The following is a 72089-nucleotide window of genomic DNA, read 5'->3' on the forward strand; positions in this document are numbered from 1 at the left end:
CTACGAAAAACTGTAAAATCTCACCGAGCAACATGGAAATCTGATACCACTTGATTGAGGCAAAGGTGCCCCGTCTTTCAATGAGGTGGTGGCTATCGTTTATGGTGGAGTAGACTTTGACGATCTGACTATGAACGTGCGAGGATGTCGCGCCTTAGCACTCGCTAAACCAACTCCGAGAGGTTATTGACTACACCGGAGCACGATCAACCTGACCACGAGGGTCTATTTCCTGCAAGTAAACGAAGAACAAGCAAGAAACTAAAATTGCAATCTAGATATACCAAATAAAAGATGAAAGCTTTCTTGATCAAGTGGGGTTCTGTGACGCCTTGGTCTGGTCGCTGAACACAAACGAAGTACGCAAAGTTGCAGCTATGGCGAACTTTTAATATAAACAAAACTCAAAGTCTAAACGATGCCCAAAGTGTTGTATATAGGGAGAAAGAGGGGGGGATTTCGTGGCCCTAGGAGGAGGGGTCCGAAACCAACCCTAACTCTTATTTCTCCACACATACGGACTCTAAAAACAGCCTATACTCAAGTATTTCAAAATTACATGGTCTGGCCCAATAATAAGGTGACGCGGCACCTAGAATAGCCTCTGGACGAAATTTATGAAGTGGCATCTTGTGTATTTCGTCCAAGGCTTCATGCAGTCATTATGGTGGCTTCAAAGTCCTAAAATCATCACTTGTAACTCCGTTCTTGCTCCCCTTGCGCATGCCATCATCTCCATGCGTGAACTTACTCCAAGGTTAATCTTTCTTGTCCAAGCTAGGCCCTTCATTTGTAAGCAAAACAAATGTATCCAATTTAGGCAACATCATATTCTCACGAACATTAGAAATGTTACTAAGAAACGAAAGTACCTGGTAATTTAATTGGCGTGCGCGAGCTCTAGTAATTCGTCCAGTATGTATAGCAGCAGGGGTTATGGGTGTAACAATCGTATTGATGTCCTCATCATCCTTCCCTTCTTGAAATTAAGTCGTCCTCAACGGAAGCTCATCTTCCTCACCCAAATAAGGCTTTAAATTTGCAATGTTAAAAGTGGGACTAACCCCAAAGTCTGCAGGTAGATCAAGTTTATATGCATTATCATTTATTTTCTCTAACACCTTAAAAGGACCATCAACACGTGGCATTAACTTTGATTTGCGCAAATTAGGAAATCTATCCTCATGTGAATGTAACCAAACAAGATCTGCATGTGCAAGCACAACATGTTTTCTACCTTTATCTCCAGCAAGTTTATATTTAGCATTCATACGCTCAATGTTTTCCTTAGTTAACTCATGCATTTTTTAGATCAATTCAGCATGTGGTTTAGCATCAAAATTAACCTTCTCCGAAGATGGAAGAGGCAATAAATCAATAGGTGCACGGGTAGGAAACCATAAACAATTTCAAAGGGCACATCTTAGTAGTAGAATGTAGTGAACGATTATAAGAAAATTCAATATGAGGCAAGCATTCTTCCCACATGTTCTTGTTATTCCTCAAAACAGCCCTAAGAATAGTAGACAATGTTCTATTGACAACTTCAGTTTGTCCATCAGTTTGGGGGTGACAAGTAGTACTAAAAAGTAGTTTAGTCCCCAACTTAGCCCGTAAACATCTCCAAAAGTGGCTAAGAAATTTAGTATCACGATCTGAAACAATAGTATTTCGCACACCATGCAAGCGAATAATTTCACGAAAGAACAAATCAGCAACATTAGCAGCATCATCGCTTTTATGGCATGGTATAAAGTGTGTCATTTCCGAGAATCTATCCACGACAACAAATATGCTATCCCTCCCCTTCTTTGTTCGAGGTAAACCCAAAACAAAGTCCATAGATATATCCTCCCATGGAACACTAGGTACAGGCAAAGGCATATATAAACCGTGAGGATTGAGTCATGACTTAGCTTTTTGACATGTAGTGCAGCGAGGAACAAAACACTCAACATCCCGTCTCATCTTTGGCCAAAAGAAATGTGTAGCAAGTACATCCTCCGTCTTCTTCATGCCAAAGTGTCCCATTAATCCTCCTCCATGCGCCTCCTACAACAACGAAAGATGAACGGAGCTAGCTGGATTACATAGCTTGTTACACAAAACACAAATCCATCGTTAAAGACGAACTTGTTCCATGTTCTCCCTTCTTTACGATTCTGCAATACATCTTTAAATTCGGCATCATGCACATATTTATCTTTGATGGTCTCCAAACCAAATATTTTAAAGTCAAGTTGTGAAAGCATAGTATAACGATGATACAACGCATCAGCAATAACATTTTCTTTATCCTTCTTGTGTTTTATGACATAAGGGAAAGTCTCAATGAATTAAATCCATTTAGCATGTCTACGGTTCAGTTTTGCTTGACTCTTAATGTGTTTCAAAGATTCATGATCAGAATGTATAACAAATTCTTTAGGCCATAAATAATGTTGCCATGTTTCTAAGGTCCGAACAAGAGCATATAATTCTTTATCATAAGTAGAATAGTTCAGACTAGGCCCACTCAATTTTTCAGAAAAATATGCAACAGGTTTGCCATCTTGTAATAACACACCTCCTAATCCAATTCCACTAGCATCACATTCATGCTCAAAATTCTTATTAAAATCATGAAGTTGGAGTAAAGGAGCATGTGTCAACTTATCTTTCAATACCGTGAAGACTTCCTCCTATGCTTCTTCCTATGCGGTGCCCCAAACCATAAGGGAGTTCAATTTGTGACACCTTTTTCCAAGTTTAAAATGACAATGTACTACAATTTCTGAAGGATTATTTTGGAGGATTTCAGTACATACATGTCCCCCCCCCATATTGGTTGCTTGATCCATATGGTTACAATCAATAAGCATTTCTCCTTTGGATTCATTTGTACTAGTTTTTTTAGGGAACTTCTCATCCATTCCAACCTCTTGTGAAGAAGGCTACATTTTTCTAGAATGTAATCAAATGCACATGTTAATCATGTCAGATCGAAGATGGCATGTTAGTGCATTTTACAAATCCTGCAAACCAAATAGGCACGTAGTAGTGTTCAAAACTGCATGTAGGCACTAACACGTTTTATTCTTTTGCAAATAAGTGGTGGATAATGTGATACAATATAACAATCACGTCGAATTCCTAGATCTGCATCTCTTATAAATTACTTTGAACTCCTACCGAGGGACCTTACCGGAGATTATATTCGCCAGGTTCTTTGTTGTCAGAGCAAGGATGCTGAAGGTAATGAGGTTTGCCCTACATTTATTTCACAAAAATGAATGGTTTGTTGATCAGCGCCGGCACCTGCGGTGGAATGGAATAGGCTACAAAAGTGCTGAATTTTATTTTGGAACTTCAGATGACAGAGTAATCAGAAGTCATCGTGTCAACCCCATACATGACATCTCAGCGGCTGACCCCTTTGCAAAAATTGTGAGGTTTCGAAACCAGACTTAGAAGTGGTAATATTAGTTTGAACCTCTCTGATATCCATGTTCAGCGGATCAGCGCGAGAGTTTGCAGCTGATGAGCTGAATTTCACTTCTAATATCATTTTGAACCTTGTAATCTTCGAATTTGAGCCATATAATCTGGAATTTGAACCTTGTAATATTTTGAGCTTTGTGGTACAATCGTTGAAATGGCATCGTATGAGACTCGTATATTGGTAGCACTATTTTGACCTTAATATGCAATGGTCTTAGATTTTATTAACCATTCTTGAATATGTTTACCTTGTTGATCTCACAGCACACAATCTGTATAGCTAACTCGACTGTGATCTTCAACATTATTGCACATAGTTGGTTTCTTCCACCATGTGCCCTGTAGAGCGCAGAATTAATTATCGCACTCGAGTGTCCATCATTACCCTTCTATGTAACTTTGACCTCATCGCCCACGGGTAAACTTATGACTTAAGTCATTCCACACACTTTGTTTTTACAAAGCTTTTTGCCAATAAACGTCCATGTTTTATCCCTCTTCTAGACAACGCGTGGCCAAACTAGCCGGGCGGGAAGCTTGCATGGTAGCTTAGGAACAAGCTCACTGATGATACATTTGGCACCTCTTCGAGCCCACGCGTGGTCAAACGAAACGCATGCGGTGCGGTGTTGTCAAGCGTGCACTGGAATCCTCCGCTATGAACACCGTGACAAGACGTGACGATTACAGGTCGGCCGACCCCCATTTATTACAGCGGCCATTTAACCCTCGTGTCTCTTCAACCTTTTGATCGCGCCCCACCATTGCAAGAAGCACACCCACCACGAGAAATTCTTAGAGGGTATCCTGTGCAGCTCCAATGGCGCTCCAAGCGGCTGCCGACGACGAGTAGCAGTTCACCGTGCGTGACGTGGTGGACACCCATAGAAGGTTCATGGACCTCTCAGTGGTGTACACCAACGACCCGGTCTGGATGGAGCACTCCATCCACATCATGGAGTTGTTGCTTGCCGAGGAGAAGTACAAGGTGGTCGGGTTCGACCTCGAGTACACGTGCGCTCGTGTCAGGTCTCGTCCCAAGGTCGCTGTCACCCAGATGTGAGTGCGCCACCACGTCCTCGTCTACCACTACTACCTGCCCACAAGGCCTTGCGAGCGTTTCGCCAGGTTTGTCAACAGCCCCCACTACATGTTTGCTACGGTGGACATCACCAACGATGTAAAGGCGCTCGAGAATTCGGGCATCGCCTGCCAGAATCTTGTCAAGATCCAGGGCCAATACAATATCTGGGGCAGCAAGGAGCATGAGGACTCACTGGTTCGCCTCGCCGAGGCCATCATCGACCCCTGCTACAGAGACATGAAGGATTCGTGCAACAAGGACAAGCGTGCCTGGCACTCGGCCTGGATGGAGAAACTCGACAAAGCTCATGTCGTGTATGCGTCCAAGGAGGCGTACACGAGCTACGACATTTACAGGCGGATCGTTGACATGAGAAAGTGCCTCCTTCCCCAAAACGACCAGGGATCCAGCCAGAATCAAAGCAATGGCAAGCGTCGTCACAACAATAAGTAGATGATTAGATCCTCATTTCTCCTAGTTTAGTATGCACGTAATTGCTTGCTTTGGTGTGTGGAAATGTTATGTGTGTAGTCACTTGTGTAATTGCATGCTTAATTTGGTTATGCAATGTTGTCTTTTTAAGTATATATGTTGATACTCTGTAGGCAGAATGTAGATGTTGTGCGGACAAAGAAAATCACATCGCACACGAACTAAACAATGGAACCCGCCGGTGATGTTTTCATCAATCACTCACAATTGTATACCAGCAATCGTTTGCCCACAACACACACGGCTTGTTAGCAGCAATCATTTGTGTTGTTATCGGTCTTCACACACGTTTCCGATTACATACATGTTTGCCACGTATCACACACATCTTGTTAAGTTGAACCGTTTCTGTTCTTTTGTCTCAATGCAAACAGTTCATCCGAGTGAACCGCATGCCGTATATCGCACACACCTTGATCTGGCAGACAGTTTTTTTTGTGTTACCTAATCATAAACAGTTCATCTGAGTGAACCGTATGCTATACTATATATCGCACACACCTTCATCTGGCTGCCCGTTTCTTTTGTTCCTCCCCATCGCAAACAGTTAATTAAACTGAACTATATGCCCGACATCGCACACACAACTAAAATCTGAACCGTGTTTGATGCATCCTTCATCGCAAACGTTTTGCACCTTTTTGACAGTTTTTTACACCACCGTTTGCGATTATTGCATCGCACACAGTTTCATCGAAGGGTCTCTGATCGTAGTGCCGCGTTAGCAGCATCCTACAGTAGTGAATGTATCTACCCTCAAATGGTGGAATATTCAATTTTAGTTTAGGAATATGGTCATAATCTCGTACCTGAGGTGGTGGTGCAGCCCTAACATTGTGATTATATGCGTGAGGTCAACCTGGTGCTGGTGGTTGCACGTAGTTCTGATTTTGATCAACCTCATCCCTGTAATAGTCCTCCACCTCTGAAGTAGTAGCAGGAGCTACAGAAGCATCAACAGCAGTAGCAGCGGCACCAGAATTTTTTGTCTAGGCTCAAGAGGAACACGGCCCGCTCGGCAAAGGGTTGTTTCACGACGTGGAGGTGGTTGTTGTTGTTGTTGTTGTTGCAATGGTGCAGTAGAGGTAGTAGGTGGAGGTAAACACGCAAGCACTTCAGACAAAATGGCATCCAACTTGTTATCAATTGCCTTCTCAGCGTCATCAATCCTCGCTAATGCCTTGCCAAAAATGGCCATCACGTCTTTCACCTGTTGACCAAACATTTCCTGGAATTTATCATGGAGCTCCTTGTTCATAATATTCTCCTAGTCCAGCTCATCCGCTTGTGATCCTGGCATGGTTAGCAGCAAGAGAAAAACACAAGAATATGTCACAAATCCATCAAGCGAATCTCAAATTCTTACTAGTTCTTAACAAGCAGCAGGTGGTGATCGGCAACTGTTGTAGTCAAAACTTTCAAAGTTTGGATAGAGCGATTACCAGGGGGAGTCAAACGGATGACGTAGATGTATGTAGAGCTGGGAAGGCTTATACTATGGTAGTAAAAAGGGTCAGCAATAATCAATTCAGAGATGCAAAGTTGAATAAACGCACAACAACGGTACTGTGCTGGTCCTAGGCTAGACCGTACTAGAGACGCGAGTCTAGAACACTAACAAAATCACGGTATTGTGTCTCAAAACTCTCCTTAAGTCAAATTGACAGGATAGACATGAAATTTTTCTTGACTAATTTTTTTCAGAAATTAGGGCAGCGATGACCAAAAAGTGCGATAAAAATTGACTATGATGACACGTGTCCCAAAAGACTCAAAAAATTCTAAAAACAGGATAGAAAAAAAATATTTTTGATCGCTGAAATTTTGGCCTAAAAACTGTTCGGGGGTCTCTAGACTTTCTTTTTGAAACCTACCCAGGAAAGAAAACACGAATAGGAAAATAGATAGATCTTAAAATAAACCTAATATGAAAAAAACTTGAATTGGTGTGGACATATGGTGATAGGATATGGCAGCGGTGGTGGTATATAGTAGCAGCGATGATGATGGTGCGGCGACGGCGTGACAAATTGTGACAAAACTCGAAACTTTAAAGGACTAGACGCTAAAACCAGCAACTTGACACGACGATGCAACCGTAAATTCAACAAAGAAAAATACTGAAAAAATTATGCAAAGGCTCAGACTGGTTTAGATATGATGAATTAACCCTAATTTTTTTGGCTTTTTCATGGATTATAGATATGAAAAACAGACTCAATCTAAACTACGAAAAACTGTAAAATCTCATCGAGCAATCTGAAAATCTGATACCACTTGATAGAAACAAAAGTGTCCCGTCTTTTGATGAGATGATGGCTATCGTTTATTGTGGAGTAGACTTTGACGATCCGACTATAAACGTGCGAGGACGTCGCACCTTAGCAATCGCTAAACCAACTCTGAAAGGTTATTGACCATGCCGGAGTACGATCAACCTGACCATAAGAGTCTATTTCCTGCAAGCAAACGAAAAACAAATAAGAAACTGAAATTGCAATCTGGATATTGCGAATGAAAGAGCAAAACTTTATTGATCAAGTTGAAGTGTGTGACGCCTTGATCTAGTCGTTGAACACAAACGAAATACATGAAGTTACAGTTATGGCGAACTTTTAATCTAAACAAAACCCAAAGTCTAAACGATGCCCTAAAGACTGTATATACGAAGAAAGATGGGGAAATTTTGTGGCCCTTGGAGGAGGGGTCCTAAACTAACCCTAACTCTTGTTTTCCAGACATATGGACTCTAAAAACAACCTATACTTAAATATTTCAAAATTACATGGACTGGCCTAATAATAAGGTGACGCAGCACTTAGAATAGCCTCTGGACAAAATTTATGAAGTGGCATCTTGTGTATTTTGTCCAAGACTTCATGCACTTAATATAATGGCTTCAAAGTCTTGAAATCATCATTTGTAACTCCGTTCTTACTCCCTTGCGCATGCATCATCTCTATGCTTGAACTTGCTCCAAGGTTAATTTTTCTTGTTCAAGCTAGGCTCTTCATTTGTAAGCAAAACAAATGTATCCAATTTAGGCAGCATCATATTCTCACAAACATTAGAATTATTACAAAAAACAAAAATACCTGGTAATTTAATTGGTGTACGCAAGCTCTAATAATTGGTCCAGTATGTAGAGCAGCAAAGATTATGAGTGTAACAACCATATTGGTGTTCTCATCATGCACCAAAGGAATGTGTAACTGAAAACAGATCCATCCAAGGCCAAGATCCAAGGCCAATAGATAGAAAGAACAAGGACAGAAATAATATTTCAAAAATTACCTCAAGTCCTCGAGGAAAAGCAGACAGGGAGCAGCTGGGACCTGCAGCTACAAGATTATTCGAGTGGCTCGGCACTAATGATAGCTGCTGTTGGAAGAACACGATCAAACATGATCATATATGGTACTCTGTACACCTGTCTTTTTTCCAACTGTGCTAATAATGCAATTAAGCTACTTCTGATTCCTAGTATTATTGGCAAAGAAATACACATTACTACTATTGCAAGGCGCAAAGCCACAGACCGAGCTGCAATTGCTCGACCCAGACAAGAAAGAGGGTGGGATGATGGTCCGACTCAGCAAATCATCTGCCACGTCACGCACGCCAAGGGGCGCGAAGGATCCAGAAGCACTTCGTCTCTTCCAGGCATGGGGCTCCGGCACGCTGCGCCAACTCAAGAGGCTAGCGATGCTCTGCTCAATGGCTAAAGGTGGGCATCCCTTTCAGACTTCAGGCTAGAGGTGGCCGCTGCCACCTTGTGCCCTCCACGCATGGTTCCTGGTGGTTCCTATGCGCCACCAGCTCGCAGCGTGGAGAGGAGATGAGGTGGAGGGGGGCCGTGAGGAAATGGCGGTGGGGCGAGGAAGCATACACCGACGGAGAGGTGGGTGTGGGCACCGCCAAAATTTGGGAGACAGAAGCAACAACGCCGCGATGGTGGCCTGGGCAAAGAAATCGTGCCCTTTATATAGGCACAACCGCGATTTAGCAGTGGGCAGCAGGGAAGAAATCGAGCCCTCGAGAGAACTGGACACGCGGTAGGCAGCAGGCGGCAGAGAAGATGGTACGCGTGGCATGTACAAAGTAAACACAACAGCCTAGAAGGCCGATCAAAGCAGCAACAGTCAAAGCGGTGGAGGAGAGAAACGTGCAAAATATTATAAGCATTAAAGAAAGCTATGCAGAGAATTAACCCAGTCACATGCGTCAAATTGACAAGAACCGTAAGAAAAAGTCAAAAAATCCAGAAAATTCAAACCCTTACAGGCCTAGTATTTTGGTTATAAGTTTCATATAGTTCCATATGATATATGCCTAGCATGCAATCGCGTCATTAGCTTACAATGTGAGATTAGGATTGTCAACATTGTCATGATGATTTAAGTATGAATTAAATTAATCAGAAAATCAATAATATCTCCAACACAAAATCACCCGCAGCCCAAGCCAAACTCCTAAGAGGCAAATGACACCCCCTTCTTCTCATCCCTAGTGACTAAACATAGGTCGGTCCCAACTGAAAGGGCAACGAAACATGATGAATGTATCTGACTTAGAGCTCCAATTTGCATCCGTTTGCTTAGCATTCCGTTTCCAGCAATGCGTCGACTAGTCCGAAGTCCATGGCCTATGTGAACGAAACATAAGGTCACCACAGGTTACTGCTCTGCTTCTCTTGTGCTAAAGGAGAGGAGAGGACATGAAGCGAGAGGTTACCTCGGACGACGACATGAAACGATCCCTCTCTGTCCACTGTCGCACTATATCGATGGGTTGCCCCGTGAAAGCAGCAAACATTTTGTCAACTTTCTGCGTGCACAAGGTTTCAGGACCTTTAATCACAGCTTAGGAAAAAAAACAGTAGCCCCTCAAGCATCTGAGCAAAAGCATGCTTAAGGAGACTTATGTTGGTAAAAAAAAACTTACATCTCGAGCATAAATGGTTTCCCCAACCTGTCTCCTCACCTCCTCCGTATTACCCTGCAGGTGATCTGATCGTTAGCATCACAGCAAGCTTCAACGATGGCTATTACTACGTCCTTTCCATATTAAGTAAAGCTCAAACGGATACATTTAGATACATCCGTATGAGCGTAATGTATCCGTATGAGCGTCAATTAATATGGGACGGAGGGAATATCAAATTAGTCACACAACATTAAAGAAAAACATCCTGCTACACGATTCATATACCAAACAGCATCGTAATGCGATAATTTTCGACAACGCCTGGCTCAGTTTAGCCGGCTTCCTTGACACTATCCAGTCGGAAGCTAGGCAATGGGCAAGGACAAGGACACAAGAGGGTCATGCAGCATTGCTACCAGCTGAGGCAGGCACCGTTTAGTGCCATCCTGCTGTAATTCTGGGCGCTGCCAATCTTTGGGCTTTGTACAAACTCTTTCTTATCAATGCATCAGAGACGCAAGGCTTTTGCTAGAAAAAATCATATACAAAACCAACAATCATACCTCCGATCCACCTTGAGGCTGATGAATCATTACTCTGGCATTAGGCATCGCATAGCGCATCCCCTTCTCACCACCAGCAAGAATGATCGCTGCTTGACTAGCAACAACACCAAAGCACACTGTCCCAACTTTCGGTGTGATCTGCTTGTGTTAACTCAAAGATATATTTCAGGCATTGGCACAGAGCATCAAAAGACAACAAGTCTCTGGGTCTATTTGTAAGGATATGTTATTACAGATGTAAGTTGTGAATGGCAAATCCAAAAGATGACATTACAGGCAAGAACTGCAGCTAATTTACATGACTCGCTACAATTCATTCAGAAATATATGTCAACTAAAACATGAATTTTCATAATAAAGTCATTGAAAGCTAAAACATGAATTTTCATAATAAAGTCAATTTCATGTCAACGAAATATATGTTGTTTATATCAGCACTTAGGTTTGGGATGCAGTATAAGAGTGTTAAGCAATACTAAACCAGCTATAGGATGCTGTACTGGCAAGATAATATATAATTTTACATTTAGACAGTGGAAAGCTAATTTTAGCATGTAGCATTTGATCATCTTTGTATTATCAAAGCAATAGAAAACTGAGCGGTGGAGATTTATCAATCCAAAAATATAGATGTGAGACCAAAGCCATGTGAGATGCTATATTTTTATTGGAGCGTATAGATGTGAGATCTAAGCCATCTTTTCTTCCATGACTGAAATTTCAAGAGACTGGTGGCTCCATTGCCAAGGGACACGCGCATCACATATACTAAGATAAATTTTATCCTCTATGCGTGTCTACTTTCTTGGATGGTATACTACTTGACCCTTCCCCCTCACGCATGTATAGGTTTGAGCTGAGCTTCACGCATATCGAGGAGTGCAAGCACAAGGAACCAACAAGCTTCACGCATATCGAGGAGTGCAAGCACAAGGAAGCAACACCACCATCCAAAGGACTGATCGGCCACCATGCCAGACTGTCCAGACTATAGCCGAACAGAACAGCCCCCCCCCCTCTCGCGCATGTATAGGTTTGAGCTGAGCTTCACGCATATCGAGGAGGAGTGCAAGCACAAGGAACCAACAAGCTTCACGCATATCGAGGAGTGCAAGCACAAGGAAGCAACACCACCATCCAAAGGACTGATCGGCCACCATGCCAGACTGTCCAGACTATAGCCGAACAGAACAGCCCCCCCCCCTCTCGCGCATGTATAGGTTTGAGCTGAGCTTCACGCATATCGAGGAGGAGTGCAAGCACAAGGAACCAACAAGCTTCACGCATATCGAGGAGTGCAAGCACAAGGAAGCAACACCACCATCCAAAGGACTGATCGGCCACCATGCCAGACTGTCCAGACTATAGCCGAACAGAACAGCCCCCTCCCCCTTATTGTCCGGTTGTTTGTCCAGGATCAGCACTGAGGGCACCCCGGAGCAAAATGACGAAGCCGGACTGTCAGATCAGCTGCAGCCCGACCCCGCACCAGCCACGAAGACACACATGCATCAGGCATCGGACTGTCTGGCCCCTGCCTGCGAGCAGATCTGGCCCGTGTTAACTTGTATCTCTCGCACCCACCTAACCCTTCGTCCCTAGACTATATATATCCCTTCCCCTCATCCTTTCTAGGGTTTGCAAAGCATTTAGATTAAACTTGAGAGAGTTATGCTCATCCACCCCTCCATTGGAGATGAAGACCGAAGGGAGAAGAACCTTGCATGGTTGTGAAGACCTCCTAAGGGAGAAGAATCCCTTTGGATTAGCAAGACCTCCACATCCTTTGGACTAGGGAAGATCTATCTATCTCTCAAGACCCATCTCTCCTAGAGATTTGGATGAACTACCTAGTTACTTTCTACCTTTGTTGTTGTTTGGATCTATGCATATCTTGAGTGTCCCTCTTGTGTGTTTTCCCTAGTGTTCTTCCTCAAATCCACCTCCAATTCGTGAAGATTGGGCCAAACCCTAGGCTTTGACCTACATCATTTGGTACCATGAACAAGGTTGCCACAGTTTGGAGCCCCTCCCCCTCATCTTTCCAGCCTGATTTTGTTTTGTTCTTGCCTAATTCGAAAATCCCCACACAGAAAATAGCCTCGCCTGATTTTGACTTTTTGAGTGATTTGTTGTTTCTACTGAGTTTTTGTTCAAATTGATCCACAACCCAGTGTTTTCCAAGTGTTTCTAGCCCCCTTTGCATTCCCTGGCCCCGATTTTTCTTTTTCCCCATCCAATTTCGACTTAGGAGTCTCGCTTTTCCACCCGCAAAATCAAGTTCCACAGCCCCAAATTCGCGTTCTGGGTCTCCCGGACTATCCGGCCCATGCCGGACAAAGGGGCCGGGCGGAAGGTCAGAGAATGGTTTCGTCCGAGCCTTAAACCGGACTGGCCGGGATCCAAGCCGGACTGTTCGACCTCCCCAAAGACTGTTGCAGGTTCTTCACCGTTTTGGCCATAACTTTTGATTCCGGACTCCAATTTTGGTGTTCTTGGGCTCGTTTTGAAGCAAACGATGTGGCCTTGATAATCATATAGGTTTCCACATCATTTGATTTGGACCAATTCTTCGCAAATTGGCATCTTCGCCTAGGCCATCCACCACCACGACTCAAAGACGTGCATCTTCACCGGTTTCGCCCTTGGGGGTCCTCGCCAGGGGTCCTCGCCAAGCACAACTTGTACCTCTCCATCAACTACATCAACCACCAAGCTCGCCAACGACAACGATTCATCCATCCTTTTGACCCCGACACTGGAAGCTAGGCTGGTCACTCCGATTTTTTCAAGGTAAAGGTGTCGATGAGGTATACTATTCCGTCACACAAATTTTGCCTTCCTTGCCATTACCCTTGTGAGCCATTCTATTCTTTGCAATTACCTTTGACCTATTGAGACTAGCTATCCGAGTGTTGCTAGGCCTCGTGAAATTTAGCATCTTAATGATTATTTATGCATCATATCGTGCATATACTTACTCCGTGCATCATCTTGTGATACTTGTCTTGTATATTTGGTCAAGGCTCAAAAGGGAAGTGGTGAAACAAAGAAAAGGTTCAAAAAAAAGAGGGATACAAAAAGGAGGACTCACAAAAGAGTTTATAAGCAAAAGAGTTGAGCAATAAAGATACTTGTGCCAAGGATACACTTGTCCAGTAGGATTGGTGCCAAGTTCTCGAATCTTGCCGTATCGCACTCCTTGAGTTTGTGTAACACGAGCTTAGTCTTTGTTAGGACAATTTTGTATGCTCATTTTCTTGGTTGCACAAGCCCCATATCTTTGCATGAGTTTCCTTCTGTCTCTATGTCCATCCTTTTGTGAACACTTGCATAGCATTTTGAGTTCATTGTGGTTTGTTTCCAACTTTTACATCTCTTGAACTTCAAATTGCAAGAATCGTGCCACTAATCCCTGCCAAGCTCCACTATAAGCCATTTGTGTAGGTGTGAGGTTGGACAAGGTTCATTACCAAGTGCACTCATTTCATATTGTCAATTGCGAGGTTGCTTGATCCTTCACCAACATCAGAAAGAGGTAATGCATTGTTCATTCCCTTCTCTTCTCACACCTAGCTCGAATGTTAATATGGATAGGGAAGGCACATCACCTTCGGTCTATGCCAACAAGGACCACTTCGATGCCAAGTGGGACTACATCGAGGCCAAGATGGGCGCACAAATTGAGCTTATCAAAAATATGCCCAACAAACGCAAGTCGCCATCATCTTCAAGATCATCTTCTCAACGACGCTCAGGTGCAGAGCTTCGAGCTACCATCTTCTTAAAGATCAGACCAGCATTGGCACCATCACCGACAAGAGGAAGCTACGATGCCAACATCAAGGCGACGAACTACAAGCAAGGGTGACCACTCCATCTTCAGATGCACCTCAAGTGAGACGGCCGAGCATGGGATATTCCATTCGGTCATGGAGGCGGATGATGATGAACCTAGTCATATGGCCTTCCTCCTTGGCGAAGGTGACGAGATGGTTGAGCATGAGATTTTCCCTTCAACGATGGTGGCGTATGGTGATGAGCTGAGAGACATTTGCACCCATATTGAGAGTGAGAGAACTCACCACTAGCCCCATATTTGATGAGATGCACCAATTCTCGTGTGAGGAAAGCCACAACCACCACTTGAGTGACTCTACCATATGCGAGTTTGAGTGTGTCCACCTTAAGGGAGTGAGTGAACCACCACACATGAGTGGGGGTGGTTGACAGGTCTTGTGAGGCCATTTCCAACTCTAACAACTTAACCTCTACTTCGCTTGTGTCTTCTTATTTGGTGCAAGATCCCATATATGATGAAGCACCAACCATCGACAACTTCGTCCCTCCTATGGATACGACGATGGCCATGGTGGAAGAAGATGCACCCCCCACGTGGTTCCATCAAGATGATGTAGATGGCTAGAAGATGGTCCTTTCCACCACACCTACACCACATGGGTGGACCTACGGAGGTAATAATAGAGGTGATGGTGATGCTCTTGCTCCACTAGTGGACATTGATTACATCTCCCTATTGTCATGCCTCATGCTAGTTTGACTCCCTCATGTGATGACTTATTACTCATTTATGATCAGTACGATGATGTTCATGTGGAGTCTATTAGTTGTGATGTTGCATAGGATATCTTGTGAGAATTCTTTAGATCACATATGCTATGGGTGAGATTTCCAAATTCACACATTTGCAATCTCATCGTAGTAACTATCCATATCCCATTAAATTCAATCCTTTGGCAAGTATGGCATAGATGACAAATTCATGGTTCGTGGCATTTGCATAAGTTGTAATAATATTGCAATGCATCCTTTACATAATTTGAGAAATTCTTTGCATATGCCTTGCCATGACATTTTAGCATGGAATTTGCGGATAACTACACATGTCTTGCATTCAATACATTGCATACTTGCCATCCTCATGATTTTGTTTGCGAGCATGGTAGCACTATAAACCATTCATGCGAAACCACATTTTCCATGCAAACCAATAATAATGCTATGGCCATGCATTGCTTTACATGTTCAATTTCTCCGTGTTTTGCTTCAAGTACTTGTATTGCAAGCAACCATGCCTATACTATTGCTAGCAACCCATAGTTTTCTCATACATGATGGAGAACTTGATACATCTTTTGTGTTGCATGATTCCAATAATTGTGTGCACCATATGCATCCCAACAACAAATGCTATACATATACATCATACTTTTGCTCCACTTCAGGTCTCCATTATGTTGTGCCCCACAACCATCCTTTCATGATGGATGATATTTTCTTGTATCATGCATCTAATTTCTTTACGGATTGCATATCTTTTGCTAACTCCCACAAGCACATACAAATCATGATGGATGATGTGTACATATAGCACGCGCACACATTGTTTCCTTTTCAATATTGTGTAGGTGTCCACACTCATCAACCTCGCAAGCACACGAGTTGACAAAAATAGCTCCTAAGAGCAAGCAAGGTGTGCGCTACCATGGAGCTCCTCCACCATTCCTCTTCGCGACGAGACTTCGCGACCTTATTCTACATGGCACTCACATGGTTATGGGTTACTGTTCATTTTCACAATTTGTGCCCATCTTGCCATAACCATTCCTATTACAATGACATGCATTTGTGACCCATGCTTTGCATTATACATGACCCATCCTTCTATTCATTGTATTTGTATTTGCAAGCTTGGTGGAGATATCCATTGCTATTGTCATGTTCCATTTTTGATACATGCCTATAGTGATACTTGTGTTGAGAGAGCCATGATTATGCATCGTTCCTTCCATAGGACTTCTACCCAACACATTGATGTTTGCCCCATGATTGTGTCGCATATGCATTGTATGTTGCATCACACATGGTTAATACTTGCTCTTTTCATGGGGTTGATGACAACTATTTTGATGCTTTGCACATGATTGGTATTGCATATTGTCATAAGTCTCCCTTTGTTGCACCTCCCATGTTGAATATTTGCTAATTGTTATTGTTGAATGCAACGATGTTCTTATGCTTGAACATGAGACTGCCCCTATAGCTTTCTCGCATATGGTTTGAGATCTTCACGTATTCCATGTGACTCATGTTTTCTTTCCTTCTTTGCACAATATGCATGATGATCATTGTTGCTATGTCAAAAGCCATGCATACACCATTCATGCATTGACTATATTTTGTGTTAATGGTTATGTGCAAGAGAAGAGACACATCATGATAGATGATGTGTTTATCTACCATGCACATACGTTCTTTGTTTTGTTTTGTTTTGTTCATGTGTAGGTAATATCGACTACTCGCCTACTCCTACACACCATGAGTTGACCATCCGAGCTCTTGAGAGCAAGCCAAGTACACTTTCCACCGACGCGCTGCTATAACACATTTGCTTGTCCCTTGACATTGTGAAGTACGCACAAGGACAAGCTTTCAAGGTGATCTGTTTCTCTTTTGAGAATCCCTAACCTTGAGCATGGAAATTTTGGATCACACCACACTGTTGCATGCATCATGTCGCCCAGTTGTTTTTTTCGGCTAATTACTTGCGCACATGATTGTGATATTGATTTGACGTATCATTGCCACTTTTTCATGACTCTTGATGAATATACCTTGTGTGTTGTATCAAACTTGTTGATTCCGAGCTAACAATAATAATGGAAAGGGCTGAGCCCATGCCTGTCTCCCGGGTCGCTCTTGACTACTCCACCCGCAAACGGGACACTCGTCCCTCTCCTAGCTCCACATCTCCCATCCACTACTCTGCCTCTTTAGGAAAGTCTACGGCAACGCTACTTCTCCCCACCACCCCTCCCACATTGACGCCCCCCTGTTGTGCTCGGTCGCCACCGAATAAACAGGACGCGCCTTCGCGCTCCACCCGCGGCCGCCAACCATGGTGGTCACTGTCGTGGCGTGGCATGTTGGGCTGCCTCCTGCTCGTCCTTGGTGGCTGAGGCACCGGCCCAACCCCAACATGAGCCTCGACGTCGACCTTCACCACCACTCCACCCCCATGACATCTGCAGCTACTAGGTGCCCCGATGTCGCCCCCTGCTCTGTGCGCCCCCGCGCGCTGCATGGCTTGCTAGACCTCGACCTTCCACCCCCATGTGGTACGAGACCAACCCCCGCCTACATCTTCTCCGCTTTCAACATGCCCCTGGTAAGCCAGCTCCCTCGGCAAGGGTGGCCAGGCTCTATGCTCACAACGACATGCCGCTCGTCTGCCTGGTTCTTGCTGGATCCACAAAAGGTTCCCTGCAGCCCATGTGCAACATGCTTTGGTGCGCCCCGTCCGGCCTCCACGGCTCAACCTTCAGTTGTGTGATGTCGGATGCGAGGTCTTCCGGTCGCTTATGGGGTGTGTTCCGTTGCCTCGGCTAGTTGTGGCTCTGTCCGGCTCTGGGAGAAATCCTTGCGCTGCTTCAGTGCTCGCAACAATGATGCCTTTGGGCGCTCCGTTTCTTCTTGGAGTTGTTGTGAAAGGGGTTCATGATTATCCCACTGCTTATCTAAGGCATAGCTCCGTAGCTGGGATTCCCTTCACTCCACTCTTTGGGTTCCTCTACTTTGCCTCCGATCGTTGTGCCTCCTGCTCCCCTCATGTTGATGTCTCTTCCTCGGCAACCCGAATAATCTCCTCTTCTCACCATGTGAGCTGCTTGCAACACTCTGTCCGGCTTCTGCTTGGATCCTTTGTTCTCGCCAACTTGTGGTTGTGTGTCCTCCACCATGGTCTATAGCCGGCCTTAGTTGAGATATTTTCTTCTGAGGCCTCTTTGTGAGCTTGTCACTCTCCGTCAGTTCTCACCAGCTAACAATATCTTCCAGTGGTGAACTGGCATTCTCTCTATGCATCCTTGCTCAGCTAGCGTCTTTCCCTCTGTCATTATCACCTCGCCACAGGCAAGACCACCCTAATCTTTGGTGTTGGATGGCTAGGGACCGGCGATGGTGCAACCCCCTGGTGGTGGAACCATGCATTATCCTACGTCACTGGTTTCGATGTTGCTAATGCTCGTGTACTCTCAAGGCGACCTCTGAGTTTGCCTCCTTGTTGTCTTGCTAGGGCCGGCCTTGTAGATGGTTATGCATAACATGTGTTGCTCCACCCAACTACCTATTTCTTTAGGTTGTTCGCCTTGGCTTTGTGTTGTAACTATGTACCGGGTTTCTTGTGTTTTCCTGCTTCGGCATTTTTGCCCCTTGGGTTGTATGATTTTTCGATCTGGTTTCCCTCATAAACAGGATCAAGGTTTTCGATCCGGTCTTCATCATAAACCGGATGATGGTTTTCGACCTGGTTTCCCTCATAAACTGGCTCATTTTCTTTGAATAGAGGTCAATATTCAGGTGGGGATTCCTCCTCCCCCTCCCCCACCCCGGTGACATGTTCAAAAAAAGAACTTATTGATTACATGCCTTTACAATATGTTTTGCAACAATGTCCTTACCTCACATATGCCATGCACTCTTGATTGTTACATTTCTCACTTTGTTGCCCCACACACATTGAACAATTGTTCTTTCTATTGTCTTAAATGTAGCATTACTTTAACCACAACCTTTGCACACTATGATGATTGTCTTGCACTTTGGATTGCCTATTGCACGTCATACTCTCATGCACTTGAGGACACATGTGTTTAGGCATCCCCTTAGGAACTTTGTCGTTCTTTACTTTGACGACACATTCCTATATCACAAACCTTTTGATGATTTCACGTACATGCATGCATTTGATGGGATGACCACTACCTCACATTTGCATGTTTGTGATCATAGAGTTCTACTGCTTCTAGTCCATGAATATGATGTCTTTGGTTGTGCTCACTTCCTACACTTATATGCCATGAAGCATTTCCTTGTCGCATCTTATGCTAAGCACAATACTGACACTTGTTGGGTGAATCGCCACATGAATAATAGATAGTGTTCATGCGAAAACCTTTGTGTTTCCAAGTGTTCGTTCCGTTTGCTCATTTTAAAGGAATCGCAAGGCGATGCCATCATGAGACATCTTGCCCGCGAAAAGACATACACTATACTGACTGACAAGTGTTCCAGGAACCTTCCTAAGGTGAATTCCTTCCTATCGAGCCATCTTGATATGAACTTTATGAATAGACTACACTTTCATTGTTCTTTCCTTGTTGCTTGCATGATACACATCTCATGGATGGGCGAGCGACAATGAAGAGTGGCCATATAGAACGTCAAGATGATGAGTATATGGCGATCGACAAGTTCTACTCTTGCGACGACTTCAATCTATCTCTTTCCCATGGTGATGTAGATTTCGATCCAAAGTCAGATCTTTCCCGAGGGTATGGGAACCCCCTGACCGTTCGCTTAGGCTAAAACTCCTCCGGCAAGGCCCAACTTCGGTTTTAAAATTTGCCAACATAATAATACTAATAATATTAAATTGACACATAGGGAGTTAGCGCTACCCGATGATTCTTAATTCAACATAACACAAGGGGGCAGTGCTGATGTTGATGGTCCAAACTAGAGCCACTTGCGGCGCCACCTGGGGCAACTCGGGTTTTTGGCTGTCGTACGTAGTGTTCATCTGTCGTGTCCTGAGAACGAGATACGCGGCTCCTATCGAGATCGTCGACACGTCGGGAGGTCTTCCTGGTTTAGTTTTACCTTTAACGAGAGGAAGGTCCACCGGAATTCCTTATCGTAAGCATCATGTTCTTCATGGTGTGAGGATGTTCCATCGGATGCGTGTGGTAATTTATAATGGACCACTTGGAGCACCCCTGCAGGGTTAAATCTTTTCGAGAGCTATGTCCGCGGTTATGTGGCAACTTGGAAATTTATAATATCCGGTTGTAGAGAACTTGATACTAAACTTCAAATAAAATACACCAACCGCGTGCGTAACCGTGATCCTCTCTTTTCAAGGGAGTTCGGGAAGAGAACACGGTGGGGTTATGTTTAACTCGTAAGTAGTTCAGGATCACTTATTGATCATTACTAGTTTGCGACCGTTATGTGTAGTTTACTCTTCTTACTCTTGTACTCGTAAGTTAGCCACCATACAACGCTTAGTGCTTGCTGCAACCTAACCACTTATCCATTCCATACCCATTAAGCTTTGCTAGTCTTGATACCCATGGTAATGGGATTGCTGAGTCCTCGTGGCTCACAGATTACTACAACAGCAATTGCAGGTACAGGTAATGCGATGATCTGACGTGAGAGCGATGCTTGCTTGTTTTGGAGTTCTTCTACTTCTTTTTCTTCGATCAAGGGATAGGTTCCTGGTCGGCAGTCTAGGCTAGCAGGGTGGATGTCGTTTGTGTTTTTCGTTTGATTTCATCCGTAGTCGGATGCTGCACTTCTGTATGATGTTTGATGTATTCATGTGGCTATTGTATGCCATTGTATGTATCCCCAACTATTATGTACATGGTACGATGTAATGATATCCGCCTTGCAAAGCGTCTTCAATATGCACTTCTATCCTTGGTGGGACCTCCGAGTACCTCGAGGATAGGGTCGTATATTGGGCGTGGCAGAGGGGAAGAGAGGTGCAGAGCACCCAAGGGTCATCACCATGGCTTTGGCTCCATTGCCAAGGGACACGTGCATCACATATACTAAGGTGAATTCCGTCCTTTATGTGTCTCCTTGGTTTCTTCTTGGATGGTATACTACTTGACCCTTCCCCCTCCTGCATGTATAAGTTTGAGCTCAGCTTCACACATATCGAGAAGTGCAAGCCCAAGGGAACAACAACACCATCCCCGAGGGAAGCATGGAAGAGGAAGAAGAACTAGTGGCCGGACTATCCGGCCATCATGTCCGACTATCCGGCCTATAGCCGGATAAAACAACCACTTGACTTATTGTCCAGCTGTTTGTCGAGGATTAGCGTCGAAGGCACCCGAAAGCAAAATGGCAAAGCCGGACTGTCCGGCCACCACCCCAAATTGCCCGGCCTCTGGAGATCAGTAGTAGCCTGACCCCGCACCAGCCACGAAGACACGCATCCATCAGGCGCCGGACTGTCCGGCCGCTATCCCAGAAGCAGCTCCACTCCCGACGCAACTTCTACAACATGGACTTGCAAACGCGATCAATGCTGGATCGCCTCCCAAGCTTCCTTGGTTATCCTCTTGACAGCCAGGGCGTGGATCATCTCCTGCGGCACGGCTCTCAGGACGGCCTCAAGCGCCATGCAATCTTCCTGGTGGTCTACGTTGCCGAATTCGACGGTGTCCCATAGACCATGACCTCCATCTTCACTCAAGAGGCTCCAATCCTCATAGTTGCTCTGACCCGGCCTGATTTGGCCAGTATTTTTTCGAGAAAACGCAAATGGCCTTTGTGTTTCATTGCATTGGAAAGATAGGGAATTTACATCCTCCTAGGAGGCAGAGTTACACAGCCACCAAGAGACCAGTGGACATCCCAGGATGATGGCAGAACGACCCTGAGCCCTTGAGCCCTGGCCTTTGCCCAACATCTGGTCTCGTCCTTGATCCTGTCGACAAGCTCATTGAGCGATGGGTTTACATGGTCAAAAATGCACACGTTCCTATGCTTCCAGATCATCCATCCCAGGATTTGGCCAATGTTGCCTTGTATAACCCACCTACCCGTCCATCCCTATACTATATATATCCATTCCCCTCATCCTTTCTAGGGTTAGCAAAGTGAGCAGCTCCCACTCCCGACGCAACTTCTACACCATGGACTTGCAGACGCGATCAATGTCGAATCGCCTCCCAAGCTTCGTTGGTTGTCCTCTTAACAGCCAGGGCGTGGATCATCTCCTATGGCACGGCTCTCAGGACGGCCTCAAGCGCCATGCGATCTTCCTGGTGGTCTACATCGCCGAATTTGACGGTGTCCCATAGACCACGACCTCCATCTTCACTCAAGAGGCTCCAATCCTCATAGTTGCTCTGAGTCAGCTGCGGGAACACCGCACCGCCGACTTCCATCACCACGCGCTGGACGACCACCACTGGACCATCATGGCGACGACGGCGCCTTGGCTACGCGAAAGGGGAACGTCGAAGATGGACGTGCCACTGTGGGCAGTGACCGGTGTGGCCATCCACTGAAGCTGACACAGTCTTGGATCAACACCTTACTCTGATGCCAAATGTTAGAAACAGGTTAAAGTAGAGAAGCAGAGAGGAGCTAGGGCTGAACACAGGATAGTTTGATTTCTTGAAGCTATTTTTTGTATTATTGCCTTGAGGCATATATATAGTACAGGGCAAGTCGGTTGCTAAGTCTAAACCGACCATGCAACTCTAGCAGCTGCTAGTACAAGCAAAAAAGCAAATTGACTACTAGTTGTCTAGGTGCATACTGTTAGAATAAATCCGAGACGCTCCGTCGATCTACCGAGGACCAAGCAATCACACAAGCACGACACCGAGATTTGTTAACGACGTTCACCATCATGGCTACATCCCTGGGGCTTGACTACAGGCGCTCCTCCCCATGACACCCTACAATACCGCACCCCAGCCGCCCGGGCGCCAGCACACGACGCCGGCTCCCCCCGCGTGCCCGTGCTATTATGTTGGCATAGGTTACATCATGTGTCTACCCCCGATATATATGAGAGGCCTAGGATACAAGTGTCCTATTAGGACACAACTCCTACCCTGTCTACACACAGTCCAAAACCAAGTCCAACTGTAACCTACCTTGTACAATAATATTCAACACAACTCTAACAAACTCCACCTTGGCGAATATTCTTCACCACCTTGAATTCATGTGTGTGTCGAACCTCCGTGTACATTGGACTTGAAATACGCCATGAGCATCGCTGCTACTCTCATACTCCATGTGACTCCACCTGCAACTGTAGTCCTTTCTCATCTTCTTCACAGTCAACACTCAAGCAAAATTAAGTTCCTCATTACTCTACTTTGTGCTCCCAATCTTCCGGAGAATTTGTTCAACGCCATCACACACCGACCACTGTTTGCGTGAAAATGAACAACTCACATATTGGACGCCACATATAAGAGTTACTTGAACTCAACGTCACCGCTCTTTCTTGACTGCTTGTCTGAAACTTGAAGGAATTTCACCGTCGCCCTGTGTCACCCTAAGTCAAATTCGCAGTTGTCTCACCCTTCTTCTGATGAGGACATCAATACCATTGTTACACCCACAGCCCCTACTGTTACATATACTGGACCAATTACTAGAGCTCGCGCACGCCAATTAAATTACCAGGTACTTTCGTTTCTTGGTAATGATTCTAATGTTCATGAGATTATGATGCTGCCTAAATTGGATACATTTGTTTTGCTTTCAAATGAAGGGCCTAGCTTGGAGAAGGATGAACATTGGAGCAAGAACACGCATGGAGTTGATGGCATGCGCAAGGGGATCAAGAACGGAGTTACAAGTGATGATTTCAGGACTTTGAAGCCGCCATAAGGAGTGCATGAAGCCTTGGACGAAATATACAAGATGCCACTTCATAATATTCGTCCATAGGCTATTCTAGGTGCTGCGTCACCTTATTAATGGGCCAGGCCCATGTAATTTCGAAATACTTAAGTATAGGCTATTTTTAGAGTCCGTATGTGTGGGGAAACAAGAGTTAGGGTTGGTTTCGGACCCCACCCTCAAGGGCCCACGAAATTCCCCCCTCTTCCTCCATATATACATCCCTTAGGGCGTCGTTTAGACTTGGGTTTTGTTTAGATTAAAGTTCGCATAGCTGCAACTTCGCGTACTTCGTTTGTGTCCAACGACCAGACCAAGACGTCACAGAACCCCACCTTGATCAATAAAGCTTTCATCTTATATTCGCAATATCCAGATTGCAATCTCAGTTTCTTGCTTGTTCTTCGTTTGCTCGCAGGAAACAGGCCCTCGGTGGTCAGGTTGATCGTGCTCCGGTGTCCCGTGTTTCGATGAGATGTGTGCTATCGTTTTCTGTGGGAGTCGACCTTGACGATCCGACTACGAACGTGCGAGACGTCGCGCCTTAGCAATCGCTAAACCAACTTCCGAGGGTTATTGACCACGCCGGAGCACGATCAACCTGACCACGAGGGTCCTGTTTCCTGCGAGCAAACGAAGAACAAGCAAGAAACTGAGATTGCAATCTGGATATTGCGAATATAAGATGAAAGCTTTATTGATCAAGGTGGGGTTCTGTGACGTCTTGGTCTGGTCGTTGGACACAAACGAAGTACGCAAGTTGCAGCTATGGCGAACTTTTAATCTAAACAAAACCCAAAGTCTAAACGACGCCCTAAGGGCTGTATATATGGAGGAAGAGAGGGGAATTTCGTGGCCCTTGAGGGTGGGGTCCGAAACCAACCCTAACTCTTGTTTCCCCACACATACGGACTCTAAAAATAGCCTATACTTAAGTATTTCGAAATTACATGGGCCTGGCCCATTAATAAGGTGACGCAGCACCTAGAATAGCCTATGGACGAATATTATGAAGTGGCATCTTGTATATTTCGTCCAAGGCTTCATGCACTCCTTATGGCGGCTTCAAAAGTCCTGAAATCATCACTTGTAACTCCGTTCTTGATCCCCTTGCGCATGCCATCAACTCCATGCGTGTTCTTGCTCCAATGTTCATCCTTCTCCAAGCTAGGCCCTTCATTTGCAAGCAAAACAAATGTATCCAATTTAGGCAGCATCATAATCTCATGAACATTAGAATCATTACCAAGAAACGAAAGTACCTGGTAATTTAATTGGCGTGCGCGAGCTCTAGTAATTGGTCCAGTATATGTAACAGTAGGGGCTGTGGGTGTAACAATGGTATTGATGTCCTCATCATCTTCCGGATAGTCTCTAGCATGTCCCACAGCTATAGCACTCCGCCTCCTTCTATATTTGCCATCCGCACTTTGCATGTGCACTGAACACCATAGATTATACGGCCATGTACTCTCTCAACTTTTGACAATTTCAGACTCTCCGCCACTTTCTCAGATTCTCCATGGTCAACTCATGTCCATCAACTAGCACCGATAGACCCAGTCACCAACTTGAATCTGGTACTCATCAACACTGCTTCAGCACCCCTGCTGTGTTCCGTGCTTACCGCACGCCTCGCCGCTATCACCGCGTCGAGCCTCTACTGTCCTGGCTGAGTCTCCAGGGTCGCATACCCACAACACTCAACCCCTACTACAGAGAACCACCGATCATCACCGACCGATGCAAGAGTATCACGTCTCCACCAGACCACTGGTACCCAGCCCGATCCACGGGTCTCTCGCTATCCCGCTGAATTAGTCTTCGACTCTCCATGCATTTACGCCGTAGCCCCTCCATCAGCACAGAGTGAAGTCGTCCATCAAACTCCAGCTCCACCTTCAACATGACTCCATGGTGGTTGTACATGCCACCCCCGCGCCCTGTCGACTTCAAGCTCTCATGTGTACATTGCCTTGAATCAACTTTGCGCCATAGTCTTGCCGAAGCCGCACAAGCCCTCAGGCCTGCACCACGTGTTTCCACGCCCCAGAAGTCGGTCACCATCAGCATCACGCCCCTATGTCGTCGTCGCCGAGATCACCACCGTCTTCTTGTTTGACCAACATCCATGTCAATCCATCAGGCAATCCAGTCCGACCCAGCCGAAATTATCCGACTGCAATCATGCTTCACCCTGCGTCGTGTCCGCCCCGCATATCTCGGTGCATTGCTTGACGCCATGTGTATGCACGATCCCTGCCGACATACTCAAGACTCCTCCGAACCTTATACACATGTCGCTATCCTCGCCACACACTCCACACACTCTCACGCTACCATCCTCGTACACTACCATGTACAAAGAGATAAAGCCAAACTCCACTACATAAGTTTTGCCGTGTGCACTTCACCATGAAGATCAATGGAAAACTCCACAACTTCACCACGTGCTCCTGTAGGCTGTAGTTCAATTAGCTTATCCTATCTTTTCCTCCGATGGATAGCACCAGTCTTTTGCGTAGCCCCTTTTTTTCACAACAAATCTCGTGTGTGTCCTACGTCTCTTCGGCTCAGCGCAGCCCCCGCGTGCCCGTGCTATTATGTTGGCATAGGTTACATAGTGTGTCTACCCCCGATATATATGAGAGGCCTAGGACACAAGTGTCCTAATAGGACACAACTCTTACCCTGTCTACACACAATCCAAAACCAAGTCCAACTGTAACCTACCTTGTACAATAATATTCGACACAACTCTTAACACATACATTGTCTTACAAGGAAATGCAGCTACAGCTAAGTAACACAAGGATTACAGCTAAAATGTTGAGCAACCTACAGGAAGTGACTAGGTGGAGTGCCACATCGACAGTTAAATGCCAACCAACCCCACTAGAATGGTCAAAAATGCTATGATTAGCAACATTCTTATTTTCGGGTTCTTAATCAGGTACATTTGTGTCAAAATTAATTCTTAAGCTAGGTATTGGTTTTGACGTGCACATAGTGTCAAAAGTGGAATGTATTCTTTAGCAACAAATTTAAGATTACCAAAGAACCCAATTACACTAAAACTTCATTTTTGTTACATCTTACTTATAGTTTTACATGTCTACCGTGAGCATTCAAATCAGCACAAGCAAAAAAAACATTAGTATCAGATATGTGAACTGAAGATTATTTCACAAATCTAGCCACATAAACATGCGTCGCTCTGTTAGTTTTGTGGGAAATAGGAAAGTCTAACAATAGACATTGACCACACATAATGCGAGTCCCTGTCTTACGGATAAGTTCACACTTCATCATTTTACAACATTATTTTTCCGACTATCCCATGAAACATCCAATGACACCACCAGCATTACAAATCTAAGGGCCTGAGACGCAGCAAAAGAAAATTCTCATTATATGTCGTAAAAAGATGCTAAGCGAAGTAGAAGAAGGCAAAAGAAGCAATGGTGAAGCTCCATGTGTGATCTATGTACAAGACATAAGTACTTGGCCTAGCCAGCCCAAAAAACAGTTTCTAAGGCTAAACCAGATTTGGGAAATGAGGCATGTGGCAAGCAGAACCGTACCAAAGCCTACTTGGAGCCGCCCAGCACAGGAATTGCTCAGGTTTATGTACCAATTTAATATTACAACTCTTGTAAACAACACCATGGACACAAGAGCGGCTTTTGCATAACATTATTATTTCCTTTTAATACTACGAGTAAGCTCACTAGCTCGTTTTATATGTAAGCTCACTGGCCAAGGAGGTCTATACACGACAGACTCAAAATTGTTTGGTGCTGTGTGTGCAATGATTCTAGTGCCAACAACATAAATCTTAATCAAATGGAAGCATTATTGTGCCGGGTGAACAAGAAACAAAATATATATAATGGAACTAGAAATATTAAGAATGTGGCATGAATTATAGTAGTGAATTACAATGATTATAGATAATGTACCCATGACATGCAATCATAAATTGCTAAGCTGGAGAGATTATAGATAACATACCCAAGACATGCAATCATAAATTGCTAAGATAGAATAGAGACTTCCGCCAGGGCAGTTAAGATATATCTGATATAGAAGAAGAACACATTGAGTAATTCACAAATCGAGGGGCCAGATACACACGTGCACGCGCGCACACACACACAATAAGGCAAATGTTACGTTATAAAATTAATTTTGAACCTCCAATAAAAAAATGTACACTAACCAGAATATCACCCTCTTCATCTATAGCAGAAAGTGTGACAAGCTGTGATATCACACGTTGTGCCACTTGCGAGTTAACGTATTGACCAATGAAGATTATACGGTTTCCTAGCAGTACGGTTGCCAGATCCAGAGGGCCACCAGGAGTCATGATAGCAGGCATTAAAGGTGGATTTTCATTCTCTGATGCCACGATTGTATTTTTCCTATAGAATAGATAATCATTTACAGTTATGGGTGCATTTGAGTCCACAAACTATTGACTGGAAAAGGAAATAATCAGGCTTCTTATACACAACCTATATTAAAAATAGACAAGGATAAGAAGATAGCAACCATGGTAGCTTCAAATGTATCACCTCAGATAAGATTGACCGTGTATCCTCTCATCCAACCATGCAGAAACACCTGATGTTAAAACTTGCAGTCCTATATGTACAATTTGAGTGAGACAGAAACTCGATATGTTGGCAATAATACCATGAAGAGAAAAAACATGGACTGCAGAAAAATTGTGGAAAAGAATATGCAGCACAATATATTCTCCGTTCTTACGGTTTGGGTTACAGGATGGCGAGAGGGATGGCAGGAGACGATATCAGGAGCTACGGTTATAGCAAAGGGATAACTAGGGAGACAGTCACCACCATGCTCTGGCCTGGCTTGTCCCCTAGCATTGTGCCAGCTTGCGCAAGGCTATGAGTACAGCATGTTCTGGCTCCTCAAATAAGAAATTGTTAGAGACTGGATGAGGGAATCGATCTACTGTTGCTCTCCGAAGTAGTAGCTAGTACAAATCAATTACAGGAGCATCGCTCTCGAATGGAGAATGAACAGGGGAAGAACTAGGGTTGGGGAAGAGGAAAGTAGGTAGCCGCCGGTTCGTCCTGATCCACTGGATGGTGTGCTCTTCGTGTGTCTCCCCTGAAGTAGTCGTGCTCGCGGGCTCAGTTGTTCCATTCAGGCCCGTGGGTGCGCGGGCTGGGCCGCTTGACTCGTGTGGGCCGTTGGGCAGCTGTAGAGTTGTTGTGGTCGCTGCCCAGTGGGTCCCTCTCGTCAGGGGCGCTAACATCCCCCTCTCCTTGAGATGAGGCTTGTCCCCAAGCCTCTGCATGCGGGAAGCGCGCCATGAGGCTGGCCTTATCCTCCCAGGTGGCCCAAGGTTGCAGAATTGGACCATTGCACCCTGACTTGTTCTTGCATACCCCCGTTCTTTTTGCGCCAGCGTGTTTGCACTACTGCCATTGGTACAGCAAGATCATCAGAGCAATGAGGCAATTATGGTTCGACCGACATACCAGGGAGTAGGGCGCGGCGAAGCAGCGAAACGTGGAAAACTGGGTGCACCGTGGCTTCTGGTGGTAGTTGCAGTTTATACGCTACTTCATTGATCTTGTCGATGATGAGGAATGGTCCAAAGAATTTGTAGGCTAATTTGTGGTTCGCCCGCGGTGCCACTGAGGATTGGATGTATGGTTGTAGCTTGAGGAACACTTTCTCACCCACTTGGAATTCTCGAAAAGATCTTTTCTTGTCTGCTTGGTCTTTCATGAGTTGTCGCGCCCTGTTCAGATGTTGCTGCAGCAGGTCTTGAACTGTTGCTCGTTCATCCAGCCATGATTGCAGCGCTGGCACAGAGCAAACACTATCCACGGAGATCCCCAGTTGTGCAGGCTCGTACCCGAACAGTGCCTTGAATGGAGTCATGCCTATAGCAGAATGGTGTGCGTTGTTGTACCAGAATTGAGCGAGTGGGATCCAGAAACTCCATCTCCTTGGACAAGCTTGAGTGAAACAGCGAAGAAATGTCTCGACGCACTGATTGACACGTTCCGTTTGGCCGTCAGTCTGCGGATGATTGGCTGTGCTCAGTCTGAGTTCAGTGCCTGCTCCACAGAATAACTCCTGCCAGAAATGGCTAGTGAAGACTGGGTCTCTGTCAGAGACGATTGCTTTGGGTAAACCATGCGTCCGGTAGATCTGGTTCATGTATAGCTGTGCCACTGAAGCTGACGTGTATGGATGAGCCAGAGGGAGGAAATAAGCAAATTTGGTTCGTTTGTCGACGAGCACCAACAAACAGTTGAACTTGCTGGACTGGGGAAGGCCATCCATGAAATCCATGGAAATCATATCCCATGGTTGTTGTGGAACTGGTAGAGGCAGTAACAGACCCTGGTGATGCGGCACGGTCTGGCTTAGCTTGCTGACACACCTGGCAACAGCGGACGTACTGCAGGATTTGAAGTTTCATCTTAGGCCAGGCAAAGAGACGTCTGATGCGACGGTAGGTGACGGGAAACCCTGAATGGCCGCCAATGGGGCTGTCGTGAAACACTGATATGATTCTCTGCTGTATATGAGTGCTCCCCCCCAGCCAAATCCTGCCTCGGAAGTAGATTATCCCTTGCCGAAGGGTGAATCTGCCTTTTGGGTCTTCCCTGATGGCAAGTTGGGACAGCAGACGCGAAGCTTGATCGTTGTTGTGGTAGCTGTTGGTGACATCCTCGAGCCAGGCCGGGTTGCATGACGTGGTGGAGAAAAGTGTGTCGCTTGGCTTGGCACGAGATAGCGCGTCTGCACCAGCATTCTCAATCCCTTTCTTGTACCGGATGCGGTATCGCAGGCCGAGCAGTTTAGTGAACGCCTTCTGCTGCCAAGGGGTTGTCAGACGTTGCTCCAAGTGAATCAAGCTCTTCTGATCGGTCAGGATGTCAAATTCAGCGTGTTGCAGGTACGGACGCCACTGATCCACGGCTACGACTATAGCCAAGTATTCCTTCTCATACGTGGACAACCCCTGATAGCGTGGGCTGAGTGCTTTACTCATAAAAGCGATCAGGTGCCCCTACTGCTGTAAGATCGCCCCGATGCCGTGGTCACTCACATCAGCCTCGATTGTAAAGGCTTGTTTGAAATTAGGGAGAGCCAACACGGGAGCAGAAATCAGCTGCTGTTTGAGGACTTGAAATGCTGTTTCAGTTGTGGAGGTCCAGAGAAAAGGAGTCCCCTTCTTGAGCAGGTTGCAGGTTGAACAGAGGACGTGCGATCACACCAAAGTTTCTGACGAACCTTCGATAGTAGCCTGCAAGCCCCAGGAAGCTGCGAACCTCTTTGACGTTTGTCGGAGCTGTCCAGTTGTTGACTGCTGCAATTTTGGAGGGGTCGGTAGCGACGCCTTCTGAGTTGATGACATGCCCCAGGTAGGAAATCTGCTGCTGACCGAAGGCACACTTGCTGAGCTTGGCCTTCCAACAGTCTGCGGAGGAGAGTAAGCACCTGCCTCAGATGATCGACCGACGTGCTCTTGGAGTGTTGCGCTGAAGACGAGAATATCATCGAAGAATGACAGAACACAGACACGGTTGACAGGCTTGAGAGTGGTGGTGACTGCTCCAATAAAAGTGGCCGGCGCACCTGCGAGGCCAAACGAGACCACTCTGAATTCAAAATGGCCCTGGTGCGTCTGGAAGGCTGTCTTGTATTCCTCTCCGGGAGCCAAGCGAATTTGATGATAGCCTGCGCGAAGGTCAAGTTTGGAGAACCAAGCTGCACCGTGAAGTTCATCCAGGAGTTCCTCAATGACAGGTACCGGAAACTTGGCGATCACTGTGAGAGCGTTGAGCTGACGGTAGTCGATACATAGTCGCCATGTTCCGTCTTTCTTCTTGACTAAAATGACTGGTGAGGAGAATGGGCTCGTGCTTCTCTGTATCACACCTGATCGCAGCAGCTCTTCGACTTGTTTCTCTATCTCTGTCTTGTGCTCTGGCTTGTGTCTGTAAGGTCTAATGTTGACTAGTTGTGCTCTAGGGATGAGCGGTATTTTGTGATCACAAGCACGCCGCAGGGGAAGGCCTTTTGGTTCAGAGAAAACATCCGCAAAATCATCGACCACTTTCTGAATGCAGTCCGGAACAGGTGCAGTTGACTCCTCTGGTGCAATCATACATAGGTGTATGATATGCGAGACAGCCCCGTTGCTGCAGAGGCTCTGTAATTGGATGCTGTTGATGGTTTCACAGACAACCGAAGCTGCATCATGTCCATTCAGCCGGATCGGTCCTGCTAGGGTGATTGTCTCGATGAAACGGGCGCGCCAATCAACGGTCATGGGACTGTGTTCCTCCAGCCAGCCCATCCCTAGGATGGCATCGTAGGTACCGAGAGGAAGCACCTTCAGATCCGTGAAAAACTCATGCCCTTGAGCGTACCACGCACAGTGTGGAATGTAGGTTGAGCAGACCATTTCGCCACCATCCGCGACACGAACACGGCCTGGTTTGGCCATTGCTTGGACCCCGACGAGAGTTGTGGCCAGTTGCTCGTCGATGAAAGAGTTGGAGCTGCCTGAGTCGATGAGGAGGAGTACCTCGCGCCCTTGTATCCAGGCGCGCAACTGAAACGCCTTGGCCGAGACGCCCCCAATCACGGCAGATAAAGAGATTGCCATGACCGTGTCATTCGGGCCTTCGTCTTGTGGGATCTTGGTGTCGATGAAGTTGTCGAGGCCGATCATGTCGAGGAGCTCCTCGACGACATGCAGTTGGACTGAGGTGGGGCACACGTGATTATGCCCCCACCTCTCGCCGCACTTGAAGCAGAGGCCGCGGGCGCCTCGATAGTCTCGCAGCGCTTTGATCTTGGACGAGTCCGCGCGCGCGGCGTCAGTTCCACGCCGATCGGTGGCGATCGTAGGGGTCGGATGGCGCACCGGAGGTTGGGCAGTGGCAATGGCACTGCTGCCCTTGGAGACGCATATGGTGGTCGTGGTGGGTGTCCCCGCGCTCCATCCGCCACCTCCTCCTGTAGTTGCGCGAGCGCGCACGCCGTGTCCAGGTCAGGGGGTCGCTGCACCATGACGACCGCCCTGATGTCCGTCCAAAGGCCCTCGACAAAACGCGTGAGAAAATAGTAAGGATGAATTGATTCAGAGTATGAATTCAAGTGGTTGATGATAGACTCAAATCTCTCGATATAATCTGCCACGGTAGTGGTTTGGCGAACTCAATAAAACTGCCGAATGAGAGTTTGCTGACGATCTCGGCCGAACCGCGTGCACAGCAGTGCGGTTAACGAGTCCCAATCGAACTCGCCCAGACGGCGCTGGATGGACTGCAGCCACATTGCCGCTGGCCTCGAAAAGTTCAGAGATGCCATAGGAACCCAAAACGAAGGCACAATCCCAAACATGGAAAAATACTGCTCACAAAGAGTTTTCCATATATTAGGATTTCCGCCCGAGAACTGCGGAAAGGAAATAGAGGGGTGTGCCTGGCCAAGGCCGGTGAGCATTTGACTGGCATGCGAAAACGGAGACAGCGGAACTAGGGAGATGGGAATCGTGGCTGTACCGTTAGCCGAGAGCGGCGGCGGCGGTGTGAGGGACGCCGCCGATGGCCCCCGTTTGATCTGTAATTCGCCGTGGCCATCGGGCCCTTGAGGATGGATCCCCTCTTCAGTGCTCTCATGCACCAGATCCGTGCCGGAGCGAGCTGGTGGCGGCGCGTGTGCACGTTGCAGTGCTGTGACCGCGTCGCCCAGATCCACCACTCGGCGCTCGAGATCGGGACGCCATGATAGAAGGTCGTCGATCTTCGTCGCCGTGGACTACTGAGCCTTGGTCAGCCCGTCGATGGCGGCCTCAATCTTGTTTTCGAAGCGAGTGAGGAAGGCGGAGACGCTCGGATCCATGGCTTCACGCGCGTGCCGCAACCCTCTTGTCTCGATGAGGTTCGCCAGAACGGGGTGGAGGTGTGTGGTGGCTGGATCTCTGATACCAGATGTTAGAATCGATCTACTGTTGCTCTCCGAAGTAGTAGCTAGTACAAATCGATTACAGGAGCATCGCTCTCGAATGGAGAATGAACAGGGGAAGAACTAGGGTTGGGGAAGAGGAAAGTAGGTAGCCGCCGGTTCGTCCTGATCCACTGGATGGTGTGCTCTTCGTGCGTCTCCCCTGAAGTAGTCGTACTCGCGGGCTCAGTTGATCCATTCAGGCCCGTGGGTGCGCGGGCTGGGCCGCTTGACTCGTGTGGGCCGCTGGGCAGCTGTAGAGTTGTTGTGGTTGCTGCCCAGTGGGTCCCTCTCGTCAGGGGCGCTAACAGAAATGAACAAATCTGAGGCCTAGATCCAATCACTTTCGACCGGTCTTTCTCCAGATTACCCGAACACTGGTCTGCATCAGCCAACTAAAGTCAGCTTCAGCAACCTAGCCCACTCAAGTTGGTTGCTTGCCAGCTTATACCGTTTTAGTGCAGAGGTTGCAAACCCAGCACCAAAATGAACGACAACTTCAATATTCCCACGTTAGTCATCAGTTATCACATTAAAGACAGACTTCCTCTTCAAACCATCTTGATTTGTGCTAATACAATGCAGTGTCTAACATATGCTTAATGCAGAAAAATCTGAAAGTTTTGTTCGACCTGAAACAGGGCCAAAAACCAACTTCAAAATTAGATCAGATTGATGAAACATTCACTACTGCTACGGAAGATATAGCTTTTGCTACATATGCTTTCATCCACGCTTGATGCATTCTGAAATGTTAGGCACAGACAATATGTGCATACCTGTTCAACAGAAAATACAAATGATTGCACAGTGTATACAGCTGGATTACACAAGTTGATCATCAATTTATGGTATGCAATGTGTGGTTTATAAGAAGTAAACATCCTGGAATCACATAAGCGTGTCACCAGTGTACTCTCTCACACTGGACAACAATCAGAAGACGTTCTAATCATTAGACCACAATCTCCGACACCTTACTAAACCCGCATCAAATCAGATTATCCATTTCCAAACAGTGGTCGCCTACACAACTCAATATTTCGTTGCTCCACTCAATTCATAGAAGAGAAAAGTAATTCTACATAACCAAAAAAACAAAACAAAAATACAGAAAGACGCTCACCTCGGAGGCGCGGAGATGCACTGCTTCCATTCCGCCTAAACAAAGGAGAGCAGGCAAAGGACGAACTGAAAACGAGCAGTTGGTGATTACACGAGCGGGAGAGACGTGGGGCGGTAGAGTGAGGATATTCACCTGACCGAGAATTGGCAGGAGGGAGAGGCGCGGACGGCGAGGGCCGTGGAGATGGCCATGGGCGCCACTCGAGGCTGAGGCGGGAGGTGCCTAAGCGTGGTAGCGAACAGACGACTGACGAGGGTGAGATGAGGTTAGGGCATCTCCAATTCATTTTTCTAGGGCGATGCTCTGCGCCGGTTCCCAACCGGTCGCATCGCCACCGTCCGATGCGTGTTTTCCAGCCATCAGATCAGCCCCCGCTTCGTCCTCACTGTTTCACTTTCGGAATCTCTGCCTACTATACTATAATAATACTAATACTAATACTAATTACTAATTACTAATACTAATACTAATAATTACTATTTTTTTACGAATACTAGCAAATATGCCCGTGCGTTGCAACAGGAGAAGAGAAAAGTTAACGTGTGGATGATGAAGACAGCGGCACGGGGAATAATTTCTACCTTAACTCATTCCCCATCCCTGTGATTCGGTGGCCGGTGAGTTGGAGGTCTGCTTTTCTCGTCGGTTAGCACCAAGATTGCGTATTTGGTTGTTGTTCGTTTGTCGTTTTTCTGTATGACGGCCGTGCAAAATTTGTCTTCCTCCAGATCCCTCTCGATGGGGGCTCTCCTTTTTGTTACCTTCTTCGTCGACGGCGAGGAAGGTGTGGTGGTGCATCCTTTCGGCCTCTTCTCTGGTACGCTAGCCCGATTGGGCCGTTGCTTGAAGACTTCCCTCCGTAAAAGGTCCGACTGTGGATTTCAGAGTCATGCCGGCAGCGGCGCCGGACCTTCAACTCGCGGTGGAGTGGCCGGTTGGTGGGTTTCTCGAGGACATGGATGTAATTTCCTTATTTGTGGGGGTCCTTTGTATCACTAAGCTTAATAAAAGTAGGAAAACAATTTACGGGTGACACATCGACTGATTGCTAGAAGAAACCAGGCGCATCGCTGACGCTCGTGCATCCGAGGCGGCGTCCCCATGCCGTGGTGCTGGAGCCCCTCTCCGGTGGGTGGCTGGTAGCTGTGACGAAGGAGGATGCGGGGCGTATGCTCTCCTGGCGGGCGGTCTGCGCGTGGGAGGCGGGTCTGGCGCGGCACTGATCAGGGCCGTCCTCGGCGATGCCATGGTTGGGGCATGGATTAGTGGTCGAGGCTCTCAGGGCTCCCAGATCCGGAGTGGTCGTGTCCAGCCTCACCTTCAGCAGCGCCTTGCTGCGGGGCTTCGCGTGGGCGAATGCGGCTCGGCTTGATGTTGTTGGTGCTGGTGTGCGTGCAGCTGCCGATGGCGAAAGGAGGTTGCCCGAGCTCAGCTCAATCAATGGCCTGCTCATGTCACTGTTCTTCAGGCGGGCCGCTATCAATTTTTTCCCGTATCCCCGGCTCTCTCTGCTTCTTTATGATTTATTTATTAGCTCCAACGACAAATGTTCTGCACACCCATCATGGCTGCATCAACTTTTTCGGAATCTTCAGATCGGCTACCTTTCTAGGTAGGCTGGTCACCCCATGTTGTTTTTTCTTTGGATTCATGCGCCTCTGCTCGTTTTCTCGCTTCAGCATTTTTTCGATTAATGATGCATATACATGCAGTAGGCATCTTTCTTCAGTTCTCTTGGCTAAAGATGAATCACATCTCACCGCTTTGTTGATTCTTGCAACTCCAAAAGCATATAAGTTGCTAGAATTTGATGTAAAGGGGTAGGATGGGACTATTAATTTGAATCTGAAAGTTTAGCACAGACATAATCAAACTCTATTTGCCTCTCTGTAAGGAAGGGGGAAGAAGGGCAGCCCAGAGGGCAGGCCGTGAGGTCCAACTTTTATAGAGGCCCGTAACAAAAAAATTGGCCCATTACTTACTAAGCTGCAAACCACGTACGGGCGGAGACGGAAGCTGATCCACGAAGGGTTGCATCAAAGCCCTTTATCCACTTACATGTTCATCACTCATTTCTTATCAGAGTTGGATGTGGAAAAGAATCCAATACCGTCCCGTGTTAACATCCCAGTTACTGCTGCACCAAGGAAGTGGATTCCGGCCACTGGTGATACTGCTAAGATCAATGTTGACGCCGCTGTTTTCCGTGGAGTAGGTGCAGCTGCAGCAGTTTGTAGGAACAATAACAAGCACTACTTGGGGTCTTCGGTGCTTGTTACTAGAGGACTGGTTGATCCGCCAACTTTGGAAGCTATGGCATGCAGAGAAGGATTGTCGCTAGCGGAAGACCTGGGGCTCCAGAACATCGTGATTGCGTCCGACTGTCAAGAGGTGGTGAAGCATATCAAAGAGAAGTCAGGTGGAAACTATGGTGCAGTTGTAAAAGAGATTATTTCATGGCATTCTTCTTTTACTTCTTGCTTTTTTAAGTTTGAATCTAGAGTCTCGAATTTCGAGCCTCATAAACTAGCTAGGCATGCTGTAAAATCAGATCATGGCCGTCATATTTGGTTGGGGCAACCACATGATACTTCTGTAATACCGGTAGCAATACCAACTTATGAATAAAGCCTAGTTTGTTGCTCAAAAAAACGTACGGGCGGAGCGACCCAACGGAAATTATGGCAGCGAAGGCGACGTATGAAAAACAAACGGACGAAAATTAGGAAGAAAGAAGCGTTAATCCTATTATTAGTAGTTAATAGAAAGCATGGACCGTTTTTGGTCGTCCATCATTAAAGTTATCCTTGAAGTTGTAAATAATTACCCACCATGTCATTGGTAAGTAAAAAAATTACCACCGATAGTTTATGTTATTTATATTAATCCCCCGACAGACGTAACCAAGTGGTGTAGTGGTATGAGCCTAAGCACTCCCCGCCACAGATCTGGGTTTGATCCCTGGCTCTCTCCTTCTTTTTCTCCTTTTCTCTGCTACTAATATTACTGTCTCGCCTGAGCGTCATTTAGCAGATGGGTTGCAAAATGTTTCAGTTTTGGCCCAGCTTTTTTAACTTCAAATCTAACATGTTATATATGAAAATACTTCAAAAAAATGTTTAGGTTTTAAATATGCTATTATATTATCCATTTCTAATATTCCGTTTACAATGCAATCTTAATTAATATCTTCTTTATATAGGGTATTTTGGAATCTCTGCTACTAATGTCGGTAGTGTAACAACCCAAGACCAACGCTTCAGATGCCTTCCATGTTGTCGTGATAGCCGTGCTAATTATTTGTTTGTTGCATTGCATCATTTCATCATGCCATTAATTTTTGCAACCTTTTTAAAAACTCAAATAAATAAATCGCATGGATCTTCGATCCATTTAAATCGAGGGAAATTCACATGGTGATTTCTCTTTAAAACATACATCCTCCCAATATCATTGAGGAGCTATATTGAAATATTCCATTAGTTTGGAACCACCCTCAAACACGCTTGCAGTTTAAATCATATGCCTTTAATATTTTCCTTTCAAATCTTATGCCTTTCTATTTGCAAGTTTGGCCTCAAAACCCTCGCAATAATTTTGTTTGCATTTATCGAAGCTCCACTAAAAATATCAACATTTTTGGACCTTCCAGACCCCCACTTCCTATTCACCCATTTGAATTAAATTCAAATGTGTTTGAATCTAAACCTTACATCCATGCCCACTCCTTTTTTCCTGGATCAAGTTCATTGTTATTATGAACAGTAAAACTGCACCTAATCCCTGCAATCTCACGAATTAGGTGTTTTCGGCCGTTTGATTTCGTTGGTTAAACGTTATTGATCGTCGGATCTAAAGTAAACGCGGTGTTTGCCACGAACTGGGCCTGAAGTCGCAAGGGCAGCTACTCCCGTAGCTATTTTGGAGCCCTATGGTTAATTGGGCCAGTTTTCATACTCGACCCAAGGCAGCGAAGCCCGCTTCAACGTTGCAGAAAATAAAAACCAGCGAACGAGCATCGAGACTCGTCGCTTCTCACACTGCTCGTTCCTCTCCCCGCCACCGCACATGACGACATCTCCTGTCTCCTCCCTTCCCTGCACACCGCTATCGCCGTCTGTGCCTCCGTGTCCCTTGGCCGTCTCGTGGCAGACCCCCGCCGCTGCTGACTGGATTTCTGTTGCGCCCCAATCCCCCGCTGTCGCGGCCGTATTCCCGACATTGCGCCTGGATTCCGCCGCGTCCAGGCCATCCATGGTCTCGTCGTCAAAGCCTTCCCTCACCAAGCGCCTCCCCATCCCTGTTCTGCATTCTTGGTGGCGCAAGCCGGCCCCTCGAACTTTGGTGCTAGCTCCCTTCAAATGGACCGGATACATGTGAGATGGTTCCCACATGAGTGATCTTAAACTATGTCGCCTTTTTGAAATGGAACCTAGTAACTAGACGGTGTGAATCAAGAAACAGCTTGGCGGCAAGATCCATATGCTTATCCCAACCCTGATGTTTTCTCAGCATTTTATTTATACCTGCAGCGCCTACCATTTATGTCTGGTGCTGAATTTTGGAGACTAAAATACACCGAACTCGAGACAAGTGCTACTTTCTATTCATGTATTTGTCCTGATTGATTCAATCCCCCTAGATGTGCTTTGGCAAATAGTTTTTGGTGTAGGGTAGATCCCTAGATGCCTGAGTTTTCACAAAAGGAGCAGATCCCGCAAAGAACACGAGGAATGATACGTCTCCAAGGTATCTATAATTTTTTATTGTTTCATGCTATTATATTATCTGTTTTGTATGTTTAATGGGCTTTAATATGCTCTTTTATATTATTTTTAGGACTAACCTATTAACCAGAGGCCCAGTGCTAGTTTCTGTTTTTTGCCTATTTTAGTGTTTTGCAGAAAAGGAATAGCAAACGGAATGAAACCTTCGCGAGGATCTTTCTTGGAACAAACACAAACTAGGAGACTTGGAGTGGAAGTCTGGAAGTCCACGAGGTGGCCACGAGATAGGAGGGTGCGCCGAGGGGGGTAGGCGCGCCCACCACCCTCGTGGATCCCACGGAGCTCCACCAACGTACTTCTTTCGCCTATATATATACTCTTATACCCTTAAAACATCAGAGGGAGCCACGAAACCACTTTTCCACCGCCGCAACCTTCCGTACCCGTGAGATCCCATTTGGGGCCTTTTCCGGCGATCTGCCGGAGGGGGATTCGATCACGGAGGGCTTCTACATCAACACCATAGCCTCTCCGATGATGTATGAGTAGTTTACCACAGACCTTCGGGTCCATAGTTATTAGCTAGATGGCTTCTTCTCTCTCTTTGGTTCTCAATACAAAGTTCTCCTCGATGTTCTTGGAGATCTATTTGATGTAATACTTTTTGCGGTGTGTTTGCCGAGATCCTATGGATTGTGGATTTACGATCAAGTTTATCTATGAATAATATTTGGTTCTTCTCTGAATTCTTATATGCATGATTTGATATCTTTGCAAGTCTCTTCGAATTATCGGTTTAGTTTGGCCTACTAGATTGATCTTTCTTGCAATGGGAGAAGTGCTTAGCTTTGGGTTCAATCTTGCGGTGTCCTTTCCCAGTGACAGTAGGGGCAGCAAGGCATGTATTGTATTGTTGCCATCCAGGATAAAAAGATGGGGTTTATATCATATTGCTTGAGTTTATCCCTCTACATCATGTCATCTTGCTTAAGGCGTTACTCTGTTCTTATGAACTTAATACTCTAGATGCATGCTGGATAGCGGTCGATGTGTGGAGTAATAGTAGTAGATGCAGAATCGCTTCGGTCTACTTAACACGGACGTGATGCCTATATTCATAAGCATTGCCTAGATATTCTCATAATTATGCGGTCCTCTATCAATTGCTCGGCAGTAATTTGTTCACCCACCGTAACACATGCTATCATGAGAGAAGCCATTAGTGAAACTATGGCCCCTGGGTCTTTCTTATTATATTGCATCTCTTTTTATTTACATCGCATCTCATTTACTATTTTGCAATCTTTACTTTCCAATCTATACAACAAAAATACCAAAAATATTTATCTTATTATCTTTATCAGATCTCACTTTTGCGAGTGACCGTGAAGGGATTGACAACCCCTTTATCGCGTTGGTTGCAAGGTTCTTGATTGTTTGTGCAGGTACTAGGTGACCTCCATGTTATCTTCTACTGGATTGATACCTTGGTTCTCAAAAACTGAGGGAAATACTTATGCTACTTTGCTGCATCACCCTTTCCTCTTTAAGGGAAAACCAGCGCATGCTCAAGAGGTAGCAAGAAGGATTTCTGGCGCCGTTGCCGGGGAGATCTACCCAAGTCAAGACATACCAAGTACCCACCATAAACTCTTCTCCCTCGCATTACATTATTTGCCATTCGCCTCTCGTTTTCCTCTCCCCACTTCACAAAATTTGCCCTTTTCTTTGGTCTTGTTCCGTCTGTCCTTCTGTTTGCTCGTATTACCATGTGCCTTCTTTTTGCTTGCATCTTCGCTTGCTAAGAGTTTATGGATGCTCATCCCCTTGCTAATCTTTTTAAGAGATCCAGTCATGATGAACCAATTGCTAGTGATTTGAGTGCACTAGATTATCTTTATGAAGTTTTGCTTGAAATTCGTGAATCTGAAAATTGTGATGAAGTGCTTTATGAAGTGATTCACGATAGATCTTTGAATAAAAAGCATGATTGCAATGATTTTATTATAAATTCTATGAATGTCAATTGTGCTAATAATATGCAAAACCCTAAGCTTGGGGATGCTAGTTTTGCTATGTCCGCTACTTGTTGCAATGATCATGATTGGGGTGATTCTTCTTATGATCTTGAAAATTTATTTAAGCCCCATGATGAATATGAGATTGATAATAGTGGTTGCAATATTATTGAAAGTGGGTTTTGAAGAGTGTCAACTTTAGATCCCACATATTTGGAGAATGTTCAATCTTATGATTTTTTTGATAAAAGTGGGTTTGGAGAGGTCATGACTTTAGTTAATGTTAATCCCACTATTTTGGAAGAGTGTCAACTTTGCATGCATGTGGATAGTGTTGAAAATATTTTATGTGATTGCTATTTTGTTGAATTTGCTTATGATCCCACATGTAATTATTATGAGAGAGGAAAATATGATTGTAGAAATTTTCATGTTACTAAATTACCTCTCGTTATGGTGAGATTGCTATTGTTTCTTTCCGCTTCCTTGCATATGCTAGTTTTTGCTTTCTATGATAATTTGTTTGCCTATAAGATGCCTATGCATAGGAAGTATGTTAGACTTAGATGTGCTTGTCACGTGTTTCATGATGCTCTCTTTGTGCTTCAATTCTTGTCTTTCATGTGAGCATCATTGAAATTATCAATGCCTAGCTAGGGGCGTTAAACGATAGCGCTTGTTGGGAGGCAACCCAATTTTATTTTTTTCTTTACTTTTTGTTCCTATTTACTAATAAATAATTTATCTAGCCTCTGTTATGATTGTGTTTTTTATGTTTTAATTAGTGTTTGTGCCAAGTAAAGCCTTTAGGATCTTCTTGGGTGATTGTTGTTTGATCTTGTTGATAAAAACAGCAAGTATGCGCTCACAAAAATAATTTCCGTTTTTTACCAGATAGCGATAAAATACCAATTCCAATATAAAAATTATTTAGATTGTCCTAAATTTTCAGAATTTTTGGAGTTACAGAAGTATTCGAAACCTCCAGATTGCTACAGACTGTTCTGTTTTGATAGATTTTGTTTTTCGTGTGTTGTTTGCTTATTTTGATGAATCTATGGCTAGTATCGGGGCGTATGAACCATAGAGAAGTTGGAATACAGTAGGTTTAACACCAATATGAATAAAGAATGAGTTAATTACAGTACATTAAAGTGGTGGTTTGTTTTTTTATACTAACAGAGCTCATGAGATTTTCTGTTAAGTTTTGTGTTGTGAAGTTTTCAAGTTTTTGGGTAAAGATTTGATGGATTTTGGAACAAGAAGTGGAAAGAGCCTAAGCTTGGGGATGCCCAAGGCACCCCAAGGTAAAATTCAAGGACAAGCAAAAGCTTAAGCTTGGGGATGCCCCGGAAGGCATCCCCTCTTTCGTCTTCGTCTATCGGTAAGTTTACTTGAGGCTATATTTTTATTCAGCACATGATATGTGTTTTGCTTGGAGCGTCTTCTATAATTTGAGTCTTTGCTTTTTAGTTTACCACAATCATCCTTGCTGTACACACCTTTTGAGAGAGACACACATGAATCGGAATTTATTAGAATATTCTATGTGCTTCACTTATATCTTTTGAGCTAGATAATTTTGCTCTAGTGCTTCACTTATATCTTTTTAGAGCATGGTGGTGGTTTTATTTCACTTATATTATTTTGAGAGTCTTTTAGAACAGCATGGTAATTTGCTTTGGTTATAAAATTATTCCTAATATGGTGGGCATTCAAGATGGGTATAATAAAAACTTCCATATAGAGTGCATTGAATACTATGAGAAGTTTGATACTTGATGATTGTTTTGAGATATGAAGATGGTGATATTAGAGTCGTGCTAGTTGAGTAATTGTGAAATTGAGAAATACTTGTATTGAGGTTTGCAAGTCCCGTAGCATGCACGTATGGTAACCGTTGTGTGACAAATTTGAAGCATGAGGTGTTTCTTTGATTGCCTTCCTTATGAGTGGCGGTCGGGGACGAGCGATGGTCTTTTCCTGCCAATCTATACCCCTAGGAGCATGCGCGTAGTGCTTGGTTTTGATGACTTGTAGATTTTTGCAATAAGTATGTGAGTTCTTTATGACTAATGTTGAGTCCATGGATTATACGCACTCTCACCCTTCCACCATTGGTAGCCTCTCTTGTGCCGCACAACTTTCGCCGGTACCATAAACCCATCATTTACCTTCCTCAAAACAGCCACCATACCTACCTATTATGGCATTTCCATAGCCATTCCGAGATATATTGCCATGCAACTTTCCACCGTTCCGTTTATTATGACACGCTTCATCATAGTCATATTGCTTTGCATGATCATGTAGTTGACATCGTATTTGTGGCATGGCCACCATTCATAATTTTTCATACATGTCACTCTTGATTCATTGCACATCCCGGTACACCGCTGGAGGCATCTACATAGAGTCATATTTTGTTCTAAGTATCGAGTTGTAATTCTTGAGTTTTAAGTAAATAAAAGTGTGATGATCTTCATTATTAGAGCATTGTCCCGTGTGAGGAAAGGATGATGGAGACTATGATTCCCCCACAAGTCGGGATGAGACTCCGGACGAAAAAAGAGGCCATAAAAAAGAGAAGGCCCAAACAAATGAGAGAAAAAGAGTGAAGGGGCAATGTTACTATCCTTTTTCCACACTTGTTCTTCAAAGTAGCACCATGATCTTCATGATAGAGAGTCTCTTATGTTGTCACTTTCATATACTAGTGGGAATTTTTAATTATAGAACTTGGCTTTTGTATTCCAATGATGGGCTTCCTCAAATTGCCCTATGTCTTCTTGAGCAAGCAAGTTGGATGCACACCCACTTAGTTACTTTTGTTGAGCTTTCATACACTTATAGCTCTAGTGCATCCGTTGCATGGCAATCCCTACTCACTCACATTAATATCTATTGATGGGCATCTCCATAGCCCATTGATACGCCTAGTTGATGTGAGACTATCTTCCTCTTTTTTTGTCTTCTCCACAATCACCATTCTATTCCACCTATAGTGCTATGTCCATGGTTCGCGCTCATATATTGTGTGAAAGTTGAAAAAGTTTGAGAATACTAAAGTATGAAACAATTGCTTGGCTTGTCACCGGGGTTGTGCATGATTGGAGCATTTTGTGTGATGAAAATGAAGCATAGCCAAACTATATGATTTTGTAGGGATGAGCTTTCTTTGGCTATGTTATTTTGAGAAGACATAATTGCTTGGTTAGTATGCTTGAAGTATTATTATTTTATGTCAATATTAAACTTTTGTCTTGAATCTTTCGGATCTGAACATTCATGCCACAATAAAGAAAATTACATTGAAAATTATGTTAGGTAGCATTCCACATCAAAAATTCTGTTTTTATCATTTACCTACTCGAGGACGAGTAGGAATTAAGCTTGGGGATGCTTGATACGTCTCCAACATATCTATAATTTTTGATTGTTCCATACTATTATATTATCTGTTTTGGATGTTTAATGGGCTTTTAATATGCTCCTTTATATTATTTTTGGGACTAACCTATTAACCGGAAGCCCAGTGCCAGTTTCTGTTTTTTTGCCTATTTTAGTGTTTCGCAGAAAAGGAATATCAAACATAATCCAAACAGAACGAAACCTTCGCGAGGATCTTTCTTGGAACAAACGCAAACTAGGAGACTTGGAGTGGAAGTCTGGAAGTCCGCGAGGCGGCCACGAGATAGGAGGGCGCACCGAGGGGGGTAGGCGCGCCCCCACTCTCATGGGCCCCACGGAGCTCTACCGACGTACTTCTTTCGCCTACATATACTCTTATACCCTAAAAACATCAGGGGGAGCCACGAAACCACTTTTCCACCGCCGCAACCTTCCGTACCCGTGAGATCCCATCTGGGGCCTTTTCCGGCGATCTGTTGGAGGGGGATTTGATCATGGAGGGCTTCTACATCAACACAATAGCCTCTCTGATGATGTGTGAGTAGTTTACCACACACCTTCAGGGTCCATAGTTAGTAGCTAGATGGCTTCTTCTCTCTCTTTGGTTCTCAATAAAAAGTTCTCCTCGATGTTCTTGGAGATCTATTCGATGTAATACTTTTTGCGGTGTGTTTGCCGAGATCCGATGAATTGTGGATTTATGATCAAGTTTATCTATGAATAATATTTGGTTCTTCTCTGAATTCTTATATGCATGATTTGATATCTTTGCAAGTCTCTTCGAATTATCGGTTTAGTTTGGCCTACTAGATTGATCTTTCTTGCAATGGGAGAAGTGCTTAGCTTTGGGTTCAATCTTGCGGTGTCCTTTCCCAGTGACAGTAGGGGCAGCAAGGCACACATTGTATTGTTGCCATCGAGGATAAAAAGATGGGTTTTATATCACATTTCTTGAGTTTATCCCTCTACATCATGTCATCTTGCTTAAAGCGTTACTCTGTCCTTATGAACTTAATACTCTAGATGCATGCTGGATAGCGGTCGATGTGTGGAGTAATAGTAGTAGATGCAGAATCATTTCGGTCTACTTAACACGGACGTGATGCCTATATTCATAATCATTGCCTAGATATTCTCATAACTATGCGGTCTTCTATCAATTGCTCGGCAGTAATTTGTTCACCCACCGTAACACATGCTATCATGAGAGAAGCCACTAGTGAAACCTATGGCCCCTGGGTCTCTTTCTTATTATATTGCATCTCTTTTTATTTACATCGCATCTCGTTTACTATTTTGCAATCTTTACTTTCCAATCTATACAACAAAAATACCAAAAATATTTATCTTATTATCTTTATCAGATCTCACTTTTGCGAGTGACCGTGAAGGGATTGGCAACCCCCTTATCGCGTTGGTTGCAAGGTTCTTGATTGTTTGTGCAGGTAATAGGTATATTGTGTGTTATCTCCTACTGGATTGATACCTTGGTTCTCAAAAACTGAGGGAAATACTTATGCTACTTTGCTGCACCACCCTTTCCTCTTCAAGGGAAAACCAGCGCATGCTCAAGAGGTATCAAGGAACATGGGGGGGAAACACAAGGGAAACACGGGGAAAGTACGGGAGAAATCAGTCAAACAAACGAAACACAACGAGGTACAAGATCCATGATCAACAAGCGATGATACAAGTAGCACGTTCTTCTCCGTGAGGAGGTCTTGAGGGGTCTTCCCGTGAGGGGTATTGAATCCATTTGGGGGATCTTCTCCGTAGATGCCATTGATAGAGGCGAACATGTCTCGTCTTTCGATGAGATGGTGGCTATCGTTTATGGTGGAGTAGACTTGATAGAGGCGAAGGTGTCTCGATTTTTCGATGAGATGGTGGCTATCATTTTCTGTGGGAGTCGACCTTGACGATCCGACTACGAACATGCGAGATGTCGCGCCTTAGCAATCGCTAAAACAACTTCCGAGGGGTTATTGACCACGTCGGAGCACGATCAACCTGACCACGAGGGTCTATTTCCTGCGAGCAAACGAAGAAAGCTTTATTAATAAAGGTGGGGTTCTCTGACGCTTTTGTCTGGTCGTTGAACACAAATGAAGTACGCGAAGTTGCAGCTATGGCGAACTTTTAATATAAACAAAACCCAAAGTCTAAATGACGCCCTAAGGGTTGTATATATGGAGGAAGAGGGGGTGGATTTCGTGGCCCTTGGGGGAGGGGTCCGAAACGAACCCTAACTCTTGTTTCCCCACACATACAGACTCTAAAAATAGCCTATAATCAAGTATTTTGAAATTACATGGGCCTGGCCCAATAATAAGGTGACGCAGCACCTAGAATAGCCTCTGAACGAAATTTATGTAGTGGCATCTTGTATATTTCGTCCAAGGCTTCATGCACTCCTTATGGTGGCTTCAAAGTCCTGAAATCATCACTTATAACTCCATTCTTGTTCCCCTTGCGCATGCCATCATCTCCATGCTTGGTCTTCCTCCAGTGTTCATCCTTCTTATCCATGCCAGGCCCTTCATTTGCAAGCAAAACAAATGTATCCAATTTAGGCAGCATCATATTCTCATGAACATTAGAATCATTACCAAGAAATGAAAGTACCTGATAATTTAATTGGCGTGCGCGAGCTCTAGTAATTGGTCCAGTATGTATAGTAGCAGGGGTTGTGGGTGTAACAATGGTATTGATGTCCTCATCATCCTCCCCTTCTTGAAATGAAGTCGTCCTCGACGGAAGCTCATCTTCCTCACCCAAATAAGGCTTCAAATTTGCTATGTTAAAAGTGGGACTAACCCCAAAACCTGCAGGCAGCTCAAGTTTATATGCATTATCATTTATTTTCTCTAACACCTTAAAAGGACCATCAGCACATGGCATTAGCTTTGATTTGAGCAAATCAGGAAATCTATCCTTACACAAATGTAACCAAACAAGATCTCCAAGTGCAAACACAACATGTTTTCTACCCTTATCTCCAACAAGTTTATATTTAGCATTCATACGCTTAATGTTTTCCTTAGTTAACTCATGCATCTTTAAGATCAATTCAGCACATTGTTTAGCATCAAAATTAACCTTCTTCGAAGATGGAAGAGGCAACAAATCAATGGGTCCACGAGGTAGGAAACCATACACAATTTGAAAAGGGCAACATCTTAGTAGTAGAATGCAACGAACGATTATAAGCAAATCCAATATGAGGCAAGAATTCTTCCCACATTTTCTTATTATTCTTCAAAACAACCCTAAGCATAGTAGACAATGTTTTATTGACTACTTCAGTTTGACCATCAGTTTGGGGTGACAAGTAGTCTAAAAAGCAGTTTAATCCCCAACTTAGCCCATAAACATCTCCAGAAATGGGTAAGAGATTTAGTATCACGATCTGAAACAATAGTATTTGGCACACCATGAAAGCGAATAATTTCACGAAAGAACAAATCAACAACATTAACAGCATCATCGCTTTTATGACATGGTATAAAGTGTGCCATTTTCGAGAATCTATCCACGACAACAAATATGCTATCCCTCCCCTTCTTTGTTCGAGGTAAACCTAAAACAAATTCCATAGATATATCCTCCCAAGGAACTCTAGGTACAGGCAAAGGCATATATAAACCATGACGATTGAGTCGTGACTTAGCTTTTTGACATGTAGTGCAGCGAGCAACAAAACACTCAACGTCCCGTCTCATCCTTGGCCAAAAGAAATGTGTAGCAAGTACGTCCTCCGTCTTATTCACGCCAAAGTGTCCCATTGATCCTCCTCCATGCGCCGCCTTCAACAACAAAAGACGAACGGAGCTAACTGGAATGCATAGCTTGTTAGCACGGAACAAAAATCCATCATTAACGACGAATTTGTTCCATGTTCTTTCTTCTTTACAATTTTGCATTACATCTTTAAAATCAGCATCATGCACATATTGATCTTTGATGGTCTCCAAACCAAATATTTTGAAGTCAAGTTGTGAAATCATAGTATAGCGACGAGACAATGCATCAGCAATAACATTTTCTTTACCCTTCTTGTGTTTAATGACATAAGGGAAAATCCTAATGAATTCAACCCATTTAGCATGCCTACGATTCAGTTTAGCTTGACTTTTAATAAGTTTCAAGGATTCATGATCAGAATGTATAACAAATTCTTTGGGCCATATATAATGTTGCCATGTCTCTAAAGTCCGAACAAGAGCATATAATTCTTTATCATAAGTAGAATAATTCAGACTAGGCCCACTCAATTTTTCAGAAAAATATGCAACAGGTTGCCATCTTGTAATAACACACCACCTAATCCAATTCCACTAGCATCACATTCAAGCTCAAAAGTCTTACTAAAATCAGGAAGTTAGAGTAAAGGAGCATGTGTCTACTTATTTTTCAATACCGTGAAGGCTTCTTCCTGTGCAGTACCTGATAACCCACAAGTATAGGGGATCGCAACAGTTTTCGAGGGTAGAGTATTCAACCCAAATTTATTGATTCGACACAAGGGGAGCCAAAGAATATTCTCAAGTATTAGCAGTTGAGTTGTCAATTCAACCACACCTGGAAACTTAATATCTGCAGCAAAGTGTTTAGTAGCAAAGTAATATGAGAGTAGTGGTAACGGTAGCAAAAGTAATGTTTTTGGTATTTTGTAGTGATGATAGCAATAGCAACGGAAAAGTAAATAAGCAAAGAACAATATATGGAAAGCTCGTAGGCAATGGATCGGTGATAGAAAATTATGCCGGATGCGATTCATCATGTAACAGTCATAACCTAGGGTGACACAGAACTAGCTCCAGTTCATCAATGTAATGTAGGCATGTATTCCGAATATAGTCATACGTGCTTATGGAAAAGAACTTGCATGGCATCTTTTGTCCTACCCTCCCGTGGCAGCGGGGTCCTAATGGAAACTAAGGGATATTAAGGCCTCCTTTTAATAGAGTACTGGACCAAAGCATTAACACATAGTGAATACATGAACTCCTCAAACTACGGTCATCACCGGGAGTGGTCCCGATTATTGTCACTTCGGGGTTGCCGGATCATAACACATAGTAGGTGACTATAAACTTGCAAGATAGGATCAAGAACTCTCATATATTGATGAAAACATAATAGGTTCAGATCTGAAATCATGGCACTCAGGCCCTAGTGACAAGCATTAAGCATAGCAAAGTCATAGCAACATCAATCTCAGAACATAGTGGATACTAGGGATCAAACCCTAACAAAACTAACTCGATTACATGATAAATCTCATCCAACCCATCACCGTCCAGCAAGCCTACGATGGAATTACTCACGCACGGCGGTGAGCATCATGAAATTGGTGATGGAGGATGGTTGATGATGACGATGGCGACGGATTCCCCTCTCCGAAGCCCCGAACGGACCCCAGATCAGCCCTCCCGAGAGGTTTTAGGGCTTGGCGGCGGCTCCGTATCGTAAAACGCGATGAATCCTTCTCTCTGATTTTTTCTCCCCGAAAGCAAATATATAGAGTTGGAGTTGAGGTCGGAGGAGCTCCAAGGGGCCCACGAGGTAGGGGGGCACGCCCAAGGGGGCAGGCGCACCCCCACCCTCGTGGCTAGGGTGTGGGCCCCCTGGTCTTCATCTTTTGGCAGGATTTTTTATTATTTCCAAAAGGATGTTCCGTGAAGTTTCAGGTCATTCCGAGAACTTTTGTTTCTGCACATAAATAACACCATGGCAATTCTGCTGAAAACAACGTCAGTCCGGGTTAGTTCCATTCAAATCATGCAAGTTAGAGTCCAAAACAAGGGCAAAAGTGTTTGGAAAAGTAGATACGACGGAGACGTATCAACTCCCCTAAGCTTAAACCTTTGCTTGTCCTCAAGCAATTCAGTTGACAAACTGAAAGTGATAAAGAAAAACTTTTACAAACTCTGTTTGCTCTTTTTGTTGTAAATATGTAAAGCCAGCATTCAAGTTTTCAGCAAAGATTATGAACTAACCATATTCACAATAACGCATAGGTCTCATGTTTACTCATATCAATGGCATAATCAACTAGCGAGCAATAATAATAAATCTCGGATGACAACACTTTCTCAAAACAATCATAATATGATATAACAAGATGGTATCTCGCTAGCCCTTTCTGAGACCGCAAAACATAAATGCAGAGCACCTTTAAAGATCAAGGACTGACTAGACATTGTAATTCATGGTAAAAGAGATCCAGTCAAGTCATACTCAATGTAAACTAACAATAATGAATGCAAATGACAGCGGTGCTCTCCAACTGGTGCTTTTTAATAAGAGGATGATGACTCAACATAAAAGTAAATAGATAGGCCCTTCGCAGAGGGAAGCAGGGATTTGTAGAGGTGCCAGAGCTCGGTTTTGAAATAGAGGTGAATACTATTTTGAGCGGTATACTTTCATTGTCAACATAACAACCAAGAGATGGCGATATCTTCCATGCTACACACATTATAGGCGGTTCCCAAACGGAATGGTAAAGTTTATACTCCCCTCACCAACAAGCATCAATCCATGGCTTGCTCAAAACAACGAGTGCCTCCAACTAACAAGAGTCCCAGGGGGAGTTTTGTTTGCAGTTATTTTGATTTAGTTTGCATAAAGCATGGGACTGGGCATCCCGGTGACCAGCCACTTTCTCGTGAGTGAGGAGCGGAGTCCACTCCTCTTGAGAATAACCCGCCTAACATGAAAGATACGGACATCCCTAGTTGATACATGAGCTATTCGAGCATATAAAACAGGATATTTATTTGAAGGTTTAGAGTTTGGCACATACAAATTTACTTGGAATGGCAGGTAGATACCGTGTATAGGTAGGTATGGCGGACTCATATGGAACGACTTTGGGGTTTATGGAGTTGGATGCACAAGCAGTATTCCCGCTTAGTACAGGTGAAGGCTAGAAGAAGACTGGGAAGCGACCAGCTAGAGAGCGACAACAGTCATGAACATGCATTAAAATTAATCAACACCGAATGCAAGCATGAGTAGGATATAATGCACCATGAACATAAATATCGTAGAGGCTATGTTGATTTTGTTTCAACTACATGTGTCAACATGTGCCAAGTCGAGCCACTAGAATCGTTGAAAAGAGGACACCACCCTATCATACCACATCACAACCATTTTAGTAGCATGTTGGCACGCAAGGTAAACCATTATAAGCTCCTAGCTAATTAAGTATGGCACAAGAAACTATGATCTCTAGTTGTCATTGCAAACATGTTTATTCATAATAGGCTGAATCAGGAACGATGAATTAATCATATTTACAAAAACAAGAGAGGTCGACTTCATACCAGCTTTTCTCATCTCAGTCAGTCCATCGTATATCGTCATAATTGCCTTTCACTTGCACGACCGAACGATGTGGATAATAATAATAGTGCACGTGCATTGGACTAAGCTGGAACCTGCAAGCATTCAATAAACAGGAGAAGACAAGGCAATATGGGCTCTTTTGTCAGATTAACAATAATGCATATAAGAGCCACTTCAACAATTTAATCACGGTCTTCTCCTATCGACCCCAAAGAAAAGAAAAGAAATAAAACTATTTACACGGGAAATCTCCCAACAAGCAAAAGAAGAACAGGAAATCTTTTTGGGCTTTCTTTTTAATTACTACTACAAGCATAGAAATTAAAGCTAGCTAAAAGCTAAAACTAATTTTTTTGGTTTTTCTTAAGGTTTATTAAACACACAAGAAGAAAGCATAAAAAGGAAATAAACTAGTATGGATGATACAATGAAAAAGTATGAGCACCGACATCTAGCAATGAGTGTGTGAACATGAATATAATGTCAGTGAGAAATACGTACTCCCCCAAGCTTAGGCTTTTGGCCTAAGTTGGTCTATGGCCACGGTTGGCCTGGCGGATATCCATAGTAATAGTTGGGGTCGTACTGCGAAGAAGAAGACTCTGATTGCCACTGGTTGGCAATCATTTCCGGATCCCACTGGTAATTAGACTGTCGTGGAGGATCAACTTGTGGTTCTGACTCTGGCTCTGTGGTTGATGTAGGGTTCCGGTAAGCGTGAATGTCCTCCGGCGAGACGAGGTACTAGCATGTAGATAAATCAAACAAGGAAGGAGCAGACAAGGTGATAGTCTCAGGATGACGTTTATCAAAGAACAATTTGTATTTCAGCTCCCCTTCCCTATTCTTTATAATAAAATCATGCGCTACCATACTCTTATAATCTAAATAAACAGTAGGCAACAATTTTTCTTCTTTTTCATAGTGCCTAATAGGTATGTTATAGTGTGCAGTAAGGCGTGAAGCATAGATACCACCAAAGATGTGTCCTTTTGTACGGTTCAGACTTAACCGTTTAGCAATAATACCGCCCACACTAACAGAGTCATCACGGAATAAACCATGGAACCAAATAAAAATATCAGGAACACTAAGGTTTCCACAGTTTCCGCGACCAATTAAGCAACGACTAGCAAATATTGCAAAGTAGCATAAAACAGGAAAATGTATGCTAGTGATTCTTGCATCGGAAACCTTCCTGGTTTCCCCTACAGTGATAGTGTCAATAAACCCATCCACATCTTTACGATGTGATTCCTCTAAGCTACCTTCGAAAGGTATTTTACAAACCCTGCAAAATTCATATAGTGACATCTTCTTAACCACATCATATAAATGAAACTCTACTGAAGGAGGTGATTCCCTAGGATAATAGTAGAAGTTTTGCACAAAAGTATTGGTGAGTAAGAGATACTGTTCGCGTTGGTCACGGAGGAAGTCGGTGAGGCCTGCATTCTTAACCAATTCATAAAAATCCTCATAAATCCCGGTTGCTCTCAAGAAATCATCGGAGGGCCATTCACATGGCCGAACCTCCGCGGTGCGAGGTAGATTATATTTGGACTTCTTTGCTTCTTCATTTTGCTTTTCCTTCGAGCTTCGGCTCGATGAGCCCCTCAAAAATCTCTTCATTATTTTCTGAAAAATTCTGAAATTTTTAGTAACTTCAAAATAAAAGTGAACCAAACTCAACAAAATTGATAGCAACTACTCCTACAAGTGCCTAGTGCCTATATCATGCATCAAAACTACTTGGAACCATATAAATTTGACATGCAAGCTCAAGAATAGGGTCACCTAGGCAGCAAAAATATGCAATGAATAAAGCAATAGAACAAAAACTAATTGGACCAATGGAGGAATCACATACCAAGGAACAATCCCCCCAAGCAGTTTTGTGAGAGGTGCTTTGAGCAAGGAGATCGAAAATCGCAGCAAAATGAGCTAGAACTCGTGCTTGAGCTGGATATTGGTGTTTGTGGGAGGAAGGAGTGTGTGGGTGCATGAATAAGTGGAGGAGGGCCACCGTGGGCCCATGAGGCAGGGGGGCGCGCCCAGGGGGGTAGGGCGCGCCCTCCACCCTCGTGGCCAGGTGGATGCCCCCCTGCTGTGTTCTCAGTGCCAGATATTCTCAAATATTCCAAAAAATCATATTTAAATTTCAGGGCCTTTGGAGAACTTTTGTTTTGGGGTATTTTTATATTGCACAGATAATTCAGATAACAGACAGAAAATACTAATTTTATTTTATTTAATATAAATAACAGAAAGTAAAAGGAGGGTACAGAGAGTTGTGTTTTCTAAATTCATCCATCTCATGATCATCAAAAGGAATCCACTAACAAGGTTGATCAGGTCTTGTTAACAAACTCATTTCGAATAACATGAAATCGGAGAATTTTCGAATAACACTAGGTTACCTCAACGGGGATATGCACATCCCCAACAATAAGAATATCATATTTCTTCTTGACAGTAGGAAGAGGAAATTCAAAACCTCCAAAAATAATTGATGGAATTTTTCCAATAGAGTTGATACTATGAACTTGAGGTTGTTTCCTCGGAAAGTATACTGTATGCTCATTACCATTAACATGAAAAGTGACATTGCCTTTGTTGCAATCAATAACAGCCCCTGCAGTATTCAAAAAGGGTCTTCCAAGAATAATGGACATACAATCGTCCTCGGAAATATCAAGAATAACAAAGTCCGTTAAAATAGTAACGTTTGCAACTACAACAGGCATATCCTCACAAATACCGATAGGTATAGCAATTGATTTATTAGCCATTTGCAAAGATATTTCAGTAGGTGTCAACTTATTCAAATCAAGTCTATGATATAAAGAGAGAGGCATAACACTAACACCGGCTCCAAGATCACATAAAGCAGTTTTAACATAGTTTCTTTTAATGGAGCATGGTATAGTGGGTACTCTTGGATCTCCGAGTTTCTTTGGTATTCCACCCTTAAAAGTATAATTAGCAAGCATGGTGGAAATTTCAGCTTCTGGTATCTTTCTTTTATTTTTAAGAATATCTTTCATGTACTTAGCATAAGGATTCATTTTAAGCATATGAGTTAATCACATACGCAAAAAGATAGGTCTAATCATTTCAGCAAAGCGCTCAAAATCCTCATCGTCCTTTTTCTTGGATGGTTTGGGAGGAAAAGGCATGGGTTTCTGAACCCAAGGCTCTCTTTCCTTTCCGTGTTTCCTAGCATTGTGTTTCAGCATCAGAAATAGAAATATCATTTGGATTCTCAGGTGTTTCAATAATAGGTTCACTAGAAGCATGAAAAGTCCTATCCGTTTTCTTTTTCTTCCTTTTAGAAGGACTAGGTGCATCTATATTATTTCTCTGAGAATCCTGCTCAATTCTCTTAGGGTGGCCTTCAGGATACAGAGGTTCCTGAGTCATTCTACTAGTTCTAGTAGCCACTCTAACAACATAATCATTATTCTTACTATTCAATTCATTGAGCAAATCATTCTGAGCTTTAAGTACTTGTTCTACTTGAGTGGTAACCATAAAAGCATGTTTGCTAATAAGTTTAAGTTCACCTTTGACATTATCCATATAATCACCCAAGTGTTCAAGCATATTTGCACCGCATTTTAATTCTCTACCAAAATAAGTGTTGAAATCTTCTTGCTTAACCATAAATTTATCAAACTCATCTAAGCATGGGCTAGCAAACTTAGTAAATGGGATTTCAGCTTTATCATATCTATAGAGAGAATTTACCTTTACTACCTGTGTCGGGTTATCAAGACCATGTGTTTCTTCAATAGGAGATGGATTAAAATCATATGTTTCTTCAACAGGTGGTAAATTAAGACCATGTATTTCTTCAATAGGAGGTAAATTCTTAACATCTTCAACTTTAATACCTTTTTCTTTCATAGATTTCTTTGCCTCTTGCATATCTTCAGGACTGAGAAATAGAACACCTCTTTTCTTCGGAGTTGGTTTAGGAATAGGCTCAGGAGTTGGCTCAGGAAGTGTCCAGTTATTTTCATTTGTCAACATATTATTCAATAGAATTTCAGCTTCATCCAGTGTTCTTTCCCTGAAAACAGAACCAGCACAACTATCCAGGTAATCTCTGGATGCATCGGTTAGTCCATTATAAAAGATATCAAGTATTTCATTTTTCTTAAGAGGATGATCAGACAAAGCATTAAATAATTGGAGAAGCCTCCCCCAAGCTTGTGGGAGACTCTCTTCTTCAATTTGCACAAAATTATATATTTCCCTTAAAGCAGCTTGTTTCTTATGAGTAGGGAAATATTTAGCAGAGAAGTAATAAATCATATCCTGCGGACTACGCACACAACCAGGATCAAGAGAATTAAACCATATCTTAGCATCACTCTTTAATGAGAACGGAAATATTTTAAGGATATAAAAGTAACGAGTTCTCTCATCATTAGTGAACAGGGTGGCTATATCATTTAATTTAGTAAGATGTGCCACAACAGTTTCAGATTCATAGCCATGAAAAGGATCAGATTCAACCAAAGTAATTATATCAGGATCAACAGAGAATTCATAATCCTTATCAGTAACACAGATAGGTGAAGTAGCAAAAGCAGGGTCAAGTTTCATTCTAGCATTAAGAGGTTGTTGCTTCCATTTAGCTAATAACCTCTTGAGCTCGTATCTATCTTTGCAAGCTAAAATAGCTAAAGCAGCTTCTTTTTCCAAAACATAACCCTCAGGGATAACAGGCGATTCATATTTATTAGGGGGAGAGTCTTCATCATCACTTTCATCAGTATTATCAGTTTCAATATTTTCATTCTCTGTAACCCTAGCAAGTTGTTCATCAAGAAATTCACCAAGTGGCACAGTAGTATCAAGCATAGAAGTGGTTTCATCATAAGTATCATGCATAGCAGAAGTGGCATCATCAATAACATGCGACATATCAGAACGAATAGCAGAAGCAGGTTTAGGTGCCGCAAGCTTACTCAAAACAGAAGGTGAATCAAGTGTAGAGCTAGATGGAAGTTCCTTACCTCCCCTCATAGTTGAGGGATAAATCTTGGGGTTTTGGATCTCTCAAGTTCTTCATAATGATAAGCAGATATAAATCCCAAGTGACTCAAAGAATAGAGCTATGCTCCCCGGCAACGGCGCCAGAAAATAGTCTTGATAACCCACAAGTATAGGGGATCGCAACAGTTTTCGAGGGTAGAGTATTCAACCCAAATTTATTGATTCGACACAAGGGGAGCCAAAGAATATCCTCAAGTATTAGCTGCTGAGTTGTCAATTCAACCACACCTGGAAACTTAATATCTGCAACAAAGTGTTTAGTAGCAAAGTAATATGATAGTAGTGGTAACGGTAGCAAAAGGAAATGATAGCAAAAGTAATGTTTTTGGTATTTTCTAGTGATGATAGCAATAGCAACGGAAAAGTAAATAAGAGAAGAACAATATATGGAAAGATCGTAGGCAATGGATCGGTGATAGAAAATTATGCCGGATGCGGTTCATCATGTAACAGTCATAACCTAGGGTGACACAGAACTAGCTCAAGTTCATCAATGTAATGTAGGCATGCATTCCGAATATAGTCATACGAGCTTATGGAAAAGAACTTGCATGACATATTTTGTCCTACCCTCCCGTGGAAGCAGGGTCCTAATGGAAACTAAGGGATATTAAGGCCTCCTTTTAATAGAGTACCGTACCAAAGCATTAACACATAGTGAATACATGAACTCCTCAAACTACGGTCATCACCGGGAGTGGTCCCGATTATTGTCACTTCGGGGTTGCCGGATCATAACACATAGTAGGTGACTATAGACTTGCAAGATAGGATCAAGAACTCTCATATATTGATGAAAACATAATAGGTTCAGATCTGAAATCATGGCACTCGGGCCCTAGTGACAAGAATTAAGCATAGCAAAGTCATAGCAACATCAATCTCAAAACATAGTGGATACTAGGGATCAAACCCTAACAAAACTAACTCGATTACATGATAAATCTCATCCAACCCATCACCGTCCAGCAAGCCTATGATGGAATTACTCACGCACGGCGATGAGCATCATGAAATTGGTGATGGAGGATGGTTGATGATGACGATGGCGACGGATTCCCCTCTCCGGAGCCCCGAACAGACTCCAGATCAGCCCTCTCGAGAGGTTTTAGGGCTTGGCGGCGGCTCCATATCGTAAAACGCGATGAATCCTTCTCTCTGATATTTTTCTCCCCGAAAGCAAATATATAGAGTTGGAGTTGAGGTCGGAGGAGCTCCAGGGGGCCCACGAGGTAGGGGTGCGCCCAGGGGGCAGGCGCGCCCCCACCCTCGTGGCTAGGGTGTGGGCCCCCTGGTCTTCATATTTTGTAAAGATTTTTTATTTTTTCCAAAAAGATGTTCCGTGAAGTTTCAGGTCATTCCGAGAACTTTTGTTTCTGCACATAAATAACACCATGGCAATTCTGCTGAAAACAGCGTCAGTCCGGGTTAGTTCCATTTGAATCATGCAAGTTAGAGTCCAAAACAAGGGCAAAAGTGTTTGGAAAAGTAGATACGACGGAGACGTATCAGTACCCCAAACAAAAGGCACATCCTTCTTTGTAAGTTCATTGAGAGGTGCAACAATGATGCTGAAATCTCTCACAAAACGCCTATAGAATCCAGCGAGGCCAAGAAAACTCCTCACTTGTGTGACCGTTTTTGGATGCGGCCAACTCTCAATAGCTTCAATATTGGCTTTATCAACTTCAATTCCCTATGGAGTAACAACATAGCCAAGAAAAGATACTCGGTCGGTGCAAAAGGTGCACTTCCCAAGGTTACCAAACAAATGTGCATCACGTAGAGCAATAAAAACAGCACTTAAATGTTCCAAATGTTCCTCCAAAGATCCGCTATAAATCAGTATATCATCAAAATAGACTACCACAAATCGTCCAATGAAAGCACATAAACTCCGTTCATTAATCTCATGAAAGTGCTAGGTGCATTAGTTAACCCAAAAGGCATGACTAACCACTCATATAATCCAAACTTAGTTTTAAATGCCGCTTTGCATTCATCTCCCAATTTCATATGAATTTGATGGTATCCACTACGCAAATCAACTTTGGAGAATATTGTAGAGCCACTCAAATCATCAAGCATATCATCTCGCCTAGGAATAGGATGACGATAACGAATTGTAATATTATTAATGCCTCTACAATCAACACACATACGCGAAGTACCATCCTTTTTTGGCACTAATATAATAGGAACAATACAAGGACTAAGAGATTCGCGTATATAACCTTTGTCGAGCAGCTCCTGTACTTGACGCATAATCTCCTTCGTCTCCTCTGGATTGGTACGGTATGGCGCACGGTTTGGCAGCGAAGCACCGGGAATTAAGTCAATCTGATGCTCAATCCCTCGAATATGTGGTAATCCCGGCGGCACGTCTTTTGGAAAGACGTCAGCGAACTCCTGCAAAATGTTAGTGATGGAAGGAGGCAAAGAAGAAGGTACATCCTCGAAAGAAAATAATGCCTCTTTGCACACAAAAGCATAACAAACAGATTTGCTGAAATCTAGATCATCAATATCAGATTTGGTGGCAAGTAAACATGCACTTTTCAATTTAATTTTAGAAGCAACACTAGATGGTTTATTATTAGGCTTCATTTGTTGCTCAAATTCTTTTGCCATAATCTGATTTTCACTCTTATTTTTCTCCTGTTTTGGTTTATTAGCTCTATTAATATCATCTTTCAAAATGGAATCGGGAGTCATAGGAAGCAAAGTAATTTTTTTATCCTTATGAATGAGAGTATACTGATTGTTTCTACCATGATGTACAGAATTTTTATCAAATTGCCATGGTCTACCAAGTAATAAGGAACATGCTTGCATAGGTACCACATCACAATAAACATAATCAACATATGTAGAGATACTAAAATGCATACTAACAGTACGTGTTACCTTAACCTCGCCACTGTTGTTGAACCACTGGATATAGTAAGGATGTGGATGTGGTCTTGTGGTGAGAGATAGCTTGTCCACCATCTCCATGCTAGCCAAGCTGTTGCAGCTCCCTCCATCTAAGATGACACGAACAGAACGTTCCTTCATAACTCCCTTTGAATGGAACAAATTATGCCTCTGATTTTGCTCAGCTTGTGTGACCTGCACACTCAAAACACGTTGAGCAACTAAACATTCATACCTGTCGGCATCTTCAGCAGCCATGTATTGCGTGTCATGATCAGAATCATCTCCACCGTGTTCTTCACTTGTAATAATAGCCAAAGTCTCCTCATCATAGTCACTAGCGGACTCATACCCACCATCCTTAGTGACAATCATCACATGCTTAGATGGGCATTCTCTCGCATAATGACCTCCACCCTTGCAACGACGACAATAATATCATGTGTTTGCCATGTTGATGCCAAGGATGAAGAAGAGCTCTGTGCAGGCCCAGAAGGTGTGCTCTTGGCAGATAGTGGTGGTTGTGCCTGCTTTCTTGTATCACAGTTGGGGATGGCAGCTGATGGAGGTGTCGGTGCAGCAGAACGTGTGGAAGTAGTGGATGCACGCGGTGTCCATGATGGGGGTCGACCTGCAGAAAAGGTAGTTCACGCCAATGCCTGTCAATCCTGCACTTCACGTTCATCTTTGCAAGCAAGATGGAATAAACGAGTCATATTATTATATTCCTTATACTCCAGAATGGTCTGAATCTCTTTATTTAATCCACCCATAAAACATGCAAGCATAGCTTCATTATCCTCAACAATACCACATCTAATCATACCAGTTTGTAATTCCTGATAATGTTCTTCTACAAAAAAAATTCCTTGTCTCAAACGCTGCAATTTTTGAAGCAATTCACGTTGATAATATGGTGGAACCCAGCGAGTACGCATGCATTTTTCAAAGCAGCCCAAGTAGCTGAAATAGGATATAATCTACAATGTTTAGACCACCAAACACATGCAAAACTAGTGAAAGCACAAACAACAGCAGGAACACGTCTCTCCTCAGGATATTGTAAACATGTAAAACGTTGTTCAGTTTCTAACTCCCAGGTAAGATATATATCAGGAACATATCTACCCTCAAATGATGGAATATTCAATTTTAGTTTAGGAAGATGGTAATGATCTCATACCTCAGGTGGTGGTGCAGCCCTACCGTTGCGATGATATGCATGAGGACGACCTGGTGGTGGTGGTGCTGGTGGTTGCACGTAGTTCTGATTTTAATCAACCTAATCCTCGTAATGGTCCTCCACCTCTGCAGTAGCAGCATGAGCTACATAAGCATCAACAGTAGGTACAGCGGCACCAGAATTTTGACCAGGCTCAAGGGGAACGCGCTAGCTCGTCCCACTTGATTTGGAAGGCGATGTTGTTGTTGTTGTTGTTGTTGTTGTTGTTGATGTAGAGGTGCGACAGGTGCAGCGGGCGGTGGTTGTGGAAGACACGCGAGTACTTCATCGAACTTGGTGTCCAACTTGGTGTCAATTGTCTTCTCAATGTCATCAATCCTCTCCAGTGCCTTTCCGAAGGTGGCCATGATGTCTTCTACCTGTTGACTCAACATTTGTTGAAATTTATCATGAAGCTCTTCTTCGTCATGTTCTCCCAGTCAATCTCGTCGGCTTGTGGTCCTGCCATGGTTAGCAGCAATAGAAACACACAAGAATATGATCCTACATACTACTAGAAAGTGGCAGTGTTTCACAAATCCGTCAAGCAAATCTCCAATTCTTACCAGTTCTTACCCAGTAGCAGGCGGTGATCGGCAACCGCTGTAGTCAAAACTCTCAAAGCTTGGATAGAGCGATTACCAGGGAGGGTCAAACGCATGACGTAGATGTATGTGGAGCTAGGAAGGCTTATAATATGGTAGCAAAAAGGGTTAGCAATAATCAATTCAAATATGCAAAGTTGAATAAACGCTCAATGACGGTACTGTGCTGGTCCTAGGCTAGACCGTGCTAGGGACGTGAGCCTAGAACACTAACAAAATCACGACGCTGCACGTAAACAAAGGAGGAGCACAATCTAATTTTTCACTTTTTATTGCACCTTTTCCCTCTTTTTTTGCTCCACAAATTTTTTTTTGAAAAAGTCTACAAATGGTCTAAAAATTGCCTAGCCAGAATTTTCTAGACTTAGTTTTTTTTTGAAACTGGAACTATTTTTCTACTGTGGATGGCATGGAAATCGGGGAGTCTTACTCTGTCACGACTCGGAGTATGGCGTGATCTGGAAATTGAAAACAAAGACACAAATACTGGACTCGGACTAGTGGCGGAGATGAAACTGGTGGAAACTCGGACTGGTGGCAGATATATGCAGGCGGTGGAACACAGACTGGTGGCGAATCTGTGATGGAGGTGGACTCGGATTATCGTGATGGCGGTGGATATGTGGTATATGGAAGCGGTGATGACGATGGTGGTATATGGCAGCGGTGATGACGATGGTGGTATATGGCAGCGGTGACGACGATGGTGGTATATGGCAGCGGTGATGATGATGATGTGGCGGCGACGTGACAACTTGTGAACAGAACTCGAAACTCTAAAGGACTAGACACTAAGACCAGCAACTAGACATGATGATGCAACCGCAAATTCAAAAATGCAAAACCCTAAAAAGATTATGAAAAGGCTCAGATTGGTTCGGATATGTTAAACTAACCCTAAAAGTTTTTTGGCTTTTTCGTCAACTGTAGGTATGAAGAACAGACTCGATCTAAACTATGAAAAACTGTAAAATCTCACCGAGCAACCTAGAAATCTGATACCACTTGATAGAGGCAAAGGTATCGTGATGTTTCGATGAGATGGTGGCTATCATTTTCTGTGGGAGTCGACCTTAACGATCCGACTACGAATGTGTTAGACATCGCGCCTTAGCAATCGCTAAACCAACTTCCGAGGGGTTATTGACCACGCCAGAGCATGATCAACCTGACCACGAGGGTCTGTTTCCTGCGAGTAAATGAAGGACACGCAAGAAATTGAGATTGCAATCTGGATATTGCGAATATAAGAGGAAAACTTTATTAATAAAGGTGGGGTTTTGTGACACTTTTGTCTGGTCGTTGAACACAAACGAAGTACGCGAAGTTGCAGCTATGGCGAACTTTTAGTCTAAACAAAACCCAAAGTCTAAACGACGCCCTAAGGGTTGTATATATGGAGGAAGAGGGGGGGGGGATTTCGTGGCCCTTGGGGGAGGGGTCCGAAACGAACCCTAACTCTTGTTTCCCCACACATACGGACTCTAAAAATAGCCTATAATCAAGTATTTCGAAATTACATGGGCCTGGCCCAATAATAAGGTGACGCAGCACCTAGAATAGCCTCTGAACGAAATTTATGAGTGGCATCTTGTATATTTCGTCCAAGGCTTCATGCACTCCTTATGGTGGCTTCAAAGTCCTGAAATCATCACTTATAACTCCATTCTTGTTCCCCTTGCGCATGCCATCATCTCCATGCTTGGTCTTCCTCCAGTGTTCATCCTTCTTATCCATGCCAGGCCCTTCATTTGCAAGCAAAACAAATGTATCCAATTTAGGCAGCATCATATTCTCATGAACATTAGAATCATTACCAAGAAATGAAAGTACCTGATAATTTAATTGGCGTGCGCGAGCTCTAGTAATTGGTCCAGTATGTATAGTAGCAGGGGTTGTGGGTGTAACAATGGTATTGATGTCCTCATCATCCTCCCCTTCTTGAAATGAAGTCGTCCTCGACGGAAGCTCATCTTCCTCACCCAAATAAGGCTTCAAATTTGCTATGTTAAAAGTGGGACTAACCCCAAAATCTGCAGGCAGCTCAAGTTTATACGCATTATCATTTATTTTCTCTAAGACCTTAAAAGGACCATGAACACGTGGCATTAGCTTTGATTTGTGCAAATTAGGAAATCTATCCTTTCGCAAATGTAACCAAACAAGATCTCCAGGTGCAAACACAACATGTTTTCTACCTTTATCCCCAACAAGTTTATATTTAGCATTCATACGCTCGATGTTTTCCTTAGTTAACTCATGCATTTTTAAGATCAATTCATCACGTTGTTTAGCATCACAAATAACCTTCTCCGAAGATGGAAGAGGCACCAAATCAATAGGTGCACGAGGTAGGAAACCATACACAATTTCGAAAGGGCACATCTTAGTAGTAGAATGCAATGAACAATTATAAGCAAATTCAATATGAGGCAAGCATTCTTCCCACATTTTCTTATTATTCTTCATAACATTGCTAAGCGTAGTAGACACTGTTCTATTGACTACTTCAGTTTGTCCATCAGTTTGGGGGTGACAAGTAGTACTAGAAAGCAGTTTAGTCCCCAACTTAGCCCATAAACATCTCCAAAAGTGGCTATGAAATCTAGTATCACGATCTAAAATAATAGTATTTGGTACACCATGCAAGCGAATAATTTTACGAAAGAACAAATCAACAACATTAACAACATCATGGCTTTTATGACATGGTATAAAGGGTGCTATTTTCGAGAATCTATCCACGACAACAAATATGCTATCGCTCCCCTTCTTTGTTCGAGATAAACCCAAAACAAAGTCCATAGATATATCCTCCCATGGAACACTAGGTACAGGCAAATCCATATATAAACCATGAGAATGAGTCGTGGCTTAGCTTTTTGACATGTAGTGCAGCGAGCAACAAAACGCTCAACATATTGTCTCATCTTTGGCCAAAAGAAATGTGTAGCAAGTACGTCCTCCATCTTCTTCATGCCAAAGTGTCCCATTAATCCTCCTCCATGCGCCTCCTACAACAACAAAAGATGAACGGAGCTAGCTGGAATGCATAGCTTGTTTGCACGGAACACAAATCCATCATTAACATTACAGCGAGCTCCTAAACAAACGGTTTAAAACCCCTTTCCACGATGGCATTTGGAACCGCCGCCAGGTGAGTGTGGGCGATAGGGGGGTCCTTCCCACACGACCCAAAAATCGTCGGGGATAGGCCCTCGTGGGACCCAGGCTGGGGCCGTGTGCGATCGGGCGAGGCATGGAAACCCAATCATTTCTGTAGGGATGTACATGCCACAAGGTGAATCCCAGAAATCATTTCTGTAGGTATGTACATCCCACACGGTGAATCCTAGAAATCATTTCCGTAGGTATGTACATCCCACACGGTGAATTCGAGAAATCATTTCCGTAGGTATGTTCATCCCACACGGTGAATCCCAGAAATCATTTCCGTAGGTATGTACATCCCACACGGTGAATCCTAGAAAATCATTTTCTTAGGTATGTACATCCCGCACAGTTCTTTGTGTGGCAACGTGTGTGCAAGGTGGCCTAACGCAAACAGTTCGCTGCCGGAAGCCGTGTGTGATTGTTAGTTGATCGAACACGCCTACTTTCTAGAAACCGTGCGGGTTGTTTGAGTTCATCGCCCACGGTGCTGTCTGAGTAACCGTTTGCAATAGAAAACCCCAATAAGCAGGGTAATTAGCCTATTATTAATAATCCATGTACTAATCAAACTGATATTTCTTATAAAAACATGCCAGATATTTCATATCCGTATAAAAGCAACCATGATTTCATAATCGAATTACATCAGATAACTTCAGCACTCAATTACGCCATTACACAACAGCACCATGTTTCACATGTAGCATAAAAAACCTTTGGAAAGTAGCATCATACACGGTAAATAGACAGATGAATCTCATATGGGAAACTGCAGAAGCGGAAGGCAAATATTGAGCCTTCAGTGATGTTGAATGTCCTTGCAACTTTAGGCCAGTGGCTATGGATAATTGCCCGCCCAACCTTCGTCCTCTTCAGCAAGACTTCAATATTGTACCATGGGTGTTGAATGAATACCTTCCTCGCCTCTTGACCATGCAGGTGGTTTGAGAGGTAATCATCGGTGAACTGCTTTGAAAAGTACTGAAAACAAAGCTATGCATAAATCGCTGTTGTAAATTTTGAAATGGTGCAAGGGGTAAAAACAAGGTAAAAGAGTTGGTACCATCCTATAGTTGACCGATGTCTTCTTCATTCTGCAAACAAAGATCTTGCTGTTATTCATCGCAAGTTTCTTCATCCTAACAATCTTTTTGAGTTTCTTGACTTGACTGATATTCATGGACATCTCATTTCCCCATATGCAAAATGGGTCGAACAGTGGGTCTAAGCCTCTGACAGCAGGACCTACATGTGCAAGACCAAATTGTAAGAAACCTAAATATTAGAATGATTCCTGCAACTGCACAATAATGTGCTATTAGCCAAAGGACCCTGCTTGAACAAACCTCGATGGTAAACCGCAGTGTCTCCCATAGTTTCCCTGCAACACACATAAGGAAGATCTTGATCAGGTTAACTGAGAGTTGCCATACTATCAGTAAAATATGTATTTAGTACAGCCAAATTCGATTGGTGTCACATGCATAACAATACAAAATTGTACCCACAACAAATGAAAATCAAATTGCAGAACTGAACCAAACAGTTAAATGGACATCAGACCAAATGAACCAAAATAGTTAACTGAGCATGACATTGCAGAATAGAAACATGTACTAGAAGATAAGACAGTTAACAAAACAAAGAATGCTTGAGAACAGTACTACGAAATGTAGAAATTGTTGGACCAAAGTGTTAACTGAACATTACATTTCAGAGGACCAAACTGTTAACTAAACATCAGATTGCATATTAACATTACAGAGGACAAATCACTAGAAGGCACTGGCGATGGCCTCGAGAAAAATCACGAATTGTATTTTAAAGTAGACAACCGCGCGGCGGTGTCGACGATGGCCTCGAAGACGAGGTGCTCCTCCAAGATCTGGCGGTCGACATGCATGTCAGCCATAGCGACCTCGTTCGCGCGTGCGGCCACATGCTACTCGGCTCCACGTTATACTGCATGTAAAATGGCTCTGGGCGGTGCTTAATTGGAGGAGGGGGGCAGTGATTTCGGTGGAAGGTGTCGCTCTGTCAGTCGGCGCATGTGGGACAGGAAAGGAGGAGGATGGTGTGGATGGGGTGTGGATTACCTGACCATATCGATGGGGCCGCACAGTAAGAAGAAGGGTCGGCGGCGAGGAGGCAACGCGGCAAGAAGAAGGGTAGCCGACGAGGAGGCGGCACTGCAAGAAGAAGGGTCACCGGCGAGGAGGCTGAGCTGCCAGTAAGCAACAGTGAAGGTTTGAACTTGGAAAGCAAGGAGGAACAGTGGAAATGTGGCTTTTGGTAGGAGGGAGGGGGCGGGGAGATAGATATTTCCGAGGTGGCAAAAAAGTTTCGCTCGGTGCCGCGAAGAAACTGGCGCGCAAGTGTGGTTCAAGCGGAGGCAGTGGACTGTAGACGACGAAGCTTCCTGCGTAAGCCAGACAAGACGGTGCGCCAAGATATTTTATATCGCATCCCACATGATTCTTTCTAGTAAACTGTTTGTGGTATACCTGATTTTTTCATTATGTTTTGAAAGACAAAATGGTGTTACGGAGGGAAAGGATGGTGTTTGAATTGCTAGAACATTTACGTACATTGAACATGCAACTAGTACATGAGTGTCGTGTTTAAATTTTGAATTATTCTGGGTTCGTTTGGCATTTTTATGCATTAATTGAGTTTCTGGGCATTTAATGTGCATAATTCAAATTTGAACTGCAAGCACATGCTCCAATGCACCAAAGTTTGCTGAAAAATCACATGTGTGTCTTTGGGTGAATTTATAGGTCCCATGCAAGAAATGGGAATAAAATTCAAACATCTAGGCGTCGTGGCTCGGCCAGAAAGATTAAGAAACTTGGTTTTTTTACTTCCTGTAAATCCAAAACACGGCTGAAAATCATGAAACTTGGCATGGTCTCATGACATGGCACCAACATGCCACGGTAAATTTTTGGCCGAATTGGGACAAGCTTTGGTGTAAGCTTCTTGCAAACCAGAGCTTCCCTCAAGAAGTCTCCTGGTTCCAAGAGGGAACATGTCACCTCCGTGTGCGAAACGACATACGTACACTGCCTTCTCCCGCCTTAATTTTTTTGCACATGCAGATTAGACCAAATAGAAGTATCGTGCTAAATTTTGGAATTATTTCATGTTCGTTTCGCCTTTTTATACATTAATTGAGTTTCTGGGCATTTAATGTGCATACTTCAAATTTGAACTACAAGCACGTGCTCTAGTGCACCATAGTTGTTTGAAAACTCACATGTGTGTCCTTGGGTGAATTTCTAGGTCCCATGCAAGAGATGGGAGTGAAATTCAAACATCTGGGCGCCGTGGCTCGGCCAGAATGATTTAGAAACTTGGTTTTTTAATTCCTATAATTCCAAAACACGCCTGAAAATCATGAAACTTGGCATGGTCTCATGACATGGCATGAACATGCTGCGGTATTTTTTTGGCCTAATTGGGACAAGCTTTGGTGTAAACTTCTTGCAAACCGGAGCTTCCCTCAAGAAGGCTCGTGGTTCTGAGAGGGAACGTGTCACCTCTGTGTGCGAAACGACATACGTACACTGCATTCTCCCGCCTTAATTTTTTTGCACAGCCAGATTAGACCAAATAGAAGTACCGTGCTAAATTTTGGAATTATTCCAGGCTCGTTTCGCCTTCTTATACATTAATTGAGTTTTGGGAATTTAATGTGCATAATTCAAATTTGAACTACAAGCACAGGCTCCAGTGCACCAAAGTTGTTTGAAAAATCACATGTGTGTCCTTGGGTGAATTACTAGGTCCTATGCAAGAGACTGGAGTGAAATTCAAACATCTGGGCGTCATGGCTCGGCCGGAAAGATTGAGAAACTTGGTTTTTTAATTCTTGTAATTTCAAAACACGCCTGAAAATCATGAAACTTGGCATGGTGTCATGACATGGCACGAACATGTTGCGGTAATTTTTTTGGCTGAATTGGGACAAGCTTTGGTGTAAGCTTCTTGCAAACCGGAGCTTCCCTCAAGAAGGCTCGTGGTTCCGAGAAGGAACGTGTCACCTCCGTGTGTGAAATGACATACGTACACTGCCTTCTCCCGCCTTATTTTTTTACACAGCCAGATTAGACCAAATAGAAGTACCGTGCTAAATTTTGGAATTATTCTGGACTCGGTTCGCCTTTTTTATACATTAATTGAGTTTTTGGGCATTTAATGTGCATAATTCAAATTTGAACTACAAGCACATGCTCAAGTGCACCAAAGTTGTTTGAAAAATCACATGTGTGTCCTTGGGTGAATTTCTAGGTACCATGCAAGAGATGGGAGTGAAATTCAAACATTTGGGTGTCGTGGCTCGGCCAGAAAGATTGAGAAACTTGGTTTTTTAATTCCTGTAATTCCAAAACACGCCTGAAAATCATGAAACTTGGCATGGTGTCATGACATGGCACCAACATGCTGCGGTAATATATTTGGCTGAATTGGGACAAGCTTTGGTGTAAGCTTCTTGCAAACCGGAGCTTCCCTCAAGAAGGCTCGTGGTTCCGAGAGGGACCGTGCCACCTTTGTGTGTGAAACGACATACATACACTGCCTTCTGCCACCTTATTTTTTTACACAGCCAGATTAGACCAAATAGAAGTACCGTGCTAAATTTTGGAATTATTCCAGGCTCGTTTCGCCTTTTTATACATTAATTGAGTTTTTGGGCATTTAATGTGCATAATTCAACTTTGAACTACAAGCACATGCTCCAGTGCACCAAAGTTGTTTGAAAAATCACATGTGTGTTCTTGGGTGAATTTCTAGGTCCAATGCAAGAGATGGGAGTGAAATTCAAACATCTGGGCATCCTGGCTTGGCCGGAAATATTGAGAAACTTGATTTTTTAATTCCTGTAATTCCAAAACACGCCTGGAAATCATGAAACTTGGCATGGTGTCATGACATGGCACCAACATGCTGCGGTAATATTTTTGGCCGAATTGGAACAAGATCTGGTGTAAGCTTGTTGCAAACCGGAGCTTCCCTCAAGAAGGTTCGTGGTTCCGAGAGGGAACGTGTCACCTCCATGTGCGAAACGACATACGTACACTGCCTTCTCCCGCCTTATTTTTTTACACAGACAGATTAGACCAAATAGAAGTACCGTTCTAAATTTTGGAATTATTCTAGGTTCATGTGGACTTTTTTATACATTAGTTGAGTTTCTGGGGATTTAATGTGCATAATTCAAATTTGAACTACAAGCACATGCTCTAGTGCACCAAAGTTGTTTGAAAAATCACATGTGTGTCCTTGGGTGAATTTCTAGGTCCTATGCAAGAGATGGGAGTGAAATTCAAACATCTGGGCGTCGTGGCTCGGCCGAAAAGATTGAGAAACTTGGTTTTTTAATTCCTATAATTCCAAAACACGCCTGAAAATCATGAAACTTAGCATGGTCTCATGACATGCGCACCAACATGCTGTGGTAATTTTTCTGTCCGATTTGCGAAGGCCCACACATTAACAATCAACAAAGTCATTTTAGAACAAGTGTTGCCACGTTACAAATCGGAAACACAAGTATTATTGAAACCGTGGCCGTTCGACTTACCAATTACGTGTGGCCATGTGTCCCCTTTTTTATTGGCTAGGAGGTGCTGTGCGGGGTAGCTATTTGAGTACGGAAGGTGTGCGATCAGACCCCTGCACGTGCTTATCGGGAGGTGAGCCCTTTGAACGCTACCCGTCACGCACCTCCCTCCCAACGTCTCCATTAATGGCGTCCGAGCACCTGTTCTATGGCGTGGCTATATGTCTCACTTGACTGAGATTTAAGAGAGAAAAATGAAAATCTGAAAAGTTTTGCATGGGTCTTGATGTAAGATCCGACGGACCTATATAGCATCAACTGCGACTTATAGAAAGCATGATGAATATAAGGATGATAACAGTGGATAATAATTGTCTTACATATTTAGAAACATAATTAAAAAAAGCCACATACGGCAACGCTCGAAATACACAAGGGCAAAAGAAGAAGGAAGACAACGATCTGGCTCGCTAATCTCTACTTTCTTGAGGCGTTGCTGCAGGCCGCGGGAACTAGTCTCTGCGGCGAGCGGCGACGATCTCTTTCTTGTCCTCAAGATGCTGCTTGAGAGCATCCACGGATTCCTCCACCAGCCTTCTGCGCTCGATGCGCAGCTTGTTATTCTCGTCCATAAGTTTCTCGACGATGCCGTCGGTCCTCTTCAACAAGGTAGTGGTCTGCTCCTGCTGCTCCGCACTTCCAACGATCTTCGCCCTCAGCAGGTCGCGCTCAGCCCGGAGCTTCGCATTGCTCTCATTTAGTTGCCGGATGATGTCGGTAGACTGTTCAAACGAGGCTTGTAGGTCATCCTACAACCTCGCCCACCTGGAGATCCGATCCATCTGCCTATGGACAAGGACACA

General features: G+C 43.8%; 2 protein-coding genes across 3 annotated transcripts; both read right to left on the reverse strand.

Moving 5' to 3' along the window:
• Positions 1-9318: 9318 nt before the first annotated feature.
• LOC125551361 (ATP-dependent Clp protease proteolytic subunit 6, chloroplastic-like) lies at positions 9319-35540 on the reverse strand. Of its 2 annotated transcripts, none has more exons than XM_048714563.1 (9): positions 35294-35540; positions 35162-35226; positions 28599-28668; positions 28241-28445; positions 28033-28098; positions 10546-10686; positions 10001-10054; positions 9791-9883; positions 9319-9701 (listed from the first exon to the last, which is right to left on the reverse strand). In XM_048714563.1, exons 1-9 carry the CDS (start codon positions 35350-35352, stop codon positions 9654-9656), a joined length of 801 nt encoding a protein of 266 aa, XP_048570520.1. In that variant the 5' UTR covers positions 35353-35540; the 3' UTR covers positions 9319-9653. The 2 variants fall into 2 exon arrangements, with proteins under 2 accessions (XP_048570520.1, XP_048570521.1); XM_048714564.1 differs by having other exon boundaries at positions 35162-35196; positions 35294-35430.
• LOC125551359 lies at positions 28598-35155 on the reverse strand. Its single transcript, XM_048714562.1, has one exon. The coding sequence runs from the start codon at positions 32756-32758 to the stop codon at positions 31289-31291; it is 1470 nt and encodes a 489-aa protein (XP_048570519.1). The 5' UTR covers positions 32759-35155; the 3' UTR covers positions 28598-31288.
• Positions 35541-72089: the final 36549 nt, after the last annotated feature.

The sequence above is a fragment of the Triticum urartu genome, chromosome 4 (assembly GCF_003073215.2).
Source record: "Triticum urartu cultivar G1812 chromosome 4, Tu2.1, whole genome shotgun sequence".
In the NCBI taxonomy this organism is placed as follows: Eukaryota; Viridiplantae; Streptophyta; class Magnoliopsida; order Poales; family Poaceae; genus Triticum; species Triticum urartu.

What these genes read in the sequence shown, in the direction of transcription:
- LOC125551359 (XM_048714562.1), bottom strand. Translation starts at nt 32,758, where the DNA reads ATGATCGGCCTCGACAACTTCATCGACACCAAGATCCCACAAGACGAA.
- LOC125551361 (XM_048714563.1), bottom strand. Translation starts at nt 35,352, where the DNA reads ATGGCCATCTCCACGGCCCTCGCCGTCCGCGCCTCTCCCTCCTGCCAA. An exon ending in AGCCTCAAGGTGGATCGGAG is followed by an intron (nt 10,055 to 10,545) that starts GTATGATTGTTG and finishes GATCACCTGCAG; the next exon opens with GGTAATACGGAGGAGGTGAG. An exon ending in AAACCATTTATGCTCGAGAT is followed by an intron (nt 9,884 to 10,000) that starts GTAAGTTTTTTT and finishes TTGTGCACGCAG; the next exon opens with AAAGTTGACAAAATGTTTGC.